General features: G+C 43.8%; 1 protein-coding gene across 2 annotated transcripts; it reads right to left on the bottom strand.

Moving 5' to 3' along the window:
• Window positions 1-17,091: 17,091 nt before the first annotated feature.
• On the bottom strand, window positions 17,092-66,566 carry SIM1 (SIM bHLH transcription factor 1). Of its 2 annotated transcripts, XM_042803288.1 has the most exons (12): window positions 66,492-66,566; window positions 65,047-65,716; window positions 53,667-53,749; window positions 52,519-52,608; window positions 52,246-52,354; window positions 52,043-52,128; window positions 50,611-50,810; window positions 50,392-50,498; window positions 49,319-49,466; window positions 29,655-29,820; window positions 21,921-22,326; window positions 17,092-18,739 (listed from the first exon to the last, which is right to left on the bottom strand). In XM_042803288.1, the coding sequence occupies exons 2-12, from the start codon at window positions 65,219-65,221 to the stop codon at window positions 18,009-18,011; spliced, it is 2,301 nt and encodes a 766-aa protein (XP_042659222.1). In that variant the 5' UTR covers window positions 65,222-65,716; window positions 66,492-66,566; the 3' UTR covers window positions 17,092-18,008. The 2 variants fall into 2 exon arrangements, with proteins under 2 accessions (XP_042659222.1, XP_042659223.1); XM_042803289.1 differs by lacking the exon at window positions 66,492-66,566 and having other exon boundaries at window positions 65,047-65,718.
• Between the last annotated feature and the right edge of the window lie 5,309 nt (window positions 66,567-71,875).

The following is a 71,875-nucleotide window of genomic DNA, read 5'->3' as shown; positions in this document are numbered from 1 at the left end:
CCTGAAACCTTCACATATGCTGGGGGAGACAGACACTATCATTCTTCCTTACACTCATGCAGTTAAAACATTGGCCAGTTGGATGCAATATCAAGAGAAATAACTAATTCCTCTAGCTTCCTTGATGCAGACAGCTGTCCCACTTGCTGGCCCGTGGGCTAGGTTGGCTCAGATGCTAGCACCAAAAGCAATGACTGCTTTCAGCAGGGTGACTTGCTCAGTACAATGTTATTCAGAACGAGCTTTAAAAGACTGCAAAAGTGGCAGTGTAGTGGTAGTTCTATCCATTTTTTTAGGACTGCCCTGAGTCTTTGTTGTTATTATTGGCTTCCCTTTGCCAAAGAAAGGGCATTTTGTAGTGAAGGATGTTCTCTCAGTCATTTCCCCGCTTCAGGATCCTGTGCCTTCACATAAAAGTGCAGGATTTCCTAAGTGGTTCACAAAAAAACAGGCCAAATTGTTAATGCAGTTTCAAAATATTATTATCTTCAGTAGGCTTCTTGAGGAAGGTTCTGCTCCCAGAGAGCAGGAGCAGGCTATTTTAATACAAAGGAACTCAGACATTTAGAGGGATTCAATCTGCTCTTTATATCTTCCAGAAAGCCTTGCTCTGAATCACATGCTTCCAGCGTCTGCTCCTTATTCTCACCTATTCTCCTTCTTTCACCTGGGGAGTTAGGTAATGTCTGGCCCAAGTACAATAAGGGCCCCACCCCCTTTAAAGACCATCTTATTCCAGAACAACATTGTTTATGGATTCCATATGGTCTATCATTAGTGTTATCCTTGATTCTCTGTCTCTCACTTTCCTCTTGTGCAATAAAAGAGATGAAGTAACACATTGTAAAAGAATGTGTTTGCAAGATAGAATAGACATCTGCCTCTCTCCTTTGGAGGCTGCTGCAAGAATACAGTTGCTACCTATTTTGCCAATTTGACCCCAACATGTCTAGGGCCTCTCAGAGCAATTGTGCGTGAACACATCAATCTGTTCATGAGCAATAGCTCTGTGTCTGAGATGGCCATCAATTTTATTTTTTTGCACTGTTACTGGCACACTTTGTCCAAAACCTGCACAAGTTATTGTTGGTACTGTTACAAAAGATGTTAAAGATCATTCAGGGAAGATGTGACCTGATCTTTCTGGAAAATTTAAAAAACAATGTTGTCTTTCTTTTTTTAAAGCAAATATCATTCTTCATTTGAGCCAGCAAGCCCTGCATGCCCAGGAAAGGCCAGGAAGAAGTCATGTTTCCACTTTCAGAATTGAAGACAGAATGCTTTGTGCATTTCTAAGAAAAAACAATCCACTTCAACTCAACCACATAACTTGCCTTAGATCTGTCTGTGACAGCTTAAAAATTAATAAGGATAATTTCATCAATTAAAACCACCTGCTGTTTGATTTATGACAACAGCACAACATCTAAGAGTCAGTAAACACAGTGAATATTATTGTCAAAAGGGCTCTTTTTGCCGTCTATTTCTCTTTTACACCATCTTAGGTCAGGAATATCTATGGCTGATTTGCCACAATTAGTCTGCTGTGGACGGCTTCTGACTGCAGCAGAAGGAGCGCCCACCCCACCACCTTATACTGGTGCAGATGAGAAGAAAATTGGGCACAAAGGCTGCAAAACAGGTCTTTAACCACACACTTGGTGCCCCATCAAGCTTAACAGCATTTGAAAATATATTTCTATGTCTCATTTCATTGTCTGCTAGTCATAAGACCATTGTTAAAAATAAATAAATAAATAAAAATGACAGTATGTTTTCCCTTATCATTACATGGAAAAGGATATAAAAATATAAATAACCCAAAGTCATCTGTCTGTCTGGATTATTTGAGAATAACCTCATCCTAATGAAGATATAGATGATATGCTTTAACAAAACCTGCAGCATAGACTCTGATTGAAAGATAAATTATCTTTTTTCTTCTCTTTCCTAAGTAATCAGACTTGAAGGCAGGTCTCCTTGTGTTACTTCCCAGGCAGCAGATAAAGACTATTTTAAAAACACTGAATCTATTCTTTCCTCTTCACTGAAGACCTGGTGTTTCACTGGTTACTCAGGGAAAATTATTGCTGCAGTTGGTGAAATATTTTTGGAGTGAGGTATGTAGAGGTGGGCATACTTGTTATAGCACTAAAATTATTTTTCTCATGTGGGAGATAATCAAATAATCAATACAAATAAACAAAAGCATAGTATTTGCCAGCAAGTCCGCTGAATCTTTGTTTTTAAGTTAAACAAAGTTTAAGTGTCTGTCTTTCTCCCAACTTCATTTCATGGTCTTGAATCTATCCTCCTCCTACACACATCCATCAGTTTCCAGTCAGAATTAAAATTCTATAGTTCTGTGTGACACTTTTTTTCCTTGTAAGCACCTGAATGACTCTTGCCTTAGTCATTTTTTTTCTCTGCTTAATGAAATCTCTGTAATCTGAATTTACATACAAGGTCAGAAACAAAGTAAATTCCAAGAAGTTCCCTCAGATTGTCTTGTGATTTTGGGAGTAAGACTGGCCAAGATAGTGACTAGATCTTCACAACTGCAGCAGGCAAGCAATAGATACCCACTTTCCAGGGAATGGAGGTGTACAACTGGCAAAGCATTCTCCATTCACCAGAAAAAGAAGACCTTAAAAAGGACAAAAGACTGGATGTGGGAATATGGTACAGTGGGAGAGACGCTAAAGATCTTAACCTAGATGCACTCACATAAAGATTGCAAAACCTCACGTCACCTCAGGTGCTTGTTGTTGTTTTAGTATTATTGCCTCTGACAGTAAAAGTGAATTGGAAGAGTGTGTTTGAAAACCCATATGTGTAATGTAATTACATCAAAATGTAGTTGAGCCTCTGTACTTGTAAGGATCTGTTCATCATTAGTCTAGGACTGATTTTTGGACACTGTTTTTTTACAGTTGCATTTTAACTAGATACTGGTAAAGTCTTCTTTTCTCTAGCATACTCAGTGCAGTGTAATTTATAGTGTTATGCAGATGCCAGATCATTTGAATCTCCATTCTGTTACGCATAATTTACGTTGTCTGTGGCAAATAAAAAGATAAGTGCAGTCCATACTGCAAATGTATCACACCATTGTGAATTTGCACGCTTCATCCTTGTTCTTCTTCACCCCATGGAATTTATGTGGCTGTTGTAGCAATGTCTGATATCACAGTGAATATCCTCTTATCAGTTATGTTTGGATTTTAAAACTAGTTGTTTTTATATACATCGTTACAGCAGTCCTCATTACCACCCTAAATAATTCCCAAGCTATGGTAACAAAAATATACTGAACTGAAATATTGCAGTAAAATTAAGGACACTGCTTGAAAATACACACATAATGTTTTCTCTCATTTAATTAATATTCAAGCAAGCAATCCTAAATCTGATTTTTTTTTTTTTTTTAATTAAATCACTTTACAGATTTAAATCAATCTGTGTTGGGACAGTTTTTATCATAGTGACACTCTTATGTGGACCGTATAGTTCTTTTGAAACACTTTTCACTTAAACATCAGTGTTTCGCCATGTCAACGAACACTTCTCTGATGCAGGAGAGCATCTAGCCTTTTCAAGACTCAGACACATAAAGTGATCTTTCAACTAGATTTGAATGGATCATGTCAGTATAGTAACTTCAAATACAATAAAATGAAATTAAATTTTAAAAATAACTACTTTAAAATTAAATACTTAAAATAGAATAACATACGCAGTTCTGTGAGAAGATAACCCAATGAACCTCACTCGCTAAAGTCTGGTGTCTTGTGTCTGAGTTTGCATGTTCTGATGTTGTGTAAGAGGAAAACTCATGTTTCATTTTACTTTAGCTGCAGCACAGGTCTCTTGCCTCGTTGTAGCATTCTCTTTTTACAAAAATTGTGAGAGTTTAGACTGACATCTCTTGAAAACTTAGTCCAATTAGGCTGAAGAGTTGCAAAGATATTAGGGATGAAGTGACTGATAAATGGAGAAAGACACAATGTGGTTGCATGAGCTTCATTCTCATAGGAAGTCATGGCAACTAGAAAGAGAGCTTTGGAGATCTTTAGTTGGAACAAGTCAGTTCAGCTTCACTTACCTCAGTGAGCTGGAGTGACTCGCTGCTAAAAATAGATGGTAATTAAAATAGAAACACTGGGCTGGGCAAACTCTACCTGAATGCCCTCTCTCCTCTACACCTCCTTGTAATACAAATACAGTGCAATTGAATTTGAATTAATTCTTCACATATTCATAAAGTACCATGTTTTTAAGTGAGCATCAAACAGCATTTTAAAATAGCCATTGTAAAAGTACCCTGTAATCAAAATACAGTACATTCATTTTGCCATAAATGAAAAGGTCAATTCTTACTCTTGACGTTTTGATATTATTTTTATAACCCTGCAATTCTGGTGCAGGAAAAACAATGCCATGTGAAAAATGGAAATGCAGTTTCTCTGTTTATTTATTTTCTAATCATTTTTCCATCTCCTTCTGATAAACTATCAGGAAATCGGTAATTTCTAATGCTATAAACGATCTGTATTTTGCCCCTCCTTGTGAAGCTGTTACCTAGTCAAGTGCATAATAAAATGAAGAGACAAATACCAAAATATGATCCATCGCTACTGTGTGAAAATGAAAATTAACCGAGGTCTAAGAACGTCTCATGTGATAAATCACAACTTGTTAAACAGTTGAACTAATGTTTTTAAAGAATAGAAGCAGAAAACAGAGAACTTCAATCCCTTTTAAATTCTCTCCATAAAAAATCATCTCTTTAATTCATTTGATGCAGTACATTAATCAAACATTATTGATTAACATAGAGAAACTGTGACATGCTGATGTGGGAGGTGAGGGAGTTTTTTAATCTACAGGAGTCTTTAAAAACTTCCCTTCCCCCAGCAGGGTGCTCTCGGGTGGGATGTTAAATGTATGCTCAGCCACTGGCTGCAAGAAGTCACTAAAGCAAACACCGGAGCACCTTGGTGAAGGCAATTGCAGCCTCAATACCATCAACCGACACTTCTGCTCAGTGACCCTCTCAGGTCTTAGAAATGGACTTTTCAGATTCCGGGTCTTGTTGTATTGATTTCAATCAGCAGCTTTTCCTAAGAGCCCCACTTTGAAATCGCCCTGCCAGAATTTCTACTCTCTAGCCCAGGTTTTATCTCAGGGTTTTTATTCACATTTAACGTGGTTCAGCTAAATGATAAGAGAGGGTTTTGTGAGTGTACTTGTTTCCCTACCCACTTTTTTTTTTTTTTTTTTTTTAATCATGTTTGTTTCGACCACAAGTAAATCTCTCTGTTTACTTACGCTTTCACTCGCTCCACTGAGGGAGGCACACTGAGCTCCCTCAAGTGCTGTTTTCAAAATGTTTTTACATTTGTGGCCACGCTTCAGTGGGACCAAAGTATTTGTGTCAACGACTTCATTACCGCCAGGATTCTACCCCTGGCTTCTGAACCCCGGGGCACCCCGCGGGAGGCTCTCGCACCGCTCCATTCCGGGTGCTCCCCTCCCTTACCCCTTTCCCGAGCAGCGGGGGGCTCTGACGGCCCACACACCCCCATGGCACAAGCTGGTGGGGGACCCGGCAGCCGCAGCTCCGCACCAGGGCCCAGGAGCCGGGGCAGAAAAGGCCAAGAGCGGGCAAAAGGCCGTGCTCCCCATCAGGCCTCTCCCTCGCGAGGCACGGCGCGGAGCAAGATGAGGGGAGGCAAAGTTGCTGAAGCCGCCTTTGCACCGCCGAACTTCTGCAGCCCTTGGCATGAATTAGAGCAGCCTAAAGGGCTTTTTGATAGTGAATATTCGGGGAGGGGGAGGAAGGGTATCGCGGACTGTAAAAAAGTTTTAAAGTTTTTCTCCTTTTCTGTTGTTTTTTTGTTGTTTCTTTTTTTTTTTAAATGAAGAAAGCTATCAGGAAATCCTCAGCAGAAACTGAGAATGGGTTCCTGATGGCTGGATGGATTTTGCCAAAATCCATTTTAAGGTTTACTTTGAGTAAGCTCAAATCAGGTTGCCATATGGAATTACTCCATGCAGCAGCCTGACCTAGAGCAAAACTGAACAAAGCTGAGATTATTTACTAAACTCCTAAAGCGCTGGCTGTTTTGCATCTCTCCCACACTGGATCTAAATCCTTAAGTAAATAAGCAGATATTAAGTTAAAACCCCAAGTTAACGAATAGGCCAAATAGTAGTACACAAGGTAGGCTATTTGATGACACACAAAACACAACCATGGGTTAACATTCATGCCTCAGACCGTCTCAAAGCTTGCTGGCACCTGCAGTTTAGCATATTTACTGCTTTAGCCAAGAAGATTGATCACAGGAAACCAAAGCTGTTCAGTTAAAAAAAAAAAAAAAAAAAATCAGCTGTTTTCTATGAGCAGTCTGTCAGATAACCAGCCTAATGAAACTGTGGGCATTTCTCTTGAGCTCAAGAAACATTCATGCTGGAGAGGATACTGGAGTCATTCTAATACTTTGCAGTTGTTGTGGAGGTTAAATAGAAAGCGGCACAGAAGAAAGACTCTGCCTTTGTGATTAAAGAAAAGGCAGAAACATAACATCAAAATGCACAGTTGTTCCCTGGACTAAAACAGACACAACACTAATGGTGTGTTTTTCACCTCACTGATGCGCTCCAAATTGAAAACACAAAGAATGCCTTTCACTAGTATTCTTTAAAAAAAAAAAAAATTACACAACTGTCCCACAGAGAAACCAGACAGACAAAACATGGCCCTGCTTTTGTAAAAATAATTCACAGCTTGATGAAATGTCTTGTGTCAGAATCAAAACCAAGAAGCTTCAGATGAAAAATGGATCAGACTCCTGTTAGAAGGGCGTACGCTGTTCTGCAGTCTCAGCGCTCCTCATCCTGGGCTCCAATGGATGCAAAGGTAAAAGAAAAGCAGCAAAAGGCTCAGCACACAACAAACTTAGTGTCCTTTGACAGGACACGTCACCAGCATGGAAAAAACTGACGTTCATGCATGGCCTTTTGGCTAGTTTGTACATACAAACGTGATTTCGCCAGCCACTGTCAGCGCAAAAGGGCATTCCCACAGAAGCTACCTTACCTGATCACATACAGGCAGCACCCCACCGGGCAAACACCTATCCTGCCGTGATGAGAATAATCTTCTGGATGTTCACTCAGTTTTGCTGGACAGTGAGGGAGAAAAAGCATAGCTTCACATCTTCTGGCACCTTCTTCCTCTCATTCCTTACCACTTGTGAAGCTCATAGCACAGGAGAAAGGTGGCAGCCCAACCCCCTTCACCTCACAAAACAATGTTAATGTAAAAAAGTGTTTCTCGGTGGTGGTGAGGTGCTTACCGCTATTTCAGCCCTCTTGCACTTGAAACTCTCTACAAGCCAGAGGGCCATTTTTTTTTTCCTATGTGATGGACATGTAGACAATCATTGTAGGTAACACAAATCAGTGTAGCCTCAAGGCTGCTCTAGCTGATCCTAAGAGTCTGACCAGTTCAGAACTACCTCAAGCTTCAAGGGAGGTAGAAGGAACCATAGGAAGATTACAGTCTGCCCTTTGAAAATGAATCAAATGATCGCTGACACTACATCTTGAGGGGAAATTGAAAGCATCCAGCTTAAAAAAAAAAAAAGGAAAAAAGAGTTTTCTTCACTATTTTGTCAAGCTTCTCCTTATTAAAAAAAAGAAAAAAAAAAACCAACAAACTAATCAAGTAAATGTAGCACATTTGATAATAAATAAGTTTATCTGTTTGCAACACAGCTTTAGTATAATTTCCAAATACATTACATCAACAATTCTGAGGAATATTGCTGGAAGTGAAAGATGGCTCCCATATGACATTTACCACCTGATACATCGGGTACTAAATAGTGGAACTTATGGTCAGTTGAAAGCTTTGAATATAATGATACTTTCTGGTTTTTATTTTCCAGGGCTCAGTTTATACTCTGCATTTTATGTTAATATTATTTTTGTTATATAATATTTTTATTTATAGATTAAAAAGAGTATAGATAACAGGTGACAAATATAGGCAGAATGCTAAAAAGGACAAAGCTAGTGACAGCTCATTATAATAATGAACAAATTAATAATAATAATGATGAGATGGACAGTAATAATGAACGTTTAATTATTTGCATGTAATTTAATGCATGCTTAGACAAAGACCCAATTTTTAAGTTTCCCTCTCAGGTGCATCTGATAGTAGCTTTTGTTGTTCTTTTCCAATACAGGCATATGTCCTCTGGTTTCAGTTTTCATCTTTACATTCTGTTTGCAGGCCAAGAGTGACGACATATTGCAATGCAGCTAAAGTAGTATGTGTACTTTGGTATTCTGTAGGCATCTATCATCTTTTGTCTGTAGCTTTTCTGAAAAGTTCATCACCTCTATTCCCTCAACCAATAGCTTTCTTGTAGCAGAACTAATGCCTGTGAGAAAAAGATTGCAGGGTCCTCAGTATGGCATTTACACCAGCTGTATAAAGAAGGAAAAGGAAAAGGGGAGTGCAACTGTTGGAAACTGTTGCCAGACAGCCACTTTCCCCATGAAAAGGAAAACATGATTTTCAGGATCAACAGAGGACACTTGCTGGGCAAGCTCGATCACAGGATTTGTGAAATCACAGGCCAGTATTTGGGGCAGAAGGGGGGAAAGGGAAGTGGAAGGGATAACGCCTGAGGGAGCCGAAAATGAGAGGACTGTGGGAGAAAAGCAATGACAGAGTGTGGACAGAGAGAGATGTCTGCAAGGGTGAGCAGGCTTGATGATGGTGAGGCCCAGCTGTTTCCATGTATACATAACCTTGTACCTGGCCTCTGGACCACAGTCCTGAGTGTTGTGTGCATGTTTAGTGGAACTGCTATTAACACCCACGAAGAACCCACGTAGCCTGGCAGGCTTTGCGCTGTGGTGGATAGCCTTTTGTTCACGCAGGCACACCAGGCTGCATAGCAGCAGGCTATTTGTGACCTTCTGACAGTCAGAGAAGCTGTATCAAATGGAATTGCTGATGCCGAAGCCTCTGATGGCCACCATATGGGGGTAGAGGAAGTTCCTGATGGTATCACACACTTTTATTACAGTGGCCACGACAGCAGATTTCCTCAGTGCAGAGAAATTTGCCAATGAGCACAGGAAACAAGAGTGAATAGAGACCAGTGGGCAATGGGTATTTGTTATGTACTAGAAGAGAGACTGAAGACCAGGCATCGATGGGGCAGGACTTTCAGCACACAGCATCGAGGACAATACTCAGTTTTGCTGCAGAGCTGAGCGTGGAGAAACTAGGACTAGTGTTGTCCTATGGAGGACAATATGGGTGCATGAGTGCCTGATGATCTCAGTGTCTCTTTTTCAACACAGGCTTCAAAGGCAGAGAGGTGGGTCAATAATGGGCATTTCTGAAATCCCTGATCTGTGCATTAAAAAAGAAAGAAAGAAAGAAAGAAAGAAAGAAAGAAAGAAAGAAAGAAAGAAAGAAAGAAAGAAAGAAAGAAAGAAAGAAAGAAAGAAAGAAAGAAAGAAAGAAAGAAAGAAAGAAAGAAAGAAAGAAAGAAAGAAAGAAAGAAAGAAAGAAAGAAAGAAAGAAAGAAAGAAAGAAGAAAGAAAGAAAGAAAGAAAGAAAGAAAGAAAGAAAGAAAGAAAGAAAGAAAGAAAGAAAGAAAGAAAGAAAGAAAGAAAGAAAGAAAGAAAGAAAGAAAGAAAGAAAGAAAGAAAGAAAGAAAGAAAGAAAGAAAGAAAGAAAGAAAGAAAGAAAGAAAGAAAGAAAGAAAGAAAGAAAGAAAGAAAGAAAGAAAGAAAGAAAGAAAGAAAGAAAGAAAGAAAGAAAGAAAGAAGAAAGAAAGAAAGAAAGAAAGAAAGAAAGAAGAAAGAAAGAAAGAAAGAAAGAAAGAAAGAAAGAAAGAAAGAAAGAAAGAAAGAAAGAAAGAAAGAAAGAAAGAAAGAAAGAAAGAAAGAAAGAAAGAAAGAAAGAAAGAAAGAAAGAAAGAAAGAAAGAAAGAAAGAAAGAAAGAAAGAAAGAAAGAAAGAAAGAAAGAAAGAAAGAAAGAAAGAAAGAAAGAAAGAAAGAAAGAAAGAAAGAAAGAAAGAAAGAAAGAAAGAAAGAAAGAAAGAAAGAAAGAAAGAAAGAAAGAAAGAAAGAAAGAAAGAAAGAAAGAAAGAAAGAAAGAAGAAAGAAAGAAAGAAAGAAAGAAAGAAAGAAAGAAAGAAAGAAAGAAAGAAAGAAAGAAAGAAAGAAAGAAAGAAAGAAAGAAAGAAAGAAAGAAAGAAAGAAAGAAAGAAAGAAAGAAAGAAAGAAAGAAAGAAAGAAAGAAAGAAAGAAAGAAAGAAAGAAAGAAAGAAAGAAAGAAAGAAAGAAAGAAAGAAAGAAAGAAAGAAAGAAAGAAAGAAAGAAAGAAAGAAAGAAAGAAAGAAAGAAAGAAAGAAAGAAAGAAAGAAAGAAAGAAAGAAAGAAAGAAAGAAAGAAAGAAAGAAAGAAAGAAAGAAAGAAAGAAAGAAAGAAAGAAAGAAAGAAAGAAAGAAGAAAGAAAGAAAGAAAGAAAGAAAGAAAGAAAGAAAGAAAGAAAGAAAGAAAGAAAGAAAGAAAGAAAGAAAGAAAGAAAGAAAGAAAGAAAGAAAGAAAGAAGAAAGAAAGAAAGAAAGAAAGAAAGAAAGAAAGAAAGAAAGAAAGAAAGAAAGAAAGAAAGAAAGAAAGAAAGAAAGAAAGAAAGAAAGAAGAAAGAAAGAAAGAAAGAAAGAAAGAAAGAAAGAAAGAAAGAAAGAAAGAAAGAAAGAAAGAAAGAAAGAAAGAAAGAAAGAAAGAAAGAAAGAAAGAAAGAAAGAAAGAAAGAAAGAAACCCAACACATGTTTTGCACAGCTAAACAGCATCGTTTGGGGAAAAGATGACACCATTTCCTGCCTGCATGGAAAACCAGGGCCAAATTCAGGCCAAGGAGAGGGTAACTGCCTCACCTACCCCATAAAAAATGCTAAAATCATGAATGTAGCTTAAACATCTATCTCAGTGCTGCAGAGTATTCCCTAATCACAGGAACACCTCCAAGAACTGAATGCCTATGTCCATGCAGGAGTGAAGGACCAGTGACACAACTGCACCTCCATTTTATGTAATTAATTTACTTGGCATTCAAAATTGACTCTTCTGTGCGTCTCACTCCCATCCCCACTGCTTATGTATTTTTCTTTGAGTCTTGAGAATGGAAAATATGTGAGCAACCACTTTCTCTCCTGAGAAAGCTGCTTTCTCACCCAGCCACAGCATCAGTCTCCCACTACTCTCCGACGCCATCAGCACTGCGTTTGTTCACCTGCAGGGAAGAGACTCAATGAAAATGTCTGCAAGAGTGGAGTTTGATGGCTCAGAAACCAGTCTAGAAAGTGAGAGCTATGACCCTGAACCCCTGAGTTCAGAAGGAGCTAAACCCCAGACAAGGATCTGCTGCTGCAAGATGGCTCATGTTATTATGGGTCGATTGAACTCTACAAGCACCCAAGCCCAAGTAACAGCCAGCTCCTAGGTCTGAATACAGTTTAGCATAACTTCTCACCTATTCCTCTGTCATAACACTGCTCTTTGTCTGAGTACAGTATTTTAAGCACCTAAGGGGCGTCGTGATCCAAGTCAGAAAGCTGATTTAGTTGAGGAACAGGGGTGGCGGATGGCTTCAAGAAACGTGCCAGGCTATTCACAAAGTGGACAATCTTAATTAAGCTCCTGTGAGTCAGCTCCTCCTGACAGAATAGTATTTGAGCAGCTTCAGATATCTTTGTTAAATGTAGTAGCAGTATACTACCAGTGTCCCTTCATATTTTGATAAACTTCATTCAAGATTCAGAGAACACTTAGGATTCACAGGAATCAAAATAAATTACTTTTACCATGTCCCCTCCCAATTCTGAGAGATACTCTCTTTAGTTAAAATGAATTCCTGAAAACATATCCTATATAAGACGATCCTTAGTTAAAAATGCAGAAAAACAGACAAAAAATGCATATTGGTAGCTATATTTTAAACCAAAAAAATCTTCACATAATAAATACATCTTATGCACATTAACTTCAAATTTACTTCAGAAAGCTATTTACAATATAAATAATTATAAATGGGAACACTTTGCAAGATATTGTTGACATAGCTAAATTGTGTTTCCTACATTACATTCCAAAGGAAAACTTCAAATTACAGATGTTATGCTACAATGTCACTAGACCCTATACATTGCAAGGCATGGTATTGGAAACGCTGGCAATCTGTGTCTTTTTTTCCATAAATATAACCTATTGGTTTAAAGCAAACAAAAAATGCTTCATTCTGTCTCAAGTGCTCTTTTTGCTAGATCAGTGTGTTTTATGCATTGAAATATTTACCTTGGGAAAAAGTTGCAGTGCCTTAAAACTACTTTTCCTAATAGACTTTATTTCCTTAGAGATGTAAAGGTGCCCATGTCTTATAATGCGTGAGCAAGAATATTTCTTGCATTTCTAAACTTCCCACTATATTGGTAGCTGAAAAAAAAAGGATGCACGCAGTCCAAATTGCAATAAATAAAAATGTTTTAAAATTATATTTTGAATCCTAGCACAACAGGAAATCTTAAGAACTGTGTGAGAGGAGAGTTAAATAGTGAATACAGCCAGACAAAAAGCTTTGTTTCCTCCTGTATTTGATCTTTCCTTTCAAATACAGCTTCATAGATGGAGTCATAAATTACCTCTTTTCAGAAAGAGATGTATTCCTAGCAATTTAGAGCCAGATTTATCCACGGAAGTCCTGTATACATAAGCTAAATGCCACAGTGAAGTTTAACCTCACATAATTTTTATTTTCATTAATAAATGCTCTAAGGAACTGTGAAATGGAGTCACACTACCGCTCTCACCATCCTGAAAAGATCACTGTTTAATTTTCTGGTCTTCAAAATAACAGCTAAACCCTCAACTACACCTCTAGCAGGCTTTACTAATACCAGACTGAAGGATTACAGAAAAAGAAGTGTAGGGTTTTTTTGTTTTGTTTTTTTCTGTTGTTGGTTTTGGGTTGGTTTGTTTTTTGTTTTTTGTTTTTTTTTTTTTTTCACTCCTCTCCTCAGTGCATACAAATGAAATATTTAACTGTCAATACTAACTGCAAATAAAATAAAATAGGCTCTCCTCCACACTTTGGAGGTGTCTGGAGTTAATCCAGTATACCTACAGGAAAGCATGTTCATCCACCATTGTTCCTAATAACAAAGCCTGTATTGCCTTTAGACCCTTAGGTGTTTTAAGTAAACTTGCAACTCATGGAAAGACCAGAGCCCGAATCCATTTGCTGCCAGACATTAACTATAACCACCTTAAAATAGACATAGCTAGGTCTAATCCTGGGACTGTGTGCTATAATCCCCATTATGTACAACTTTGGATGCAGAAAGTCTGAAACCAATGCGTATGCCACAGCTTTGTTCCTTGACTGAAAGGTTAACTGACCTTTGGAATAGCCAGCCTGATTTTCTAGGGGTGGCTGTGCCTTTTTCAGAAATACAATGTGACCTTTAATTTTTTTCCAAATCACTCAGGATGTTCACATAAAGGAACATATGGTGGTTAACATACTTAAGGACATCGATGATAAATGCTGAATGTCCAGAGATAAAAATGAAATTCAGATAAGAGTGATTAAAAGAGTTTAAAAAAGCAGAATTTCACTGCGTAACCTGTGGCAGTACAGCGGACACATCAACAAAAGACATTTAAAGCTTAAGAAATACTTCTGGGGTTCTTCAGTGCAGAGAGATGCACTCATTTTTTCAAAGCATATATAAATAACCTCTATTATAGAAACACAGCCATTACAGCTATTACCTTCCATAGTTTCCATACTCACATCTTGAGATTAAGAAAAATAAATTACAGACAAACCCCAAACCTATTTCCACTTCACAAGTCAGCTTTTTTAACCTTACGCATATTAAGTAGTACCTTACTCCACAAATATTCCCATTTGAGTCAATGGGACAAATTGCTGAGTAAGGTTCTTCTTCTAATTTAAGAACTGCTTTGCAAATTTGTCCAAAATTACAGACTCCATGTCCCTGGGGGGCAAATTTGTATAAAGAAGAGAGGGAGGTTTTGCTTCTTTAAACAAAAAACATATACCAAAATCATAATGCACAAAAATTATAATGCACCATTTACTGATATCAATAAGAAATGGTTTGAAAGAGCTGTGGTCACTCTGTATTTGGAGTAGCTACAAAATATTAATTTGGTGTTAATAGCAAAACAGTATTATGTTAGAGAAATGATGCAACACAGCAATTTATATTGTTTCTGTTCCAAGACACAACCAATATACCTTATTTAAAGTGATAATCTTTAGCTAATTTAATACATTTCAAATGTGTTTGGTACAAATGCCTTGCATTTTTCAATTTTGCAAAATATCTCATCTGATTTAGAAAAGGAAGAAACCAAAAAAGAGAAGATGATATTCTTGAAGGATACTAAATAAAAATTTGAATTAAATAAATATGTAATGGAAAAAAAAAAGCTTTATACCATATCAAAAAACTACCTGTAATATGAGCTGCAGTGGTATTATATGCTATAATTAATATTGCAAACTTGCTTTCATGTAGCATGTAGCATGCGGAGTCTATGTTTACAACATTCAATGCTTCCTGTCAATTAAGAAGAAATTCCTGGCTATCTGAAGAAACAGGATGGCAGATTAGCTGACAAAAGGCATCTATCTCTGGCAGACTGTACTGATGTGCTAAGGAGTGCCAGTTGCTGGAATCCCATGAGGGGAGTGAGCAGCAGCCTTTGCTTGCAGCACAACACGGCTGCACGTACAGACCTCTCTACTGATATATTCCATTCATTACAGTGCATTTTGCTGCATTTGTCATTGTAGTGGACTGGAACTACTGAAAACGGGGTAAATAAATACGGTTTGGGAAGTTTTATTTTGGGATCACAGTAAATAAGAATGGGGAATTCTTATTGCATAGCATGCTGGCTTTTTTCCTAGGTGAAATCATACAGAGTACAAGCATCTTATATTGCGCCTGTTTGTTTTATAAGACTTATAATTTTTAAAAGTGCCTGTCAGAATGCAAATACAACAGTGCCCAAACTGGTTTCCTGACTACTTGTGGCCATTAGACCATGGCCATTAGACCATAGCCAGGCAACTGCCACTGGTCTGCAGAACTCTATTGCCTTCTAATTAAAAGCTTGATAACAAGAGTGCTTGGTGATCACAGGAAACTTGGGTCCTGACAAAACCCCATTCACCCAAGCCGTTTCGGAAACTCTTCTGTAATACAAAATAATATTGACACTTAAACTTATTTTTATATGTACTAGTAGGGATAATATGATACCATGTAACTCTACTCTAATTAATTTTTCAATTTGTATTTTAATACTGTACAATGAGACTCCAAATACAAGTTTATCCATATTATTAATAGGAATAAGTGAAATAAATATGTATCCAGAACTAGATTTATCAAAAATACTTTCTCATTCCTATGCTTTAGGAATATATACAATTGTTGGGCTGAAAGAAGTCCATTTTGGTCCATTCCTTCCTCTGAGTTAACAACTGTCAATGTTTTTCTTCCCCTTGATTATTTGCCTTGTTTTTAACTTAAAACAAACAAACAAGCAAAAAAATCTCTAGCTGCTTCTCTTTATGACCTTTGTTATTCATTTGGCATTTAGTCAAACAAACTTCTTGCCAAATCATTTTGTTCTCATTTTGCCTTGGCTAAAATTCAAAGTCTCTCATTTCTGCCGCTAGTTCAAATAGTTTTAGACCATTATTTATCTCTCCTATGTGTAAAGCTCGGTGCACACCAGTGATATTCCCCTTTACTCTTTTCCATTACAAAGATGACAGACCCAGTTTATTTAAAGTTTTTATTAGATCTTTCAGTCTCTTTATCTTTTGCTGAGCTCTGCTCCACCTTTTCTATTATGAGGTTTAGATAATAAAGACCAGACTGTGTTGCTCTTCCTTGTGTTCAATGTACATTTCACCAGGACTGATCACCAGGAGCAGTCAACAAAGATTGCTTATGGAGTAAGGTACTACTCAATTCAAGTTTCACAATCTGCCTTGGAGTGATCAGGACTATACACAATATTCCAAGTTCAGAGAGGTAATTTCCTCTGCTTTCAAGTACATCTCTACTTACGTGGCTTATAATGTTATTATTTAGCTTTTGCTTCTGATTAGTTTTATTTGAAAATAGATATTTTTAACCCACCCATAGCATGCTGGTTTATATTTAGTCCCACTGATGACTCAGTCCCATATGTCGAGCTTCTTAATGTTACAAATGAAGCTAGACTTAGTGCTAATCTCATTTTAGTAATCACCTCAAGTCCCCTTACATCCACATTGGTATAATAGGGAGTGGTGGTCCTGCTCCCATTGCAGTCAACTTTGAGACTTCATATAAACTCCAGACAAAGAAGGACAGGTCTATCAATTGTGCCTACAAATGCCCTATTTTATTTTTTTTTAGCATATGTTTTTTATTTACTCTTTTCCAATCAATTAGTGTCTCTTTGTTCACAAGATTATTAAAAATTGCAGAAAGTTTCTCTGCCTCTTTTGATGTCTTCTATAACTCTAAGACAGACCCTGATAATATCAGCATTCTTAATACAATTTAGTTTCTTGAAACCCTGATTTCCCTTAGTATTTTTTAATGCACATATGACTGATTTTGATATCCCTAATATGTTCTGACATTCATTATATTTTCTGCTGCAAGCAAGAAAAGAATGCATATATCTTTTTCAAAGTCATACCTATTACTTTACTGTATGTCAGACAGAGAAGTCACAATTTTTTATACTTTCTTAATTTACTCTAAACCTTTATCAGAGATAGGACAAACCACCATACAGATTTTGTCTATTCTCACCTCTCATATTTTTACATTTAAGCAATTGCCTTTGTATTTTACAGCAAAATTTCTATTATTTTATTTAGTTCCTTCTGTGTTTCAAATTAATTCTTAATTATTCAGCCACTATAAACCACTTTTCTTATTTTATAATTATTACTAAATGGCATATAGCCATAGGCTTAACTGTGTTTATCTTGGACCACTCCCAATTCCAGCCTATTGTCCCTGTTTCTCCTGACAATTTTCTTCCATTTCACTCCACTACTCACCTTGTGCAACCTTTCAAAAATATGAGGAAAATCTCCCATCTCTACACGAAGACAACCAAACCCATTGTATTTCTCAAAACTACACTGAGAAAGGCCCTCTTCCTTTTAAATGCAGTAGAAGAAATATTTGATCGTACCAATCATAAGGATACTGCTCATTTGACTCCTTTCAAATCAAGCGTATGTAAATAGCTATGCATGTGAGTACACAAGGAAATAACAATTTGAGGAGTTCTCTCTTCCTTCTCCCCTTTTTGATTTTGTATTGGTTAGCCATGGATGCTTTATACCATGGAGCAGCATAACACACTTGGCTGTTAGGGAATAAGCAGATCACCAGAAGTACACATTTTGATGTGTATTTCAGAGGAACACATTCCAACTTTCTGTGTTAAAAGAGTGCATAGCAGTTTCACTGGCTGGGACCTGTGGGGCACCTGCAATTCAGAAGGTCTGCCCTTGGCAGCATTTCCAAACAACCACCTCTTACACAACGTGCATAAATTGCTCCGCTAGCCTGCCCCAAGCACTCCCTGCCTAGACCTCTTCCATACGTCTCACCTTGCATGGCACGAGCTTTGAGTTTAGCTCCATTCACTCTAACCCTGCATGCCAGTGCATTTTTAATTTTTATAAGTAATGTGTTTTAACTAATCCCCCCAAACCTTAGGTTATTCTTTCTAGTGCACTGTGGTATATCAAATGCTGGTAACGACACGGGCATGAAAACATATAATATCTTCCAATTAGATTTCAAAGGTTATTTTTTAAAGCACAAAAGTTTTTAGAAAAAAGTGTCAGCTTCCATTGGTTATTATAACAGATGTTCCCTTGTGTCCTTGTGCTGGATCTTGCTGCATCCTTAACTGAGAAGTGACATCAAAGTGTGATCCATTACAGCCTAGTGAATAGTTTCTAATGGTTTCAGTGTCATATAGATGCTCCAGGGCATATCCAGTTAACGTGTAAGCATGCTTATCAAAGTACTGCCTGTGGGAGCTGTAATAATTTGGAGAGGCTGCTGGGTGGTCCCCTGGGGTTTGATGAGGGGACATGTCTGAATGCAGGTAGTCTTTAGCTAGTACCAAACTAGATTTAGATATTCGGTCAGAATTGGGGCTGCTTATCCTAGACAGTGTTGTGGGGCTGTTGTCATAGTCATTTTCATGTGGGCTCATGATCTTTCCATCTCGTTGCTGGATGTGTTCACAGGGAGGAGTGTTGGCAACTGTTGGGACGCGGCAGACATCCCCTGCCAACTGCTGCTGAGGGTAGTTCGCAAAACAGATAGCGTGCTTCTTCCCCGTGCCATTAATGGAGACCAGTGGATCAGGGGTTGTTTTCCTCAGCTGTAGTCTGTTTTCTTCCTCTTTAATCATTTGCTGGGTGGCTCTTATTAGAGTTTCAATTTTGCTGGGCTCATGTGGACTGCTCTGATATTGCTCAGTACGGTATCGGTCACCTGATTCACTGGCAGAGCCAGGGTCAGGTGAGCTAACGACACTGTCCTCATCCCAGTGTCCTCTCCCTAGGAAAGAGAGAAAGGGGACAAGCATTGAGGTTGAAGGAGGCAAGCAACCTTGAAGTACAAGTACTCTGAACCTTATTTTGCAGACAGAAAACCAAGACAGAGACAAGTGACCGGTTACAAAGTCAACAAGAATGACCATGGTAGACCCCTTGCTTTTCAGTGACAACCTCCAGTTTCCAGTGTCCGTACACAGAACAACTAACATAGATGAAAATATATAAAAAGGAGATCTAAGCACCTCAACACAGACATCCAGTGCCACCTGAGGCACTCTAGAATAACCAAGTATCTGCATAGGCCCAGCAGGTATGGTATCAACTCTACAGGAACTCTGTGTCTTCCGGAGCAGCTAGAGGCCAGTCAGGGTATCCTATGGCATGTCAAAGTGCCCTCAATACCGATGTTCAGGCCCCTGACCCCTCACTATCTCTTTGCATCAACAAAGCCTGAGTGAACGGAGACCATGGTGAAAACAAAAATCTCAAGGAATTACAAATGTACATCATTCCATCATGCCTTCTTAGGTCTTTCCTGAAGTTAAAATATAGAGACAGCATTGAGGAATAGTTTGTGGCCCTGTCGTGACTTTACGCAGGTTACACAACTATAAATAAAGACAAGTAATGAAGCAGTTCTTTAGAAGCGGAAGAACCCATAGCTGTTAAACAGGGTTACGGTAAAAATATGTCATATCCCAAAACATAAATATTTGCTGCATAAAACTTTTTGAATGGGAAAATATAACCATATTCTTACCTCTCTTTAAAAAATAAGGCCCATAGACATATCAGAGAAGGTGTTCAGCTTGCATGTAGCTGAAAGGACAGAATCAGACCTGTCAATCCTCACTAGGAAGAAAGTGAGTGACCCCCAAGCCTGAACAGCCAGCTAGGATCACACGATAATAAAGGGCTTGATAAAGGATTTGCTGAGATACGTGCTTGCAGGAGGGCACGTGTTGGACTTGCACAAATTACTTAATGACACCTTTGCCTCAGCACATACAAAGTCCTCTTTGGGGATGAGGCCTGTTGAACTGGTTGACAGGACTCCTCAAAGGAAACCCATTTTCAGACTAGCACAAGTAGTTCCTTCTGCTCTGTGTTGAGTCAAGGCATACAGATCTGTTTGGGTGACGAACCACTACTGGTGTGTTGCAAGAGTTCATGACAAAAATCAGTGATAGGCTTTTATAATAAACGTGTCCTGCCATTTGTTGGTAAAAGTACTGCACTGTGGAGTATCCCATGAGCATAAATTTATTCTTCGTGTCCTCTTAAGACCTGGACCCAAAATGCCATAGCCTGGAGGTGGAAGGGAGCTCCAGCCACCAGAGCACACCACAACATCCTGGGGAGCTGGTCGGCCGTGACTCTAAACCACAGGGTCAGTTTGTCTCACTGCACGGACGGTAACTGTGGTGTCCCAGACTTCCTGAGTGTGACCAGAAACACATGGGCTCACACACAATATCCAGGGCCTGCCATACGGGTCAACTCATTGTTGTTATTGTAAGGCAACTCCAAACCAGGACTACCAGAAGATACATTAAAAGAATATAAAAGGAAGAAAATATTTTCTGCCCAAAGAAATAGCTATGACAGCAGTTTTCACATAGTATTGTCAAAACCAGTTTCATTCGTGAAAGGCCAAGGTCTGAAACTGCCTTAATCTAAATAAAAATGACACATTTGCTAGGGAAGCTGAGATGTTCCTCTCCCCAATTAAGAATAACATGTTAGGTTTTACCCCCAAAGCTGCATGTAGACTGAAGGCCTGCTGAAACACGTAAGACTTAATACAAGAAAGAAAATAACTGCAGCACCTGGAATTACAGCAAAACCAAGGAACAAACTAAAATAAAATTGCATTATCCATTTGCATCCTTGATAAAGTTATAGAATAAATATTTAACATTTTTGTATTTGTACCTCCATATGATATTTCTACATCATTATCTTTATGCTCAGCAAGAATTATCATGTGTAAAATTTGCCAGTGAAATTATCATACTTCACTCAATTCTCTTTTTTGGAGAAAAAAAAAAAAAAAAGCTAGAGAAACACCAGTATGACAGAAGTACAGAACAGACACAAGGAAGGAGGTGTGTTCTCACAGCAAAAGTGGAGAAAGTCCTCATCAACAAAATTTAGGTCTCCCTTTCTTTCTTCATATTTCTTCTGACCATATTTCCCAGACCTTTTGTCTAATCTCAACATAGTTTTCCTCAGATTGGAGTAAAATAGTAGAGTTCATTTTGATTTCCAAAGCCTCATTCTGCAAGTTAATGGAATGGTACTAATGCAATTAGCTTTTATGAGTTCTTTGGATACAACCTATGTTTTGACAAATTATTTTAATAGAAAAGCATCTTTTTTTATGCTGCATCTATCCTTACAACCTTGAACTCTGACTTTTGGGTCAGCTGCAGTCTTTCAACCTCCAGCCTACCCTTTAAATTAAAGGATCTTCAGACTTTTCCAAACCCAAGATCAGCCTTTCACTGTGACTTTTTTATGAGCTTCAGCCTCTGAAGATGTGCTAATGCACTGAGTTTGCAACCTGACAGACACCAAGCAAGGCTTCAGGCTTGGTCCTGAAAGGATGGAGAGACTCAAGTTGGCTAAAAATTATGGCTAGGGAGAGAGACATGTCTGAAACCAAAAGCTAATGTTAATTTGAATTGCCAATCTTAAATAAAAATAAACATCAAATCTTACATAATCTAGTAAAAAAACATTTGGAGAACAATTTCTCCAAAGACTTTAAGGATTTCTTAATATCTAGCTTGGATTTAGCTCTAAATTTTCGCTAAATATATTCCATCCAAAGTATTTTAATCTTAAATGAAATAAAGAACACATTTCTATCAAGTGTATTATTTTGCTTATAGCTTTAAGATCAACCTTAAAATCTCACCAGGCAGATATTTCCACCTTAATTTCAGAGATTAAAAAATATACGGCAAAATCATATTTTGCTGCATATAAGCCAGACTGTCAAACTCATCTTGAATTTTAATCATTCCTCATTTCCATAGATGCGATCTCTGAGACGAGGACGTACATCAAGAGCCTCTCTCATTTTCTGTCTCTCACATACATAAACAGCTGCTCGTTTATATCACGTTGCTTTATCTGAGGTGGTGCCACTGCTGCAAATCCTTGTTATCTCTTACCATGAATCCTGTGCACTGACGTTATGTGGGGCATATTGTTTTCATACGCTTCTCTGCTCTCGGGGGACGACTTAGTCAGAGGCAATGCTGAACGAGAACCCCACCAGCTCTCCCTTCCCGGCTGCGGCGTGCCAAGGAAATACCGGCCAGCTTCACATCTGCCTCCTTCGCAGGCCTGAGTGTGGAAATGTCTGTCATCGGCCAGCCTGGAGTGGTCGAGTGCAAAACCGTAGCAGAGAGCACTGCGGTCTGAGTACTGTCTGTAGGCACAGGAGACGTCGTGGTGCTGGGAGCTCGGTCTGTCCGCGGGCTCCAGTAGCTGGGGAGAAGCCGTATCGGTCAGGGGGCTCCCGCCCCACTGGCTCTCGTGGTCAGACTCGGATCTCTCGGTGTGAAATCCAGAATACTGCAAAACAGGAGGAGCAGCGGGGAAATTACTACGCCTGGGTGAAATCTGCAAGTGACTGCACTGAAAAGACCGAGTATGTATAGGATAGGGTGTTTTTTTGTGAGCGTGCCCACACGTCTGCACCTTCTGATTGGACTCCTACTCCTTTCCTGTATAACACTCTGTAATGAGCTCACAGATGACAGGACAGACCTCATGAAAGTCTAAAACATCCCATGTTGAGCCTTAATAGCCATCTCCTTTATGATGTGTAATATTAGCCTCAGCAACATCAATGTTGCAATTCAATATTTTTTTAATATGTCCAGGTTTTTCTTATTGCTTTGAAAGCTAGTGCTTATGCTCAGCAATGGTGCTCCAACACTCCTCTGCAAAGCGCTTTCAAAAGGGACTGAAATAAACATTGCTCGTGGAGCATTCTCACATGTCAAATTGAAACTGAATATATTTCAAGTTCTTTTTCTAAGGGTTCCCTCTCTTTTCCTCATATTTTGTTTGTGGTTGGATTTTTTTTTTCTTACCTGGAGTGGGATCTTTGAACTTCTTTCCTCCTATTAGTAGGGAAAAGAAAGCCTCCTGTAGATCCTGGGACTACCAATGCTGCTACAGAGTAAAGCTCTGAAGTCATGGCAGATCAGTAGGAAGCTAAAAGTCACAGCTCTGTTGTGATGTGGGAATAAGGAAAATCCAGAAAGTGTTTGCCAGAAAAGGTGGCTGCTAGCCAAAGCAGGCAGAGTGGGCATTTGGCACCCTCGCTTAAGAAGGGCCCTCCCAACACAGAAAGAGCAACTAGCAGGCAGTTGGAAAAGCAGACAGAATAGGAGCATGTTTAGAGAGAAGTAAGGGTTAAGTTAAATGTCACAGATTTCTAGATACTCATAATGAATGTTTCAAACTTTCAGATACTTTGTGGGGAAAAAAAAAATGCTTATTAAACCTCTTGGAATTTAGTTATCTCATTTTTAAATCTCTTTATTTATTGGAACTGTCGAACTTCATGGAACATCTTTAAATCAATTCCACCCATGATTATGGATTGGGATGAGACCAAAGCTGTACATGCTCACCTCTTCAGTACTGCACAGTCAGGCCACAAATCAATGTATTACAACATGAAACCTTGAAATTCTCCCATTCCATCACTCACCTTCCAGATGCCCACTCTGCCTTTTCTTTTAATAGGTATTAGGCCTCTCTCCTGAAAACATAAGCTTACTTTCCTTTTCATTAGATTGAGTTGCTATGAAACTCCTCATTATCAACCAGGATCAAGGTTTTATGCACTTACCAATCGAAAGTACTGACCAGATGTTTGACTTACAGAAACTTAAACCATCTGTGCAACATCAGTAGTGCATTTGGCATTTAATTGGGTATTTCTTCAGTATTCCAGTTTATATTTGTGAATACTGTGTGTTAACACAATCGGTTATTTAAAGGAAAGAAAGAAAGGGTCGTGGCTTTGGGGAGCTCAATTATATTTTGTTATTAGTTGTCAGAAGAATACCCACAGGCAAAAAGCCTACCAGTAGATATGGAGGAGGTCAGCAAGTCAGTACCACCACATTCATCACAAGGTTAAGGAGGTGAAAGGATAAATCCAATTTTGCATGGAGGTAAGATAGTTACAGAGCCACAAAAGGCTTTTAAATTCCAGTAACTCAGCGTACATTAGCTAAGAACTTTATTCAGCCATGACAGTGTTACATGACCAACTGGAACATCTAACTCTCCTATTATCCTTTCAGAGCTAAAGTCTTCAAACTGCTTCATCCCAAAGGTATCATCAAAAATACTGACTTCTTATAAACTTTTTGACATAAATATGTAGATAAAATTAAGTTTCCGGTGAAAAAAATTGTAAATTATTAACAAGATTTTGACTATTAAATTTTAGTTAAAATGGAAATTCACAAAAGCAAAATTACTTTTGTACCTGTTTTTCATTTTAGAACTATTTTTAGTTCTCCTTTTGGATTTGAATTTTATAAACTAAATTTTTTAATTTAAAAAGTTAAGCTGAAATATAAGATAAGCATAAATGTAACTATAAAAAGTTTAAAATTCATTTATTTTCTTATTAAAAAGAGAACTCATGGTATGTATTTCTTTCATAAGAACAAGGAAAGTTCATTTCTATATAATATTATAATAAAATTTCTTTTTTTCGGACAATCTTATGATGATAATTAATGCCTGAGATTCTTTCAGACTGAAAATTCTTAATTTCATTTAGCCCTAATAGATACTTTTTTATTAGTTCTCTGTTTCTAAGGACACCTCAGGGTCCAACATAGCTTCTCTTGAAGGGAATTTCTTCATTTAACTGAAAACTTGCTCTTTTTTTTTTTCATCTTGAACCTAACCACAAAGGATTCAATTGCACAGGCCTTTATGCACTTTTCTTAAAGAAAGGAAAACCTCTCCAAAGGGTACATGTTCAGTATATCAGAAATGCACCATGTAATGTCATATAACTATGTAGCCAAGACCAACAATACTTCATGCATATTCTTTGTACTTGATGTAAATGATGATTATTTGAGATCTGACCCGTAGCAGCTGCTAGGCCACAGACAGAATTAAATTAACACAGTGAATTGCTTGTGGTCCACATTGTCGACCAAGGGTCGATCTGACTGCCTGCTCTTAAGGTACAACATAAGCAGCCATAGGCCAAAAATACGTCTCATTCCCTTTAAAGCTAATCACATCTCTATTTGGCATCGTCAGGCTGCCTCTACCGCTGCAGTCCTACTGGGAATCTGATGTTGACAGGTGGGGACTCCAAATACGGGCATGTGTGACATGTCGACAGGGGGAGAAATGACAGGATGATCAAAGATACTGCCTTACTGAAATGGGAGTGGAAACACTATCTCTCAAGTCAGAATTAGGCTCCCATATGTCAAGTGATGAAAGGCCATAGAAAATGGAATCAGATTTCATGAAAATTATGGCAAATTAAAATCAGTGAATTTTTTTTTTCAATCACAGTCCTGCCTGCCTCACCAGAAATGTTTTCCTTTCTGCTAATTTTTCCCTTTTGACTCCTACCAGGTAGAATTTTTTTTGTTTGTTTGTTTTACAAAGTTTAACCAGCAGACAGAGGTTAAACATGATAAAGAGCTTCAGACAGGCAAGATGTGAAATATAAAAATCACCCTTCAGGTGATTTCTGAAGTATCTTCTGTCATAAACAACAAAAATAAATAAACCAGATGGTCCTCCAGCTGGTTGCTGGAAACTGAATTGCCACCGCTGGGTACTAGAAATGTCTTCCAGAGTGCTAATCCAGTGTACCATAGCAGTGAGAGCACACCAGTGGGATCAGCACTGACATAGAAGGGGGCTATCAGCCATCACTGATGCGATTTTCACTCCAAGAAAAACTTCAGCAGGGCTGAAGGGGCAAGGAAGCAAGAAAATATAAATCCCATGTTGGAGAAAAGCTTACTCTCCAAGAGCCCATGGCCATTAGCCAATAAATCCCGGGTGATTTTCTTTTGCCTGACCTTCCATTCCCGCAGGTGTCTCACTGGCCTGAGCACTCACCCTGTCATACGCAGCAACATCAGCCTGCTCCGCACACTGTGCCAGATGTTCAAACAATAGATGTTATAGTTATCTCATTTTCTGGAAGCCTACTCAGGTTTTTATCATTATAAACATTAAATACATAGTGAAACCCTCTCAGAGTCCTCTTTTCCATGAAAAACTTTCACTACATCAACATTAGCAGCTTTCCTCTTGATTTGTGTCTTAACCATGAGAAAAAGCATCACAGATGCAGGCTGCATTGTACTAAGAACATATGCATGCTTTTAAATCACTTTTATCTTACTTTTTACTAATGTAATCCTGAAATGTAAAATATGTTCTTTTTGCGTTCACTATTATAGGCAGAACAGATGGTGAAAGGCTTAGATTAAAGTAATACAGCATGTCCATTAAAATAACCCCCACTGCTGGTGACTCTTCACCAGATCAGGAGTTATGTTTACTATAAAAAGAGGGGTTTGCTTTGCTTTTGAATATGCTGGAAGTTGCCAAAGCTTTAGGCCACAGGAAGAAATGAAAAAACAAAAAAAAAAAAACAAAAAAGGCTGACTAGAATTCAGCCTGATTCTATTATCTTTACCCCATTGGGCAATATGCCCAAATAGAGGTGGACTGCAAAATTAATCCAGATTATCTGTTTAAAGAGCTATAAAATCAATTTGCCTCCAAAATAAATTGCATTTATATACACCTACTAAAGAAGGTTTTTACTTCGAAAACTTCATGCATGCTGTAACACACACCAAAGCCTCCATCCGACAGCTCTTGGGTACATCCTTACTTGTATGCGTGTGTTTGGTTGTTACATATATATATATATATATATATATATGTATATATTTAAAATCTTTATTGAAGAACTAAAATGAGATATGAAGGAATAAACATTTATCCAGATCTGATCATAAAATATTTTCATTAGAGGCAGACAACAGACAATTTTAGATATTGTCTTTAAACAATCATCATTAATGAGAGATTAAGATCCAGAGCAGTTGCTCAGATGATCACAATTAAAATGTTTTTCCAATCTTGTTGCTATTTCCTGTGTACAGAATAAATGAGGTCCGGGGCTAGATTTTGGGAGCGCCTGACAATGATGATTGTTATGGGAGAAGACTACAGGCATCTTTTAACCAACTCACAATTTCCTTTTCCTGCAAATCTCTATCAAGTCTTCATCTCTCTTGTTTTTTTCACCTCCTCTTTCAGCTGTCCACCTCTCTGGAAGAACAGGACTAGAACACTGTTCAAAGTGTCTGGGCAAATCCTACAGCTTTGTCATGAGTTTTGGGTTGCTCTCCTCTCTCCTTGTCCTTACCCTGCCTGGGGCTGGTTTCACAGAACCTACTAGCCCACTGTACTAATGTCAGTCACTGTTAATCAGATGCTGATCAGTGCTTCCAATTTGATGAACTCAGTTTTTGCTTAAAGAGTCTACCGGCCCCATATTACACTATGCCTGTTTTTGCATCAGACTTGAGGAGAAAAACATTAACACTGCCTTAGGTGACCAAAACATCCAACTTTTGCCCTAGTAATAAATATTCAGCTGAAATTTATTAACATGTTTTTCATACAGTTCATATCTCATGTAGCTATCCTATCCTAGGGACACACAGCTAGCAAGGGAGAGGATTCTCAGTCATCACCCAACAAAGCATATGATTCCCTTTTCTCCTCAAGAGCAAAGCAAAGTAAGTGGTAATGGGGAAAGAAGACAAAACAAAAATAAAAACAAAAAGGAAATAAAGTATGTACATTTTAAATCTTCTAGGTGCTCCTAACTTTAAGAAGTACTTTGCCCACTACCATTATTTTACTAATAAACTTCCTGCTTCCTCCCTCCACCAAAATCCAGGCTTCTGCATAAGCCAAACCCCATGACCTCACTTTTCAGCCGTGGCTTTTGAGTCACACTCTAATTCTCTGCAATTGGGTGGCAAATTGCGTGGACTGGAGACTGAGGGACACAGGCCATACCACCTGCTGATTGTTCTTCACAACAGCTTTTCTTAGTCTTTCAACAGTTTATTCAGTGGTGGAGAAGGATGAGAGGGATGCAAAGCCAAGCTGCCAGCGTTGCTTGTGGTGATGCGCTACAATGAGTGGTATGACCATTTTTCAAGATATTGGCAACTAGCACGGCTGCTTCTTTTTGAATGATGAAATCTGTGACTTTACTACCAGGCAGCCAGTAATGGGGATGCAAAATGAAACTACAGCCTAAACACCCTGAGCTTTCAGGCAACAACCCCTGATAAACCAACAGTCTCAACGCTGCACTGCTAGTGCAGGATTTTTTCTGGTGGCAGAGAGAATAAGGAGGTGCTGATGAAAGTCACACTTTCAGAAAGCAGATAGATGTGGGAGGATAACAGGTTTTCAGTTAGGATTGTCCTGCTAGCAGATGGCGACTTCTGAAAGAACTGTGTGAGGGGAGATGAAGGGTAATTTAAGTAAAACAAAGATAGTAATCTTAAAAATCTAATCTAGAATTAATTGTAGGTATCTTTCTTGATTCTTTAAAGCAGTTTTATTACAGTTGTTTGGCGTAGGACATTCAAGAGAAAGACTCTTCTTTAACAACCCACAGAAATGCATGTGAACGAATGATTAAACAGGAGCCATAACAACCTCTGGCAAAGTTACATTCTTAAAATTAAGAATCTGATTTCACATCTAGGCACTAAGTTAAATATTCCCTGTGCCAAAAGCAGATGTCATTTAACTGAAATTCCTACCCGTGGTACTTTTGAGGAGAAAAAGAAAGAAAACAAGGAAGTGATGTAGACGGTGATGTGATTTGGCTCACATTGTAAGCTCTTAGAGATCAGTTTAGAAAATATTGTGCCTGCAGAGAAACTGTAGTCATCAAGGTCATCATCAGTTAAATATTGACCTGGAGTCTTTAAAAATACATAGCTCTTCAATGTTACATCGTGAATGCATACATTTATATCCACTGTGTGGTGGCATAAGGGCAGTAACACATCATTTTCTAGTAAACATAATGGTAATTTTGACAAACAGATTTATTTGAGCTAAAGGGTTGACAGTGTAAGTATGCATGCACTGTGGCATTATCTGCAGAAATCAGTTGCATAAATGTATTAGGTAAGCTCCAGTTCAGAGACCCAGGCAAGTCTGGTCCATTCTCCAAGTGGGGACATTTTCCTTACACATTAGTCCTGCAAATGAAATCTGGGAAATTAAAGATTATTGTTGCCACTGGCCACCTCCTAGCACTTTCTGCCTTTCAAAGCTTCATACATAGGAAAGTTTTCTTGTTCCAGTTCAGCAAGTTAGATCATTGCTTTTCTTCCTCAATGCTCACTCCTCATGACTAAGATTTCAGGACTGAACTGCTGTCAAAGATCTGGCAGCTTTCTAGATGTGGAATTATTAAAGAGTAAGTAAGAAAAAGCAAGCTTTCTCAAATGGCAAAACTCACAATCCTCTCAAAGCAAGTATTTCAAAACCAACATTTTCACTTGTCCTTCTGTCCGCTCCTCATTAACTCTGAGCCCTGCTCTGTTATTGTTGTTGATGATGATTTATTATGCATGCTGAGACATAAACGTTTCCAGCTTTTTACAAACAGTTTAAAGAAACATATTCTTTTCTCAAGATCTTATAACCTGTTGTCTTTTATTCTCTTTAAGTAGCATGTTCTTTGGCCCATTCTAATTACTTCAATAAAATAGCAGTCAAAATCAAGATATTAAAAAAAATATTTAATTTTGTTTTTCAAAGACAACTACCTGTGGATATGGTGATGTCCTTGATTTTGACTTTGTGGTTGAGAGGCGAGATTTGCTTCCCTTCCTATTATCCGTTATGGTCGGAGTTGAATTTGCGTATGAGAATGCCGGCTTGGTAGCATTGACCTGATCCAGGGAGAGCTGTAGTCCTTTATATTCAGTATCCCTATATAAAAGGCAAAAGTGAAAAACAAACTCACTTCATATCTTAATGGGAAACATTCCTTCCTTCTTAGTAGGGGGTAGAAACAAAAGATATTTTTAAGGAAAAAGAGTATAACCATCCAGGGCAAGTCAGTATATCCCCCTAATACATTTACACAGTATAGCTTACTAAACAATAACACTATTTTTATACTGAAGATATGATTGTTTTTTGCATCCAACTGTTATCATCCTGATATAATTTATTCAGTAATATAAAACAATGGGATGGAAATTTCAGAGATTTATATTATAGTTCTGCATTGGTCACATAGCTAAGCAGTAAATAGGATACATTTTCCTCAAAACTCTTCTAACTGTACAACTACAGACTTACCACGTGTGTATATGTGTGTGTGTGTGTTCATGCCTGTGTGGGGTTGCACATAACAGCCTACACAGATGACTAAATAAATTGAACAAATTGATTTTTTTTTTAGAAAACACTTAATCTTTAAGGTTATAATTATCATTGTTTACAAAGCTTCAGGCAATTGGTGCAAATTTTTAAATTTTTCTTCTTCTATGAGTCTTGTGTTTATTTCTTTGCTTGCGTTTTTTTTATACTGAAAGAATTTACCAGTCAGAGAAAACAGCTAAATAAATACAAACTTTGTGATTTAAATGGTCTGTCCCCCACTTACAAAATGCTAGAGGTTTTCTATGGGGAGCTAGATGCAACGGCAGTTTGTGAAGTTCAGTGTTAACTTCTTCAAACTTTCTAATGAATACATAACAGTAAGGAAAACTGGAATTATTCACAATGTCTTACTAAGCATAACGAGGGCATATGCATTGGACTGCACCCCTCTGCACACATCTGCACGTCTGCTGATACTCGGGGGAGTAAGAAACGAGCTCTCCAGCTTTCATGTAGTCATACGGAACCTATTCTGACAATGATTTATGAAAAGAGAGCAAAGCAAGAGTTTCTTCCTGACCAACCTACCTGGAGGAAAAGGGGAAGGATTCATGGCTTTTCTCTTCCTTTGTATTAATCAGCAGAAAAGTAAGAGAACAAGGAAAGAATAAAGCTTCTCTTATGCAGTCAAGGAGGCAACATATTCATTCACACATTACCCCATACTCCATCTAAACCTGAAGAATCATCCTTAATGTATTATATTAATAATAAATTGTTCACCCAGCTTTAGCAACAATATCTTGCTCTATAGTCACACATATACCAATGTAAGCCATGGCAGTCTAACATCTTTTAAGAAGGGAACTGCACCACAACCTGAGCACGACAGCTGAGTACACTGAAAAGCTTTCAGATAAAAATCAGGCACAGAAGGATGAACTTGACAAAACACTGAAATAAGTGAAATGGGATGAATCTTTGAACAGTCACAGAAAAACCTGAAGAACGGACAAATTAATTCATGTCAGTTATACACAAAATTTTTTTTGCAACTGATAAACAACAAACTTGTTGGTTGAAGAGGCTTAGGTTTTTTGGCAATGCAGACAATATGTATGTATCCATGTATATATAACACATGAGAACAAATCACTGACATTAGAACTGTGCTAACTACAGTTTCCAGTCCATAACATACAGAGATTAACCAAATATAATTAATGTTCTGTAATGTGAAATTAATTCTTAAGGAGGTAAATTCTTCAAATTTTGGATTTGATAGAGATAGGCCTCTGCTATAATATTTGCATTTCAAATATCCTGCCTGTAGTGAAAGTGGATTTGCTTTGGCCTGTTTGACAGGTAAGGCTCATCCACATTTTTTAAAACTATTAGTGGTTTCCCATGGTTACCCTCAGAATTTCCATCCAGACACCTTGACTTGACATGCAAATTATCTGTCTCCATAATTGAGTCCTACCAAATTATGTCATACAAAACATCAAAAACAAAGGATGTCAATTAATCTTCATATTTAACTACTACAGTAGCATCAGATATTATCAATAGTCCTGAAAAAACTATCAGTCTCATCCTGGTATACCCTGATCTAATATATTATATCCCCTGCTTATTTGATTATAAGAAAAGGAAGGGTCCTGTGGTCTCAGTGTCAGATGCAGAAACAGTTGTGTCCAGAAATGAAAATTAATCAAAAGTAAATAAATTGTTCACAGCCTTAGGGGTATGAGGAGGTTCTGTTTCGTTTTCGAACCTACAAAACCCTTTTGCCTCTCTTTTTGCTAGAGAATCTGTAGCTCTGCACCCCTGCCCTTACCTCCTCATCTCTGGTATGTACCAACCAGTAACAGTCTGCTGTTTTCTGTTGTCAGTGGAAGAGTTTTTAAAAATTGGATGAAACACCACCCCAATATTCAGACCACAGACTTTCATTCCAACACTGCTTGCCTGCTGTTACAATCTGTGTAAGGGTCAAGCACTCAGATCACAGAGGCTACGTTGTACAACACTTCTAGGTCACAGGAATCCACAAAACCCCAGGCAAACCCGGCCACCCAAAACCTTGCATGCTGTTATGTCTTACTTTTTTAAGTCTTTGGTATCATTACGGCGAGGAGTCACCCTCCCAGAACACCACACATTAGAATAAACACAAGTTGATATTTGCATCCAATTGCTTAGATGGCAACATCATCAAACAAAGGATAAGAAGAAAACTGTCTGAAGTTCTTGCTACTGAATGTAAAATTTCCCCTTAGAAAAAGAACACATCTGCTCTCTCCTTCCAGGTGAAACACCTGAACTTTTTTGCATCATCGAGGCATAGTTCAATACCATCTCAACCCTATCCTAGGACAGCTACCCTTCAGAAGAGCCAAGATAGACACCACAACACCAATAGTAACAGGCTGAGACAAATACCAGTACCAGAAGTTCAAAAAAAAAAAAAAAAAAAAGCAAAGAAAACATAGAGAAAGGGTCCTGTGGTCTCAATGCCAGATGCAGAAGATGTTCCACCAAGAAATGAAAACGTTTGAGTATATCCATATGCACTGGGAGGCAAAGGACTAGAGGAACCAGGGCTCCTAGTGGTTCACAAACTACAGATGGAAATTCTGACAACTTCCTGGAGGAATTTATAAAACTTCCTCCAACCATGGAACTGTAATCTCCAGATTCATGTTCCCAGACACCTGAATCCTCTATTACACAGTCCCAACAACATAGTAGTACTGCATCTTGTGATCTACATGTAATTTAAAAAAAAAAAGTGGTGGATATGAGCCTCTTCCTCCAAGATCCTCACCTTTGGGATCCCACAGGGATCCATACAGTCTACATCCATCTACATGAGACTGCTGAGAGAGAGAGTGATATGGCATGTGTTCAATTGCTAACAGTATGTTGCTGACAATCTACTATTTATCTCATTTTCTGATGCAACTATCATCACTATAAAACATCAGAATAACTACAGGAAATTAGCTCTTAAATAAAGAACAGATGGATCAAACTGAATCCAGACAAGACCAAAGTGATGCTTCTTTGCAAGGGGAAAGATATTAAAGACCTCCACCTTTTCATGATGGGAAACAGCCATTCTTTCCACAGTTGGATGGAAATTCTAGGTTCTCTTTGACTCCTCAAAAAACTTGGATGCATATGCTTTTGGTAGCATATGCTTCCAAGAGTGTATTATTTCTCCTCTATCTTGTCCCACACCCCCATATGAGAATCTGGACAGTATGGTCAATGTATCAGGCACCTACAGACTGGATTACCATACTTCACTGTAAGCAAAAAGAAATCAGAAGACAAAGCATAAAATCCTCTTGCTACAATATGCTGCTTCCCATTTTCTTCTCAGAAATAACTCCCAGAAGCATTTCCACTCTGTGCCATGTCTCTGGCTCTTCCAATGCCCATTGTAAAGCTTGAGCCTAATTTTGAAAGCACTTATTGATGTACTACTGCTAGCATCATGAAAAAAAAAGGATCGATGGCTGTGCCAACTGCTCTCCTCTGCAATAAAGCATCTGAAAATTCAGTACAAAGCATTCTTTACTAAAGGGATCTAGCTATAGCAAGCTGCATAGATGAAGCAAAGGCTGAAGCAGAAAAGCATTTGGAAGAGGAAACCAATCTGTTTGCACATGACTTGGATGCCAGCTGGATCTGCAACACTTGTGTCAAGAGTTCTCACAATTCAGCTTTAGAAGACACTTTCTGCCTACTACCATTGCCAAAATGCAAGTCCTGAAAAATGATTTCAAATAGAAAAAGCAGTTCAACAGGTGTATCCAGAGGAAGGACTAAAATGATGGCATCCATTAGTGAAGAATAAATATCCAGATTCTACCAAATGAACTTAAGAAGGGCAACCAGACTCAAGAATAGAGATCTTATATATCCACAGTCATAAGCAACATAACCTTCAAAACAAGAAGAAAACCTTCAAAAAAGAAGAAAAAATGCCCATCCTATGGAAAACTCTGCAAAAGTCCTACGAAAGACCATCTTTTTATGTTAATGCCACAGTATGTCAGAAAGGAAGAATGAGCTATACATGCAGTGACTGAGGATACAAAGATAACCAACAGAGGCAGATATTTACACTGAACAGAACACATAACAGAACACATAACAGAACACATAACAGAAATTGTGAGATTAAACTAAAGGTGTCAATATCACTAATGTTCAGTCTATTTTGCTGAGTTGTTAAAATCAGCCATGAAGGTGATAAAAGTCTGGCACTTCCTCATGCATGTCTGACCACAATACTGTAATATATCGTTCTTCTACTTTTAAACAATGCCTGCAACTTTTAACATTTCCACACTCCAGCTCATGCAATGCTAACAGAGCGCCATTCAGCAGATGAGTGAAAAGAGAACAGATTCTGGTTGTTTGTCATCTACATGGCTTTCTAAATCAGCAGATGGTATAACAAAACAGACAATTTCCTCATCTGTTGTGTCCTCTGTTCATGTACAATGTGTCTCAGAAATGTTTACAAAGGCCTCAGTCTGCTCACGAGACTTGTCAGGAAGAGCGTATGCAATCCCTTTAGCATCTTCCAGAACCAATCAAAATAACGAGGTTTCACTTATCTCATAAAGGAGGCCAAATTTCAAGACGAAGCGGGAAAAAAGCTGTTGAACCTCACTGCCTGTTATGAAACTACACTGACATTCAGTTGTGCAACCTCGGAGATACTCCCTGCCTCAGTTTTTCCATCAGTTATTGGGATTATGTTAGTAATCTCCCTTTCTAAAACTTCTCAAGTGAAAAGTCCCATGTAGGCCTGCCACACTGCTCACCAAAGTAATTGGAAAGACCCTCCAGAAATCTTGCAAGTGGTTGTTTAGCATTAGTACTCTTAATGGTTAAGCAATGCATCCACTTGGAGAACTATGCGATCTGTAGATTGGATCCTTCATCAAGTTCCAGGCACCCGTTTATCTCCATAAATAGCTTAAGCAACAGTAGCTCTTTACATCTTGTTGAGTCAAAGTTTACAGCTTCTCTGGCCATGAGATTCATATACATGGTACCATGTTTCTGTATGTGCTTTTAAAGACAGAAAATTGAAACCAGGAAGTTTAATTAAATTATTTCAGGAAAATTGAAGCACAAAGTTTCCTATATGGATCATCTAACACAAATGTCTGAGGATATCCTCTAGACAACTACTGTCAGAGAAATTTTATATATTCCCTGATGGCTTTCTCATCTCAGAATGCAGTCATTTAACTGTCAGTTGGAGTTAAATGAAACATCCTTGTCTCTAGATAATCATGGTCTTTCAGAGTTTTCAGCAGTCTGAAGGTATAGTTTGTCATTCCCAACCACATCTCTAGCCATCTCTGCCTCCAAAAGGAGCCCTTTGTACACTATATTTGCCTTTATTTACTAGATTTGCTAGATTAAAATACACACCATGGATTTATTGTAAATAAAATGCCTAAGCTATCCTAGGCTAATTATATATAAATATAATTACCATTTTTAGTTACAGATGGCACTGAAAAAAATGCTTTAATTAAATAAAATATGATGACCTGAGATTAATTCTGTAACATTTATTTATCCTGGGAATTCTTTCTTTCAAACCTGAGGTGCCTAGGAGCACAACTGGCTAAAAGTCATGTTTGATGTATATTTAGTCCCTGCCAAGTTAAATGGAGAAATATATTTGACAGAAGTTTATAACTGTTTGGATATGTTAGAATCTGCCTGATGATAAGAAATTTGGATTAGAGGGACATAGCCTGCAATGCTTTCTCTTTTTTTTTTTTTTTTGATGGCCACCAAATAGGTAAGAATGCTTTATCTGAAGGCATGTTAAACCTTGCAAAATTCCATGTTAAACCTTGCAAAATTCCATGTTAAACCTTGCAGAACTCCACGACCCACGTCCACACTGTCAGACTTTATTAAATTATTGTGGTGACTTCTTTGTAATCATTTGGTGTTTTCCATTACTTGAAATTCACCTGCACATTCAAAATAATATTTCTGAATAAACAAAATGCCTGCTAATTGAGACTTTTAAAAATCTAATATTTTTTTCTTCTAACCGTTCCCTTTCAACCACCCCATAAAAAACAATGTCACCTCAGTGCATCAGCAAGTGCATGTACACAGCACCCCTTTAGGAATTAATGCCACATAAATGTAAGTTCTCACATATTCCTGTAAGACTTTTTCCATTATGCAGAAAGCCAGACTGACAACAGTGCAACAGACTGCTGTTATACAAGGTAGATTTTACCATCTTAGACGTCTTAAAAATTTTATGTGCTAAAAAATACACCTTGAACATCACTGACACCTTTAAGACACCAGTCTAGTAGCCAAGTGATCTGGATTCAATTCTCAACCCTCTCACAGACTACTGGTGCCACACTGGAGAAATAATGTACCATGGAATTTTAACAAGCACTTGGCACTTGCCTGAGCTTACCCTCAAGGAGACCAATGGGACTTTTAGTTTTGGTAGGGTCAAATTTAGCCCAGCGCTGATCACTTCTGAGAATCCCTACCTTAACTTTGTTGAATATTAGCTCTGAAAAGGAGGATAACAATATGATGTTGGAAATACTTCTTTTGTGGAATATCTTTGTCTGTCTCACCTATTAAATTTAAGCTTTTTGTTGGAAGGAACAATCTCCCGCTATCAATGCATGATAGCTAATGTTACTAAGCTAATTCTCAGCTGCAGAGCCTGACTACGTCTACCACAGATAAAAAAACATACATTTTTTGAGACCAGTACTCATGTCACTATTGACAAAAAGCATGTTTTTATTACTTTAGAATCTTCATGTATTCAATGCAAATGTTTTTAACTATGTCCTATAACATTTATCCTTGATTAAACCTCTTCTAGATAGTTAATCATTAATGATTTCTTTAGTTGCTGTGCAAACAGTTCATTCATGCCTGTGACATATCAAATTTCATAGACGTGTTCTTTAATTGGATTCATTTATTTCTAATCTACTTAAGCCCTCACTACTGTAATGCTTGACTAAATATACATTAAACTCACTTATTTAAACTGCTAAAATAAATTTGAGATGTATTCTATGAATAAAAATACTTGATTGAATACATGTAATACCATTGTTATTGTGTACCTAACTGAGCAGGAATTATTGGAGATAGCACACTAGATAGCTATACGATATGCTTGGACAAAAGGATTTGAAAGGATGCTGATGTTTTTTTGGCAGAGATTATAAATTAACAGGTTTCTAAATCGTAAGGATTCCTATAGCACATTAACGTATGTAATAAGGGGAAACAAAAGGATCTCCTCACAGTTTTCAGGAAGGTTGTTGAGTGTTTATTTTACATTTCAGGCACTTCTTTAGAGATAAGAGCCTCACACAAGTTCTGTCCCCTCATGACAAGGAAATGGGCTAAAACAGTGAAGATATTTTCAAGGTTTGACTATTCTATGTTTTGTAAGTATCAGTAACTGAAAAGTTGGCACAAAAGTGGTTAAAAGTCCTGTTTCTGAGTGTTTAGAAGCTACAAAAGACAATTATGTAGCTATGGATTCCCAGTTATTAGGGGCATATACAACACTCTCCTCTATGGGTATTAAGTATGATCTTTGAAAGCTAGTTTCAGATTTTTCTTTCTAAAACTAGTAGCCTCAAATTCCATTTTGGTGAAGAATCCTCTGATTTATATGTTTCACCACTTACACTGAGAAGTTTTGCAGAAGAAAGATGCATCACACTGCAGAGAGAACACTGATAACACAGTGTTATCCTGTGTGTAAGAAAATGAACATCATTGCATAATTAAGCAGTAAATGAGGATTATAAAAATGAGGATAATATCTCATACTGTACACACCTCAAATACTGTTCACTCTGACCAACCCCTGTGGGAACCCAAAAGAATTCAGAGTGGGACAGCAAGGGTGGTGGGCTTAGAAGAGCCTCGTTATGAGGAACAATTAAGGACACTCCTCAGGCTTAAAAAGAGATGACTAGGAGAACAAAAAAAGGTCTGTGAACTATGAGCAACACAGAGAAAATGAGTAGGAAGCAGTTCTTCACTTCTTCTTCTAACACAAGAAATATGAGCTATGAAAGGAATGAAAAGGTGACACTTTCACAACAAAAGGAGGCCTTTCTTACCACATTTACTTAAGTTTGGCAAAGGTTCACATAATTTCAAAAAGTAAACAGATACATTTGTGGAGAAAAAAAAAAACACAAATCATTGACAACACACTTAAAGATCTCACCTCTTTCTAGGAAGTGTTTTGGACTTCTTGAAGACTGGGAGAAAGTGCTGAAGAAAGCATTACTGCATGTTTATCCTATTTTTAAACTCTTTCCAAAGTATTTGCCATGGTCACTATCAGTATGTGTCTGATCCTGTATAGCTGTTCTTATGTTACACCCTCTACCACAGTAGTTAAGCAATTTCATACTTCAGTTCCTTTGAAGCTGTGCAGTGAAGAGTGGTCCTGACAATTTGCTGTTATTCCTTTCAATAGTTTACTGTAAAAGTTAATTTATTGATATTGCAGATTTTATCAACTCCTCTATGTTCCCCATAATTAAAACTTTTGTTGTGACAACCTTCCCAAGGTCCTTAAAAAAATCAGTTATCTTTTCTGCGATGACTTTCTGGATAAGCTTCTGTGATCTGGAAATAGTTTCTTTGAGAAAAACTATGTGCTTGAAAAATGGTTTGCTTCTCATTCTGTTTGTTCCTCCTTGGGAAATTCCCTATCTGAACACCTCATAACATACTTGTCCATCATTCCAGCCTGCTTTTTCTGATCAACTGTGCCACATAGTGAAGAGGCATGTTGAGTCCAAAAGTATTCATGAAGTCCACCTGGTAAGGAGGTCCCACTTACAGTAAATCATTTCCTCTTCCATCAGATTAGTCCTTTCTTGTTCTAAGATTCTCACTTTCCTCAGAAACAGCAATATCTTTCTACAATGAAAGTCTTTCCAATCCACTTCTCCAGAGTTCCTCAGCTTTGGCCAAGGGACAGCACTTTGTCCCTGAGGACTGTTGTGTGCCATTATCTGCCCACAAAGCAAGAAACCCATGATACTTAATAAGTGCTTTTCAGCTGAACCTTGTTCCACTTAAATTTTAGGGGAGGTAAGGGGAGGAACACAGCCAGGAACTTGCATGTGTTTTTTGGCATTTGGGAACAATGGCTTTAGGTTTTTTTTTTTACAATTTAACATACCTGTTTTCTCATTTCATTATTTGTACCTGATTTAGACTGCCTTTTAGCTCCTTCCCATCCACAGCCAAACCTTTACTGCAGCCAAATCCCACTTACAGTACTTGCTGCTGGGGTCTAAGGCTCTGTTTTTATACGACTTGGCCTTGGTCATCCAGCTTTGATAGACATGCAATGTATAAAGTGTTTATGTTAATAAAACAGGAGCCAAAGAGCAAGAAAAGCCAAAATCATGAGGCTATAACACATTATCCCTCATTTTATTCGATACTTTCCTGGTAATCACCGATTCTAGATCCTCAAAGTATACATTATACACAGCTATATGGTTAAGTGGGTTCATTAAATGTTAAAATTGATACAAGATAACCTGCTTGACTACCTGGACCCTCTGGGCCACAGAGTAAGTTAAACCACCATACGTTGAACAACTACTGCTGACCTCCACGCCTTCTGTCAAATTCAGAAAAGAGACTTTTCAAATGGAAGTTAGTGCTTTTCAACAATACTCCTAACAACTCATCACTAACATCCACAGTTTCAGAAATGCACGCCCATGTCAAAATCTGCCTTCTGAAACTGAAGAGTAAGTCTCCAGTGGGTTGAATGGGCTATAGGTGGTGAAATACTTACTGGGCGTATCTAAAATTTCTCAAAAATAAATAAATAAAAATAATGTAATAAAACACAAGAACATCTAGCAACAATCTTCTTTAGTAATTTAAATCTATCATCTGACTAGTACCTTTTCTCTCTTGGTCCTTGCTTTGACTAGAACAGGCAGGGGCCTTAGCTGGCTTCAGCCACTCTGTTGTCATCACTTCACATGCACACATATCAGGGGTTTCTGGATGCCTAGAAGTGTCTCTGACCAGGCTGCTGTACATTCCCATAAATATGTGCACAGCGTACATGCAGGCTGGCTCCACTGCCATGCTACAACTATCCATGGACCAACACTACAGCTAATCTGTACTGGTCCACTACAGCTGGACTAAATGAACATTTGATTTGGATTTGTACAACAACTCCAGTATATCATAATGGATATGCTGGATTTACCATACATATGGATTTACCACGCTTGTGGTGACCACTTCTGTAGCACATATGCAGCAACTCCAAAGTATCACACCTGTGCAAACACTGCTGTGCACCTTCTCTCCTGTTGCTTTCTTGAACTCACTAGATATCATCATGGAAGCCCTAAATTACACAGTTGTAGTCACACAGATACTCAGTTTTCCTTGGACTGAAGCCACATCCCCACCCCCGCTGCTGGATTTCACAGACTAGACAGCACTAAGGAGACTGATCATCTTTCAGAAGATGACACTTTCTTTAACTCTCCTGATCACAATTTAAGATCAACAGAAATATTTCAGGGAACGCTGTTCGGCAGTTTGGCTGCAAATGGGAGTCTGCTATCAGGCTGTTTTTCCCCAAATCTAGGCTTTATTTGAGCAAATATTCTACTGGGATATGCCTCATGAAGCAGTCATTAAAGTTTATTATTTTGTTCTGTGTACAAAATAGACTTTGGAAACAGCAAGAGAAAAATAGCGTGCAATGCTTTTGGGTGGATTTCAGTTAACCAGGGCCTAAATCAGAGGGAAAGAGTTTTCTATAGCAACAGCCCAGTCTACCAGCTGCCAGACATACTATAGAGATGATCGAAAGCCACAGGCTACTTGGGAACAGGCTGCCTTCAGGGCAGATTGTGCATGTTTGCTTCCTAACCAACAGCACAGATGTAAGAATGTTGAATATTGGATGGGTTTAAAGATCTTCACTCTAGGTTATGTCAAAATATCCACACAATGTTAGGGATATAGCCAAACTTTAGTTAGCCAGGCATTCGAGTTTCCATAGCTGCACTGAAACTTCAGTAGATAATAGCTGTTATTTTCAACATTGCTGCCCCCAAGATTTATACGCAGTGGTTTGTAGCTGAAAAACTACGGCTGTTCTTTATTAGGTCCCAATTCAACACAGTAACAAATGCGTCCTTCAAGCCATCTCTATTTGGCAAAGCCAAGGAATATTCTTATTTCTAAGCGTGTGCCTAAGGTTTTTTTTTTTTATTTCAAAACTGAATTCACTAGGATATAATCATGTACTGAAAGTTATGTCTAGGCACTTTTAGAGCCTGCCATGTGCTCAAGTGCTTTAGTAAATTGGGACTTCTGTGATTTGATTGTACTAAGTGGATGATAACAAAAGACAACAACAGGAATAAATTGTCTAACTGTGTTAAAGATCATGTGATTGACTCCAGACTTCAGCCATCCCAAGCCTTCAGAAGGGTCAGACGCTGTACCCTTGTTCACACAGAGCGATGCCTGCCTCCATAAATAGTGTCATCAAAGTGAAAGGGGCTGCCTCTGAAGTAACCTACTGAGTACGAACATGTGTGCTGGAGCCTGGCCCACGCTGTAAAGTACAAAAGAGAGGTGAGGGAAGGAGAATTAGATTTTAAACAGATACTTGCCACTGTTGAATGGACAAAGGAGATTTATTTGTTAACACTTAATTTAGGCCGTGTCGAAATCTCATGTTTGTGTGTGTATGTATAAAAACTAGCAAGAACACCATAACGCAGAGGGAAGAGCTTACTTCAGAAGCAGTCTAGTAACTTATCACACCTGTCGTATCTCATGATAATTACAGTGAAACAACATGGGAATCACAGCGGTACTGAGATGCTGCACAGAGCAATGACAGCAAACATGCAACAGATTAAGGAAACAGAAGCAAAGCTAGTAAAATTGTAAACCTGCTCAAGGAACACACTGTTGCTGTTATGAGAGCAGGAGCCAGCTCTGCATCCAGTTTTGTGCGGAGTACAGGGAGGGTGATAGCGTGGAGGAGAATCCTTTGGTAGCAGTCCAGCTGCTTGGCCTGCCTCTTCTGCACAGCCACTAACGCAATCCATAGACGAGCTATAAATGTCATGTGGGGAAACCAGCAGAAGCTCTTCCAACTGCCTCACTCATCTTCAGCTCTCTGAACTATCACAGAGCAGTGAGCAGAGCCCTAAATTCCGTGGTCCCCGCCTCTGCCGCGCAGGAGGACCACTGGGGCTGACCCCCAAAAGGGACTGAAGCACCCAGCTGCGGCCGTGGTGTTCACAAGCCTCATTTATGCCATTCAGAGTGCGGAAGGGCAGAGTAAGGATAAAGTGAGAACAACCTCTCTAGCAGGAACAGCTGTGCTGCAGTGTACAGTCCAATGCTTCCATGTAAAGTGAAATCTGTGGCAGTTTACCTTAAACCATAAACTGTGGCATTTTAGGAGTAAGAGTCCCTGGAGCGAGCCCTGTACCTTTCATCAGTGGAGTGAGGCAGACAGCTGGAGATAGTAATTACTTCAGCCGTTGCTCCTGCTGAACGTATCTCAACCCCAGACAATCATTTTATAAGATCTGTAACTCAGTGTTGGGGAGGAGGGGGTTTACAAAGGCCTGGAACAGCCAGCACACCGGATGGGAAAAGGATGAAGTGAAAAGCATTTGAAGTCACTTTTCTTTCTTGGAATAGAGACACTTATTTGTAATTCTGGATTCCGTGCCATGTGAGACTATCAGTATGTATGCATTTAAACTAATGACTGCTTTTTTTTTTTTTTTTTTTTTTTTTCCTGTGGGTCTGAGCCACAGTCCTTTAATCCTTACTCTAGCAAATAAAACTTTCGTCATACGAACAGTGACTGTAGACTCTGGCCCACAGTTTTAGTGCTTTGGCCATTACAGTCACCTGGTTTAAATACAAGCATAGAAATTTGGAGTGAATTAAACAAATGGTAGCTAAGAAAGCCCCTACATGAACAAAGAAGAACTGCAGAAACGTATTGTGGACACCTGGAAAAGCCTGTCTCCTATTTGCAAGAAATATATAAACAATGTTCCAGGGAGACAAGTCTGTAATAAAAACTAATGGTGAACAAACAGAATACTGCACTGAGTAGTTCAAGAGGAATCCTTTTATGCTTTTTCCTTTGAGGCATATGCTTCCCAAGCATTTTGATATATTAAAACAATTCCTCTATATATTTACATTGCTAATCAAGTCATGTGAATGATGGTAGGTTTTCCAGTCTTAGGAAAAAAGTACATTCCAGATAGAACAGATAAACTGAGACTCAGTTCTGTGCACGATTAAGTGGCAAAATTCCCATTAATACAGAGAAATATAGAGGGAAAGCAGCAGGTCAAATCTGTTTCTACTGTTTACAACTATTTAAGAAAAAATACATTATCCAGTTAAAGTCACTAAGCCTTATCTCAAGTATTAAAGTTAGATGGCTAAGCTGACTCATACAGCTAGTTCCACTAATGGTACAAGAAAGGATGTGCAGGATGACTTCTGCAAGTAATAACTTTCCCAGTGTGTTCACTATCCTACACACTCCATCACACACTTGAGAGATACAAGAGAACACGTATCTACCTTTGACTGAAGAGAGGACTCTGTGGCAACTCCAAATAGGTTAATTTGAGAGAAACACTTAAGAAGATAGGCCTATAGGTGTGGAAACACAGTTTGCGGATTCTCCCATTGACTAGGAAGAGAAGGAGATGAGACCTGATGTCACAGAGACAGGCCAAAAAGAAGATTTCTATGAAAAGCTATGAAAATATTTAGTTGCAACTGTCAAAAATATGGGGGGAGCTTTGTTTTCACCTGAAACACAAATTTCCCTAAAGCCCGCTTAAAATGCCAGGGATGACTGTTTTCAAAGTCTGAGCCATCATGCATAATGATACCACATTGCTTATACAATCATTTTAAATCTAGTAGTACACAAAGATATAAATAGTAATAATAACTTAAAGATTAAGTGTGTAGATACAATTAACGGTTAATTTATTCTAAATTGCATTTACCACATCATTAAGTAAAACATTCGTCAATATGGCAGTTATTTGTGAAACAATCTTTCAAACAAATTGCATTCAATTTGTGTTTCTAATCAGCCAGTTACACAATGCAATGTGAGGAGGTCAGCTGGAACTATATCGTTTATGTACTATATCATCAGAACAGAGATTAGTCACAATTAGGTACCTAATCCATGTTATCTGTATATGTTACCACTATTGCTGTTCTTTTAAATGTGAAAGGACACCGAAATGTATAGAAGAATGCTGCTTTAGCCTTCTCTGGGGACAAATTATTATAATATTTGCTCATGCTCAAAAAGTCAAAGGATTTGCACTTTGTGCTATCCGTTTGTTTAAAGTGAGGTTGTTTGCGATCTAAATATAAACTTAACTTCAGCCGTTGCGTTCTCTATTAATGGACTCATACTTGAGTCCCTTTATGTGATAAACACGCACAGCTAATAATCAATGATATAACAACTGTGTGTACAGAACAAATAAGAAAAGAAACAAATATTCTCTGTCTGTAGTCGCATGTGCCAAGCAGAATACAAAGAGCAGATATGTGTGCTTTAAAGCCGGTGTCCTTAAAGGTCATTTATATTCATTTTTGACACACTGCTGTTACACAAAAAATAACCTTTCCTTTTGTTATTAAAATTCCCTTGCCACCAAACCTATTTAGTTCAGCGTATATAGTTATTAAAAACACTTTATTGGGATTTATGGAAGGTGGAGATGACTCCTTTTTTATTTTCTTAATTGGGGGGTCCCTTTTGCATAAACCCTTTCTCATTCTTGCTGTTTTCATCATCTGTGTTGCCCAGGGGAGTTGGGAAGCTACAAGGTAAGAGATTCTCAGTCTTTGTGCTCAGCCTGCACTGAAAGTGGTCCTCCAGACCATTTTGGCACTTATGCCACGCAGTACCCGCTCCTTTCCAAAACATCAGAGCACTCAGGTTCATCTCAGTAGTAAGAAAAAGCTCCTTATCCCATGAGCAAACCGAAGAAAGTCTGGAGGATTTCCCTGAGTGAAGTACTTTGCGAGGGGACCAGGGACCCAGCAGCTCGAAAACCTGCACCATATCTTCCAAATCTTACGATCCCTTTTGCTGTTTCATCCCAATTCAGTGAAAAAGACCGACAACTCCTATTTTCAAAGGCGAGAGCCATCCCACCTTCCAGGCTCCACCCTGCAATCCCAAAGGCGACCCTTTGTTATTTCAAAACACAAACCCACTAGTTGGCACCGCTTTTGCTTTCTCCTGGGCTTCCACACACGAGAGTCCATATGCAAAGGTTTGTCTTTCTCTTTTGGAAGCACGTTTTTCCTCGCTGGGTTTATAGCATTTGCAGCGGGCAAACCTGTGCCTCTGCCAGGAGCTGCAGCTGCACAAGTGGCTGTGCCACGCACCCGGTACCGGGTGGGTGAAGCGTGGGAGGAACCCGCGGCATGCACACATGCATCCAAGCTGTTCCTGGTTTACTGGAATAATCCAATGTCATCCTTAAGGAACTTCAGTAGCTATAGGATTTATACCGGAATAAAGCATATTAAACACTTGCAAATTTTGAGTGCGGCAGAACCTTCACCCGGCCCTCCTGGGGTGGAGCCTACCTCACACCAGAGGAAAACGTCAAGTCCCCGTAACCTGCCTGTATTTTCACCATCTACCTTCCTCGTTTGAGGGATAACGGGTTGACTCTGGATAGCTCATTAAGACAATTAAGCCGACTCTAGGTACGAGGAGTTTAGCGTCGCCCCCCCCCCCCGGCTCTCCCACCACGAGCCTTTCCCAAACAGCTCTCCTCCACCATTTCAAAGGCTGACTGCACCTCAGTTTTTTTTAAAAAACAGCCCTTTCACTGCTTGCAGGCACACGGCAGGGCCTGTTCTTCTCATTTACTTTTCTGAACGGCAGGCTAGCCGTAGGATGATGATGATAATCAATAATAATAATAAATAATAATAATAATAATAATAATAATAATAATAATAATAATAATAATAATAATGTGGCGGAAGCTACGCCCGTCCCCTGGGCTCAGAGCAGCGATTTCAGCAGCGGCAGCCCTGCTGCAGGAGCAAGCAGGACGCAATCTCTTCTTCTGCAGCGCCCTAATGAAGAGCCAGGCAGGCTTGATGAGACCTCGAGGACCTGAGCATACCAAAACTAGATTTTAATGCAGTCGAGCTGCCTGCATTGCAGCCTCCGGCAACGCGTGACAGTTGCCGCAGCCAGTGATGGACCTCCCGGCATTTGGCATTCGCGTTTTAGCTAGTCTGGCTCCCTCTCTGCCCCCCCCCGCCGCCCTCCGCACTGGAGCGCAAGGGGAGCCTTACACCGAGGTGCAACGCCGCGGTGTAACCTCATTCTCCAAGGGGAATCTTGAAAGAACAACTCTGGTCCTCCCACATGTCAGCCTGGCTGAAAACAGGTTTGAATATAGCCTTGTTCTTAAAATCCATACACATAAAATACCAAGACGCTGCCTCCAGCGAAAAATCAGCTGAGGCGGAGGAATCGCGCTATTTTGGTACCGCTCCTGAGGGGGAAACCGGCTCCCCTGAAGCGCCGTTTTGTTTTGTTTTGTTTTGTTTTGGGGGGGGGGAACGCGATGAGCACCAGCTTCCAGGCAGCCGGCTGGGGACCGGCAAACGAGCTGCGAACAAGCTGGCCCCCCAACCACTCCCCACCCCCGGGGCCCTCTCCGAGCCGCCGGTAGCCACCCTGGGCTGGGGTGCACTGGTGGTCCTGGCCTGGGGTGCACTGGTGGTCCTGGCCTGGGGTGCACTGGTGGTGACCGCGGCACTGGTGCGCGGGGAAGGGGGCTGGGGCGGCGCAGGGCACAACCTGCTTTTTTTTTTTTTTTTTTTTTTTTTTTTTCTCCCGCTGTGGGAAAACGGCTCCGAGGGGTTTGTCCGACCGACCCCCACGGGACCAGGGTACTCCCTGCTCGCTTTGCTGTGCCGGCCTGAAATACTGGTGCCGTGGTGGTGGTGGTCACCCCGGCAAGCAGGGGGACAGATCGAGCAGGATCCCCAGCTGGCTTTAAGCAGATCCGCTGGGATGCTTCATTTCCACTCGGGTCGTTTGAGGTGGAGTTCCGTGATAGATGTTCACGCTTTGGGGATTAAAAGAGAGGGAAACGACCGGTAACCTCAGGTGCTCGCAGAAAACCGTGTCGCGTTTCTGGTGCGAAACCACTCTAGCGTGAAAGTCGCCTTCGGGTTCCTCGCCTCTTAGAGTTGCGATACACTGGCTGCTGCCTCTGCGGTTCCCCGTGCACCTAAGGCAAGCGCTCGGCCTTAACTGAGGGGCATAAACCGCGAAAAATACAGAGAGGGGGTGATATAGGGGAAATGGAAGCACAGAGGTAGGGAACAGCTAGAATAGAGGCGATGATGCCTCTGCATCCTTGCTGGGTGAATGCCGGAGTGTTACGCCGCCGCACCGCGCATCCCTTTTTAAAGTGGGAAGATTAAAAAAAAAAAAAAAAAAAAAAAAAAATCACAACTATTTTCTTTAAAGGGGAATCGCAGTTTACTCCCTGCGCCAGAGTGCTGACCCAAATAAATGTGTGCTTTTTCATGCAGGCAGCAGAACCCCTGTCTGCCCAGCTAAGAGCACGATGCCCGTTATCACCTTACGTGCCGAAGCCGTGACGTCCCAGCAGTGCAGGCGCCGGGATCCACGGCCCCTTCCCCGCCCCACCCGCCGCTCCCTCACGCGTGGCCGGAGCCCTCGCCTCCCTCCCGAGCCACTTCATTTTGGGGAGCGCGTCTTCCACTCGGCTACCGAACCGCTCGCCACCTGCTCACGCACGAAACCCGCAACGGCAAGACGGTGATGCTGCCATCGCCGCGGCTTTAGGAGAAGGGGATGGCTCTGCCCCTCAGCCGTTTTGCAGCACCTACGTTTGGAAAACGAGCAGCGGAACGGAGGGATGTGCAGCCCCGGGGATCAACGAGGTGCCGCCGACCCGACCGGCCCTTCGAGCCTAAGGAAGCACCCGTGGTGCCCCCGTGATAAACACTTCAAAATAGTCCGACCGAGCTTCGTCTCCCTCACCGGGCCTCGTGTTTCAGGTTAATCAGCACAGCTAGAGCACAACCTAGCAATCCCTAAATACAAGGAGATGAGTTGAGATATACGGTGTCTCAGCAGTCACTCTGATTTTTTTTTTTGTTTTGTTTTTTTTTTTTAAAAAAAGTTTAACTGACCCTTCTGGTCACCAACTTTCTTTGTGGTTCACTGTAAGGATCGTTCTCCAAGAACAAAAAAGAAATCTCGGAGCTTTGATAGAGACTCTGGATGAAATTAAGAACTTCAAACCCCAGATTTTTGAAAAGAAAAACAGATGTCCTGTTTGTTGAGTATAAATAACTCCGTACGTGGAAACCTTTTTTTTTCTTTTTTTTTTCTTTTTTTTTTTTTACGCTGCATTAAATTTTATTTAACGCAGGGTGCATTTAAACTGTTAAAAAAAAAAAAAAAAGGAAGGGGGGAGGCAGCCAAATATGTGGGTGACAAACCTCTAAATCTTTTCCCTTTTCGAAAGAAACAGGCAGACGGGAAACCCTTCATCTAGATGAAAGTGTTCAGTGTGTTTCCTAGCAGACCTGGCGAGCCTGCCCTGGTCAGGGCGGCAGCGAGGGGGCTCCGCAGCCGCCATGGGGGGAAGCGGCGAGAGGGGGGGGCGGCCGCCGGGCCCGGCCCGCCGCGGGGCGCAGGGGCAGGTGCCCGCCGAGGGCGCTCGGCTCCGCTCGGGCCCCTCTCGGGCCCCGCTCGGGCCCCGCTCGGGCCCCTCTCGGCTCCTCTCGGCCTCGTTCGGTCCCTCTCGGCCCCCTCTCGGCCTCGTTCGGTCCCTCTCGGCCCCCTCTCGGCTCCACTCGGCCCCGTTCGGCCCCGCTCGGCCCCGCGCAACTCGGAGCGGCCGCCGGGCTGACTTACGTGAGGACGTAGTTAACGCTGACGATGCAGTGCGGGCGGGAGGAGCGGCTGTTGTGCACGATGGTGGCGTAGCTCTGCACCCACACCCAGCCGCCGTGCTTGGCCAGGAAGCGGTAGTACTTGGTGGTCACTTGCCCTTTCACCAGCACTGCGGGGACAAAGCGGGGAGAGGCCTCAGCGCGGCTCCCGCCTCCGTTCCGATCGGCCCTGGGAAGAGGGTGCACCGCCACCCCACCGCCCCCCCAGGTCCCCGTGGGTGAGGAGAGGAGCTGGGAATCCCTTAGCATCCCGTGGACTGAAACCCCCGTGGGCGAGGGTGACAGGGACCCCTTGGGCATCCCCACGCCAGAGCGGATCTCTCCCACTCGTTAGCAAAGCCTGTTCGGGGACATTGGTGGGGCAGGGTGAATACACAGAGGGGGGGTTGAACCCCCACCTGCTCAACACCCCGACATATCATCATCGAGATTTAATCTGGTTTGGGGTTTTATCTCTTCTCGTTACGTTCTCTGTAAAGAAACTTACCGGAAATTCATATCCTTTTTATTCATCTATCTATGTATTAATGTCATCATGATATCAAAATAGAATAAAGAACAGCTCTCCGAATCGGGCTCACTACTGCAGTCAAAATTAGATACACAGATCACATTTGTGAGACTTGGTGGAAGTGGAACAAAAGTATTCGAATTTCACTGGCATGGCTTTTTGGAGCAAGAAAAAAGGGTTTTTCCTAACAGGAATTTAAAGTGAACTGAGCATCTGAGGTTTGTGCAGGGGAGTCCTTGTCCTACAACCAGGAGCCAAAGAGGGAAAAAATAGCCTTTCATTGCCGAGCCCTTCCACCTCCCTCCTGCCTCCAGCTCGGAGTTCAGTCTCTAACGACTTGTTTCATTAAAACCTGCTGCAGATTTTGCTCATTCTCCCCTCCCGTGAGCTGGCTTTTCGCGTTCCGACCTAGAGATAAACCCTAGCAGACCCAAAGTCCCTCTGCAGAGGGAGAAGGGAGATTGGGGGTTGGAGGGGGGGGGAGGAAGAGGGGCAGGGTCTCTACAAGAACATCATCTCCTTACACAAGTGATGGGCACATCGCAGGTGGAAGGTGTCACAGCCGTGGACGTGATGGTAAAGTGTCTTCTCTATCAAGTCCTGGGGCTCGTAACCTGTTAGCTCAGCTACCCTGCAAGAGACACAAGCAGCAAATCTCCGTGGGTGAGAGGACAGGAGAGAAGGCCTGGGGGAGAAGAAGGGAGGGGCTAAGGGAATAGATTTGGAAATAACCCCAGCTCTACCTGGAATCTAAGAATATGAGCTTCATGTCTAGGCTGGCCCGAAACATGAACATATTGCTGTGGAGCTTGATCTCTGTCACGGCGCTGGGCGGCAGCGAGTGGCCCACGGCCACCAAGCCAACGTTTTGGTAGCAGCCGTCGAAGGGGGACATGTCCAGGCTGTACTGGCGGATCTTCAGGTACCCGCTGCAGTGAATGACCTGCCGGAGACACGGGAGAGCTCGGAGCCTGCCCAGCAGCGGGGGAGGGGGTGCTGTGGCAGGGGTCCCTCCCCGCCGAGGGGACCGGGACAGACACCCACCCCCCCCCGCCGAGGGGACCGGGACAGACACCCACCCCCCCCCCCCGCCGCCCCGGCCGGTGCCGATGCGGCCGCCCTGGAGCTGCTGCTCCGGCAAAGCGGCACCGTCTGCGGGTTTTCTGCTCTTCTCTTCGGGTTGGGGCCGGGGCTTTTCCGTACGAGAGTTCAGCACTGATCTGAGGCCCATTAAAAGCAACGAGATTTTTTTTTTTTTTTTTTTTTTCCACTGACTTAAGTGGTTTTTGGACCACCTCCTAACTACGCTTTTATTATTCTTCTAAAAAGGAAAGACGCGGAAGTGCCAAGCCAGTTACAACTTGGTAATGAAGAGTGTATGCGTATGAGAGAAAGAGTTTACATGTGTGCATATGTCACATGTGTAAGATATGTCTATTAAATAGAGAGAGCAGACGATATCCGTAGCCAGAATGTATCTTTGGACGTAGATTTAGGTACATCTCCTAAATGTATCCTTGCATATGTCTGCTGTGTACCTCGGTCTTACTTGTCTATAATTACTCTTCCTGGAGTAATTTCAACAGATGTTCTTGTTCTACGACACGTTGTGGCTCAACATCTCCTTGCGTGAGAGGTACCCACCGCTCTTTGGAGTCGTGCAGCAGACACAAAAGCGGGGAGAAGGCAGGAGAGCAGGGGACTCTCCTCACCGAGGAGCAAAACCGTGTGAAACACCCGGGCAAAACCCTTGACTTGGAGAGCTGCTCCTGAAGCTGACGAGTTACCCAATAAAGAAAGAAATTAACCCCGGGCTCCCCTTGTGTCATCTCACAGCTTCCACAGACACCTCGGGACCGTCAGTGGTTGTGCGAGGTTCAGTTTTAAAAAAGCGAAACAAACAAACAAACAAAAATAAATCCCCACGGGCAACTCGATTGCTTGGTTTTGTGGTCTGAGCTCTTTAACCTGAAACTCCGAGCGAAATTCGGGCTCTGAACCACATGAAAGAGCACCGGGCTGGGACAGCCCCCCCCCCGCGGGCAGAGGGCTGGTCCCCACTCCTGTCCCCGCCGTCCCCGCCCTCCCTGCGTGCCCGGGGCTGCCGCAGCAGGGCCGGGGGAAGGCTGGGGGTGTGGGTGTGAGGAGGGGGGTTTCCTGGCCGTGGGCACGCACCTTGTAGCCCCCGCAGGTCAGGCCCGCGTTCCTCTTGGCCAGGACGCACTTCATCCTCAGGAAAAAGGACCTCTCGATCTCGTACTCTGGGAAGAGGGGGGAAAGGCAGAGCTGGGGTGAGCCGCGGGCTCCGCCGCCCCTGCGCGGCCCCTTCCGCGGGCCGCGCAGGCCAAGCGCGGGGTGCGGAGGGCCGTGTACTTTACCCTGCACAAAGTGCGAGTGGTAGGGCTGGTGGGCCGTGAGCACCGCCGTCATCTCATCGTGGTCGGCGGGGTGGATGTACTCGTAAATGCTATTGCCGGTCAGCTCTACCTGTGAGAGAGGAGGAAGAGGAGGAGGGGGAGGAAGGGGGGGATGGGGGGGGGGGGTGGTGGTGTTCATCGCCGCTCACCTTCCCCGCATGCACCGCCCCTGTCAGCCGCGGGGGGGGCAAGCAGGCAGGCACCGGGGGCTTAGCGGCCCCCCCCCCAGCGTACCTGCGACAAGCCCAGGTGCACCGAGGCGGTCTCCGAGATGTACATGATCTTGCCATCCGGAGCCACGACAAATATGAAACCGTCCAAGGTCTGCAGAAAAGGTTTGAGGGGTGAGGAGTAGAAATATAGCAATAGATAGACAGACAGACCCACCCGTGAAGACAGGTAGATCCATGAAGTACCTGTCCCTCGGATTTATTTTAGCAAACCGGCAATCCTTTTCAGCCTGTGATTATTCAAAAAGTTGGAAGAAAATGAGCAAGTCCTGGACAGGAATCCCTCTTAAACCTCCTGGACCTCTGAGATACAACCCACTTCTCAGGGGGGCCGAGCTCAGAAGTAATGCAAAGTACCTAGGCAGCATCTAAGAACAGGTCCTGGCTGGCCAGTGATTAATAAGTCGGTCCCAGAAATCCTGAATACTTCTATCCCGTTTCAAATGTCACTGGGGGCTTAGCGCTTGGATATTTGTTAAGGAGACTTTAAGCAAGCGGGGAGGATCTAAAACTCTCCACAGTGTAAATAAAGTGACGAGATAATTTGTCTCGCACGTTTCAGCAGACATAGATGGGACTTCTGGGTGTGCCGAGGGCAGAATAGGCCCCCAAAAGGCCACATAACCCCACCAAAAATGCATGGTGATGGCAATCGCTAATATTCCTTAGTATTTCAGACCGCAGTGAGTTTTCAAATGTGTCCTACCTGATTTGTGTCTACGCAAATTTCTGTGTCTGCTGAGCCCTTTCGTCCAGGAGAGCCTTCCCCAACGTGTCCCTAGAACCTCCCCCTCTCTCTACACCACCCACCCTGAGCTTCAGCACATCGACGGGACTTGTCCCCTTGTAAAGAATTTGGGAAAACGCCACCATGCTCCTGCATCCCGGCACACAGCGTGAATCCTTCGCTGCGCACCCTGCGGTGGGCGATGCCGGGGCAAAGGACCCGGAGGGACCAAACCACAGCCCCCGTTACAACGCGCGACATTCCACCCCCACGGCTCGTCTTTCTGAAGTTGTTCCCCTCCCGCCCCCCTTTTTATTAAACACGGGAACAGTTAAAAATTAATCAAGGTGGCAATTAAAAGCTCAGAAGAGGGAATGACTTCTTTAATCATTAATACCATATGGCTGGCGTTTCCAGACTAGTACCTGCAAAAGATGGGATCCCAGTTCCCGTCCAACATTATCCAGCGGGCTGGTTCGGCTAGAGTGGCCCCAGGCTTCTCCAAGTCCTGTTTATTTAAGACACACAAAAAAAAGTAAGGTGAGGAGATGAAAAATTGACTCGTGATGGCCTGACGGAGAGGAACATTTATTTTTTAATATTTTGCTTGTAGTCGCCCATGTACATATAATCTTTGGGAATCTAGATGTAATTTCGTTGCACAGAGGAGCCTCTTCTGTGGATTTTTTTTTTTTTTTTTTAAAGACCTAACTCTCATGAGAGAAAAATACCAAAATACCTACTTTGAGTTAATGGTGAAATTCATTCCTAAAACCTCAGTTGAATTAGCATGCCAGATAAAAGGGCTTTTTAGTGCTGCCTTCGGCTGGTGGGAGCTGGCTCCTTGAACTTCAGGGAAAGCCGTTTCCTCCTAACGTCACCGAAGGGATCCTGGACAACACTGAGAGCGATTTAAAATGAAAGAAGGAGGTGTGCTGGGGGAAGCCTTTGATGTGGAGTGAAGGATGCGGTTAACGTGGCACGACGGTGTCTGGGAAGAGAAACCTCTTGGTGGAGGCCAGGCCCGCGCTGTGGATCGGTCCTGCCAGCCCCTGGACTCTGCCCGTGGCGGGGTCGTGGGTCTTGTCCCCGTCCCGTCCCCGTCCCCATCCCCCCCCGCCCACCCCCACCCCCCCCGCAGAAGGCAGAGCTCGGCCACAACCTGCCGGGGCATTAGCCAGCAGGTTTGGGATGGGAAGGGACAAGGATGGGTTTAGACCCTCTGCTCGCCAAAGATCACTCTCCAGTTTGATCTGTGACCTCCTGCCTCTTTCTGTCGTGGGGGCCACCGTCCCCTCACCTGGAAGGTTTGTAATTACTTATTTGGGGAGGGAAAGAGGAGCGACCAGATGCGACTCATCCAGCCCTCCCCCCGAGCCCCGTGTGAAAACGCTTTCCCTTTCAGTGATCCCCACTCAAACCCACGACGAGCGAACTACCTGTCGCTAAGCCGAGCGCAGTTTCACGGCTGCGGCAAGGCGCTGCGGGGCGGCCCACGCAAGTCACAGGCCGACGGCACGGCTCGCCCTCCCCCCTGCCCCACGAAGCCGGGACTCCGGGCTTCACCTCCCTCCCCACCATCCCTCCTCCCCGCTGCTCGGGCGGGCGGGATGGGTCTCTCTGCAGGGAGGGACGATCCTGTCTCCAAACAGCCCCCTCCAGAAATTAATCTCGCCAGACCTGTCTAATGTTTCAGACGCCGCTTGTTTTCTCCTATGCAAAGTGAGGAGAAATAAAAGCCAGATGGCAACTACTCCACCGGAGTAAAACTCTTTATGGGCGATGCCTTTTCACAATGTTGCTGCTGAAATATTTTAAACGGGGCAGTTAAAACCTTTTACGCTTATGCCATGAAATAAGGCTCAGCCTGACACGCACGGCCACTGTGATAAAGTAAAAGGGAGTTAAAAAATACGAATCCCGATTGATGCTGGGGGTGCGGATCGCCCGGGGGAGGCGAGACCCGAGCCGGCGGGGTGTCCCTCCCGCCGGGAGGGCTCGGGGAAGGCAAGACCCCGTTTTCCGGCTATTTCGAGGCAAACAGGCGAGGTGGCGACAGCAGGCAGCCGCGGGCATCCCTCGCTATTGACTGCCTTCACCTGGGTGTTTGCGGGTCTAAACAAAGCTAACGATTTCCTCCACGCTGTTCGAACGGGGCATCCCACGGCGGCCCTCGCCCCCCCCACCCCACCCCCCCCCCCGCCTCCGAAGCGCCGGAGCGATGCGCCCCTCCTCTTCTCTCCCCCCTTCCTCGTCCACCTCTTCACGTCAATTTATCTCTTCACTGCTCCTACACTTCTCTCCTTTCTCCTTAACTTCACAGCCCTAAAAAGGCAGGGACACCCCTCCGGCCTGGCCCCCATCCCGCAGCCCCCCGCGTGCACCAAGGGTGCCAGCCAGAAACAGGCTAGTTCCCATTAATTCCTCCACGCCAATTAACGGGGACCCAGTGACTTTTTTTTTCCGGAGTCCCCGAGCTTCACTCCTCCCTGGGCCCTCCGGAGCGGGTGTCCCACGGCGGGGATGTACCGGGGGCTCCGCAGGCACCTCTGCGCCCCCCCCCCCCCCCCGCCCTTCCCCGGGGAGCCACCCGCCAGGACGGAGGGTCACCTCCGCCCCTCGAAATCAGCAAGGAGCTGGCAAATCTTGCACAGCTTCCCGGGAAAGAGAGAAAAACCCGCTGCGCTTTTTTTTTTTTTTTTTTTTTTTTTTTCCCGAGCTCCTCCGAGGTTTCTCTGCCGTGGAGCCAGGACGGCCCGTTAGAGCAGAGGCGGCCAAGGCGGCTCCTTGCGACGTCCCCCCACCCGGAGGGAAATCTGAATGGCAGGTTTCTGGAGTCGGCACTAAATCCGCTCTCCCCGCCTATGATTTAAGTTGCTTATTAATGGAAGTTTACGGCTCTAGTTCTTCTTCTTCTAAAAGGGAAAATAACCCGACGCCGGCGGGTTAATGAACAGCTCATGGGCATTGCAAGTTCACCCCCCCCCCCCCCCCCCCCGGGGAAGGCGGCTCTTCACGGGGCGCTGAACTCCTCGCTGTGTTTCAGGTGGAAACCCCGCGTTGCTGGGCTGTGTCTGGTGGTGGTTTATAATTAAACGTTTTCGCTTGTCTACCTGAACCGGCTTTTTGAAATCCTATCACATGAGACCATTCTTTGTACTTCCCAGATGTTTCAGCACTTTCAAGTTGGAGACTATTTCTATTCATTGCCAAGCCCAGCCTCTTCCAAATCGACGGGGCTTTCCCGGTACCCCTTAAATACTGTTTTTTAAAGATTATACGAGAAAACCTCTCCATTAATATTCCTTTTTATTTCCCCCTCCCTCCCGCCCCTCCATATATTCTCTTTAACTTCCAATTTCCTTTTATCGAGGGGGCAAACTGTGATTTCTTGCACTTGACCTACCGCAGCAAATTCTGCAAATCCTTTGATTGTCTATTTAAAACAAAACAAGGAAATCAGCTCTCCCTTTTGCTTCAGGATTACGCTTGGAAACAAGATCTAAAGATTCTCTTGTAATTTGGAGAGCCAACAGCATAATAGGTTTGGAATAGAAACAAGCAGCTTTGTGAGGGGAAGGATAACTAAATCGTTTTTAGGCAAAGGATTTTCCCAGCTAAAGTGGCCGAAGACAAAGCAAAACATAATCTATTTTGGAAGATTTCCAAGATATGCCACATTAACCTTAGCAGATAAAATTTGTTTTCTTCCCTGCGCCCCCTCCCCCACCAAGGTCTGGTTTACCATATTTACATAAGTAGCCTTAGAAGGGATGTATCTATTATGGATCTAAGGAGCGAGCGAGCTCACATTTCATCTGGAAACAGAGGCGAAGTTTTACTGTTGCTTAATACTTGATGCCTTGTAGAACCATTTCCATTTAAATACCCCCGACCCACGGATTACCTCAATGGACTGGCTGCATGGGTTTTGTAATTTCCTGAAAATGAGATTTCGATTTATAAAACAAGAAACCAATTAGTAACCAAATGAGGCGAAGTAGATCCACTAAAATTGACCTAATCCCACAGGCACCATTTAGGCCAGTTCTTGGCGAATGAATGATGAGCAACCGTCTAGCATAAGCTCAAGGCATCATCCAGCTGTGTTATTCAAGCAGCAAAAATAAACGCATCGAGCTTTTCTTTCGGAATGGATTTGATACTCTTGACAAAATATAGATTATAGGCTCCTATCTAACAATCTCCTACACGCGAGGATTTTTTTTTTATTATTATTTGTTTGTTTGTGTGGTTGTTTTTTTTTGTTTTTTTTTTTTTTTTTTTTTTTTTTTGTTTCCCAGGGAAGATAAACAATTTGGGCCACAAGAAAGTGTCCGCTGCCTCGTCATCTATCAGCGTGCGTCGAGACTGTGCGGATCCTGCGAGGAGCGAGGAGCGTTCCGACTCATCGGTTGGCCCAGCACTTCCCAATGGAAAACCACTGCGCTTTCCACATCAAAAAGCGTCTCCAACGGTTTCGTGGGGTAGCTACACCGGCGAGTCCATGGGAAATGCCTTCTCCCCGGCCGTGCCCACCCCCCCGGCACTCGGCAAGCCGGTCCCCACGGCAGCCTGTGCCCCCCACGCCAGGCCCACAGCCAGCGCTGGGCTGCGGTGGCCCTGTCCTTCCCCTCATCTTTTGATTGATGCAAGCCTTGATGCCGGCAGCCAATGGAGGGGTTGGGTGGATATCGTCCCTACCCAGTGGCGATATTGTCGCAAGACGCTCCTCTGTCCCACGGAAGGGGGAAGAGATTCCTCCATCATTTCTAATTCGATCTAGGCAAAGACGGAGGAAGGCAGGCGCAGGGAAATGAGACTCCAGGAGGCCTGGGCAGCTCCTTGGCCCTGGTTGATCTCCGGGTTACTTGTCCCTCCGTGAGCATCTGCAGCGCAGAACCCACCTCGACCCCCTCCTTTGTCTGGCAATAGCAAAGGGGGGGCGGGGGGTGGACGGTGGGGGTGGGGTGGCCAGAAGATGCAAGCCCTTATCTACTTTGTGTTGATTTGCCGGCTTTTAAAAGAGGTGTACTACGATTTCCCCAACGGACTACCCGTCATGAAATCCCAGCGCAATCCGGATTCACGGTCGCGAAAACAACGGCAGAGCGGGCGATTTGACGTCCCCGTTTAAAAATCCCTTAGTGGAGAGCCCAGCCTGAGCTCCAGATTCGCTTCTTTTTTTTTTTTTTTTTGGGGGGGGGGGGGGGGGGGGCAGGCTTTGAGGGGCGGCTACCTCCGGGGGGGGGTGCGAGGTGTTTGTGAGCCCCGAGGGACCCCCACCCCCCCCCGGGGACTTGCCCCCGCGCCCTGCCTGGCCGCACCGCGCCTCACCATGCGGAGAGGCCCACGGGCAAGGGTAGGGATGCGAAGCCCACGGAAACCGTGGACGCCGGGTAGATGCTCGCTCAGAGACGGCCCCGTAGGCAGAGAGAGGGTTTTTTCTCCGGTTGCTGACCGTGAGAAGAGGGAGAGGCGCCGGGGGCTCGCCCGGACTCTTGCTTAAAGTCAAGGGACTCTTTGCTTAAACCGGGCCCGAGGAGCTCCACCGCGCGTTTCGCTTCCAGGCGCTTCTTAAAACTCCCTCCCCGGGCAGCGGCCCCCGCCGCCCCGCTGCCGGGCTCTCCCCTCCGCCGCCGCTCTCCGGGGCCCGTCCCCGCTCGCTTTTGTTCCGCTGCGTTTCTTTTGCCCTTTTTTACCAGCCGTTCCTCCCGCTTCTTAAACCTGGAGGGGAGGCGGCTCGCCCCGCCCGCGGCCCGCGCCGCTGAGGGGGGGGATGCTGACCCCGCGGAGGCCGAGGGGTGCGGGACCCCCCCCGCCGCCTCCGCCCCGGGGTTCCCCCCTTCCCCGGCGGCACCGAGGCGGCCCGGGCCCCGGCAGCAGCACACCCCCCCCCCCCCCCCCAAACCCTCCCGCGGCGCTGGGCAGGCCGAGGAGGGGCGACCCGGGCCCCCTCTCCCAAACCGGCTTCGTGCAACCTGCCGGGCGAAGCCGCTCGGCCAAGTTTTTACGGCGGGCACGGACACGAGCGAGGACACGGACACGGACACTCCAACCCCCCGGTGCAGCCGGGTAAAGCGGCGGCTCTCCGACCTCCCCGTCGCTCCCCGGTGCCTCGCATCCCTCCCTGCAGCCGCTCTGGGGAGAAGCGGGGCACGGGGGGTTGGTCGGGGAGGGGGAGGCAGGACGGCTCGGTCCCCATCTCCAAAGCGGTGGTTTTCCCCCGCTGCCCAGCGAAAACGGCAAATAACAGCGCCGGGAGCCGCGGGGACAGGAGCCGTCCGTTCTAACCACCGGCAAGGGAAAAGGCAACTGGATGTCGTATCGAGAAATTAGCTTGATTCGATTAACCATTTAATTAAACAGTCTGCCGCCCGCCCTCCGTTTTGCCATCTCCTAACGCCCCGGCAGGGCTGATTTCTCAGTCAATTTAACAGGCAGTGGTTAATGATAACTCAAAATCTCGGCCAAATGAGGCTCCTGTCAAGGAGTGGGTCGCCGTCGGAGGGTTCAGGTGAAATGGAATAAGCTATGTTAAAAAAAAAAAAAAAAAAAAAATGCTGCTCATTTCCAACTGCCTGCGGAGGCCATTAGCAAGGTTTTGTAAAGATTTATTATCTCGGTAAATCACATGTGTTCAACTGAAGCAGATATAAGTTAGCATCCCTCTTTCTTTATAAAAATAGTAATAAGAGGGAGGAAAAGTCCTGTTGACTAAAGAAACAACGCTATTAAGAAAACGGTAATGGAAATAATGCCGAGACTGCATCACTCTAGAAAGAAATACCAACATTTTGGCACACACAGGGTAATGGAATTGCGCTCTGAAATGCAAACAAACGGAACCATGCCCAAACGGGAGAGAGGGAGGGGAAAAAAAAAAAACAAAAAACAAAAAACAGGAACATTTCCGAGGGCCAACTACTTTTTCGCCTCTACAGAAGATGCAGATTCAAATAGCCCTTATTTCGAAGAATTTAAGGAGAGAAGGTTTTGCACCAACGCACTTGAGAACACACACTATTTATACGCAAGTTGAAAAATATCCTCCAACATTAAAACGGTCGTATGTTTCTAAGAAGTGAGAGAGTGTTTCTAAAGAAAATACGATTTTATCCACTCATCTCACTTAGCATTATTTCCAACACATAAAGCTGCTTTTTTTTTTTTTTTTTTTTTTTTCAACGATCATGCTAGTAGTTCAGTTCTGCACTTCGTATTTTAAGTTCACATCAAAACTGGAATTAAACAGAGAGGCAGCGTGGAGAGTAAACTGCAGCTTAAATGAGAAAAACTTCTGTAAGAAAATAAACACTGAAACCTAATGCTCAATCATTTCCCTTAGCAGTAAGAAAAACAGCATTAAATCACCTATCCACGTGGGAAACGGATTTTTTTTTTCTTTCTGCTGATCTCTTCCCCCTTTAAAATAAAACAAGGTTAAGGGTTTCAATATTGAAATGTTAACCATCCTGATTCGGCGAAAGTTTATGTAAACGGAGCCTCTGCTTTTGTCTCGAAAATCAAACGCCTCTCCGCACCGAAACGATCCATCCCCACTAGGTCAGAGACGGCAAACCTTCCTTTTCCCTCTCTGTTCGAATAAGGAGAATGGGACCCTTAAAATATTCCTAACTAAGAAAGAAAAACAAAAAACCCAAACAAAAACAAACAAAAATCTACTTATTGCTTTTCTGTTGTTGTTGGTTGGTTGTTCTGTTTTTTGTGGTTTGGTTTTGTTTTGGGTTTGTTTTTTTTTTTTTTTTTTTTTTTTTTTTTCTTTTCTCCGTTCACTTTTGGATACTGGTGAGGATCAATGAAGAATTACCCCACTAGTCATAGCTAGCAGATCTTTTTTGATGGAAAACTCTTTTAGTCCTTCGACATGCCGGAGATTTTTCCACATATTTTTTGAGGCTACATTACTTCTCATTAACTGTTTCATGCTAAATTTCAATTCTATGGTTTGGTGTGGGTTTTTATTTTGTCTGTTTTTGGGTTGTTGGTTTTTTTTTGCTTGTTTATTTGTTGTGTTGGTTTTTTATTATTTTTTTTTTTTTTTTTTTTAATGAACGTTAACTCACGAGTGAGTTTATTAGGAAGTTCTGCGCTTAAAAAAATCTTCCTCACTGTCCTCAGCTATTTAGTAGGTCTTCAGCCTTTCCAAAAGCTGTCCAATCACCGAAAACTACTATATGTCTTATAGGCTTTCTGCTCCTGAGGCAGAAAAATTTTAGCACTGAAATGATGCAAGCTACCTAAGCCGCTGAACACTTTTTGCCCTTGACAGTTTTAACCTGCTGGAGACCCAGTAAAGTGAAATCAGGGCTAGAGAGAACAACCTAGGCGTTTTCATAATTTGTGAGAATTATACAGCCATTACGAGAGGGAGCTCGCTGGAAAATCTCTGCTCGGTTTATCAAGTTTATTCGGTGCCACCGATTCGCGTTTAGATTTCTGGGGGTGAGACGGAAACGGTACGTGATTATTCTGCGTGTGACTCTTCTGGCATTTTGCTCCCAGAAAACCCTCTTGTTTCCAGGCTGAGACCGAAGTCTACCCACCTCCTCTCGGAACCTTTCAGACGCAAAAACACGCAGACAAACGCGCACCGATTGTTCCCGCCTGTCCCCGGCCCCGCGTGTGCGCGGCGGTGGGGGAGCCTGGATCTCTCTGTACGTGACTATTTACAACCAGCCCCTCTGCAAGCGCTCCTCGGGCAGATGGAAATTCGCTCTTGTGCCGGGGAGAGTGGGGTGCGGGTTGCGCTGGGGGCGCAGCTCGCTTTCACGGAGGAGGCAACGCTTCTCTGTCCTGACTCCTCCAAGATCTCTTGCAACGCAGGACATGACGCTTTGCCGCGCTCCCGAGCCTCCTGCTACCCACCTCCAGCCCTTTGGCCAACTCCTCGGGTCTGTCCCGATGCTCGTATCGCTTTCCTCCCCAGGGATAAACGAGCAAACGGACACCCCCCCCCCCCCCCCGATGAAACTCATCCACCATCCCTCCCCTGCCTCCTTCTCTCAGAAAGGTTTTTCCTTTGGGTGCGTCATTTCCCTGGTTGCTACCTGTCCTCCCTCCTCAGCGAAACGATGACTCCTTTTTCGGGCTGGGGTCACAGGGAGAGACGAGGATCTCCCCCCTCTTCCTCGCCAAACCCCCCCGCCCCCCCCCCCCCCCCCTCGCCCCGCACCCTCTCGCTGCAGCCGGAGGAGCCGAAAGTGCCGGTGCACCCCCACCGGGAGCCCCTGCCGCCCCCCGGGCTCCCGGGGAAAATCACCCGGCGCCGGGCTCGGTTCCCGCACGGCCAAACACGGGCGCAGCGCCGGGAGGCCGCTCGTGGGCGAGTCACTCGTGGTTACTCGCGGCGCCGGCGAGCGCAGGGATAACCCGCCGCTTCGGTGCCGGGCCTGGCCGCGCTCCCCGCTCACCCCGCACCCGCCTCCTCGGAAGTACGTGGGAGAAAGAGAGAGAGAACCCGCGTGGGGCCGCCGAGAAACCGCCCGGTGCCGCGCCGCGCCACGCCACGCCGCGGCCCGCTCTTTGAGGCCTTTGTGCCCAAGCCTCCGTGCCCCCCCTCCCACCCTCCCCAAACACCCCCCCGCCCCGCTGCCTTGCGCGGGGGTGCGCGGCTCCGAGGGAAGTGGGGGGGGGGGGGGGGGGGGCGCGACGGTCCCGCGTGGACCTGCCGCCGTCTCGGCGCCGGGCCTCCCGCGGCAGCGCGCCTCGGAGGGGGCGAGCCCTTGACGTGCCTGCTCGCTTGCCTCTCTTTTTAATTTCCAGTTTGCCTTTAATGAGGCCGCGGAGGCTCAGCCGCCCCCACGGGCTCGGCGCTCCGCGCAGCATCTGCCACGGGCGGCGGGGCCCCGGCCCCGGCGCGCTTCCCCGCGCGGTTCCCCAGGGCATTCAAACATCCTGCGCTGCCACCGAGGGACGGGGATCAGCTATTCTTCCCGTCCCGTGGTTACTCACAGCCTACAAGCAACACCATATGCTTCTTCTGATCAAACAACCCGCTACATAGGCACCAGTAATTGACGAGACCTGCTCGGGATCACGCAGAAAGGTAGCCCACTGAGACCGCAGGAGTTGACAAATCATTGCTAATAATCCTTTTAGGAACATCACGGGCATCGGAGTTTGCTATAGCTTTATTTTTATAAAGTACGCGCTGACAGTATAAAGGACAACTCGGTTTCCTTTGAAAGGGAGGACTGCCCCGAATAATGATCTTCGAGGAGACAGATCCCATAGAAGAAGAAAGTGGCTTGATGAAGACTTGAATTATTATTATTATTTTAAAGTTTAGGGTGTTATAGCTTTCATTTATCCCTTCTTTGGTCCCTAGGGACTCGGAGATACGGCACATTGTCTAAACAAACTACTGCAAAGATGCACTGGATTAGAAATCACTGCTGTGGACTTTAGGTATAAGCATTCATACATAACCGTGTTCGTGCCGACGTTCATATGCCCCCCCGGTCCAAATGACTGCCCGATCGCATCTTTACTTTTAAAAAATAGAATTAGGACCGGTACTTCACAGACTTAATCAGGCTTAAAAAAAAAAAAAAAAAAAAAATCCACCACCCAAATCAAACCCAAACCAGGCCGTATACTCATTCTTGATTTGTAAAACATAGTAGACAGACAGACCGACCGACTAGAGGTACAGCTACAGAAAACCACAGGGAGATATCTGTATTACGTTGCTTTTTTATGCACACACACTTTTCAACAAAAGATGCAGTGAATTTTGTTATTAGGTCGGGAAAAAAAGCACCTCTTAATGCTTTTTCTTTTGTGCAGACTATTTCTCAAATCCAGTTGGCTTTAAAAAAAGATTCGTGATTTTTTTTTTTTAATTTTTTTTTCCCCCTACATCTTATAAAAGCAATAGAGTGAGAACACAGGAGAACTTTATTCCGACCCTCTTAACTTTCTGTGCTGTTTGTTTTTCTTGGCAGCCGATCTAGAAGCCCCAAGACGGTCGCTTTTAAGCCTAATTCTACTCAAAAGCAAGACATACTTTAGGACGCTTCGGTCTGCTTTTGCTAGGCAGGCGGAACTGTGGCTGCTGCGGGGAAATCCACGTGAAGTTTCCTGTTGCCCGACCGTGGAGGAGAGTCAGGCCCAGACCCGGAGGCTGGGCGGGCAGGGGGGTTGAATAAATCTGAGTACAAAACGCCTGTTAAAAATTTCCGAGGTCGATTAACGCCCTCAAACCACCCTAATGATCCTCAGAGCGAGACGCATCACATTCATGATGCGATCCGGTGTGCTGGTCTTATTTATTTAGGCTCTGCGTGTGTGTGAGCACGCGTGTACGCGGGTGCTGTACCTGTAAACCGCACCTTTGCTCGATACTTGAACTAAGGCTTTAGGACTTTGCATAGACTTATGTAAATATTTACCCATATATTAACTCCCCCCATAGTATAGCTATAAATAGGGGTGAATCGTCCCCTCTTTCGCCGCGCACGTGCTTGGCGGGGGATGCACATCTTACTGGGAGACTGGGGGAAAAGAAAACCCGTATTTGCTTTAGACACGCAGCAGAGCTCAGTGCCTTCAAGTGTTGACAAAAGCACCGTAAGTCCCCAACCAAACCTGTCACAGGAGCTGAAGGGAAAGTATTTACGGCAGAGAAAAGTGACAGTGGAGAGCACCCTGCCTCCGAGCATTCCACCCCACGACATTTACCTCTTTCTTTTTTTTTTTTTTTTTTTTTTTTTTAAGTAAAAGCGACAAGCGACACCTGGATCGGAATGGAAAGAGAGGCGAATAGGCATTCCCACCTACCTTCTGGAAAAACCACCCTCATTTTTAAATAGCTGGTGGTGAGTCTGATTATGGATGCTTTGTCCAGCTGAGAGGTGATAGCGGAGGGCAGGGGTAGTAATTTCGCCAGTTCATAAAATTCACTGTTTTCTTTCTCCCGTCTAGTCCGGGCAGCATTTTTGGACTTCTCTTTCATCGTGTTTTTTTCCCCCTTCCTTCCTACAATTTAAACTCCAGAGATTCATCCAAAGATGGAAGGGAAACTTTCAGCGGCAATTCATCTCTCCGAAGCATCAGGCAGTGATTCTGAGCGCAGCCATTACTCTGAGAAACCGTTCAGTTGCGTAAAATGCAAACAAGTACTGAAGACCAGACAGTTGTTCTTTAAAAAAAAAAAAAAAATTCTCTGAAAAGCAGAGTCAATCGGATGGGAAAGGCATTTATCCAATGCAGCTCAGAGACTCCAAGCAACTGCAGGAAAAATAAAATAAAAAAGCTAGAAGCTTGCGGCACCACGCAGCAACCAAATGAGGTATTTCTGGCCTTTTTTCCTACTCATGGCGGGCAGCATAGGTCCTCGGAAGAGGCTCATAATAATCCCGTTTCTTCCCGTGATCCGCTGTCAATCCGAGGCCCGAAACTCGCGGCCGTGGGCTGCCTCCCAGGGCGCTGGGTGACTTCCCGGGAGCCTCTGTGAAGACAACAGCAGTCCTGGGGTGAGAGAGCCGGTACACAACGCCGCAGCGGAGCCGCGAGAAATAATAATCAACAACCAGCCTCCGGCGGGTGCAGTATTTTCTCCCACCAGAGGGGAAAGAAAGGAGAAGAAAAAAAAAAAAAAAAAAAGTATATTTTCGCATCTAGCGAGCCCGTAGCAGAGCCTGCCCCGCTCTCTCCCCCCCCTCCCCAGCCCAGGTGTGCACGGCATGGCCGGAACGAACCCCGGGCAGAAACCGGCCCCCCCCCCGGAGGAGTTACCGGCCGATTTCGGTGCGGGACGGGCTGCGCCGGCCCCTCCGCGCTCCCCCGCGCTGGCGGCCAGACCTCGCCGCGCACCGCAAACCTTTCCAATCCCGGAGAATTTATGCCCCTTCTTTTTTTTTTTTTTTTTTTTTTTTTTTTTTTTAATCTTTTAAATTTTCCCCTCGTCTCGGCTGTTCTCATTCCCCGGCTGGGGTTGGGGAAGGTGTGTGGGGGTGTGGGGGTGTGTAGGGGGGTCTCTACCCCAGGGAGGCACGCTGTGCCCAGCCCTGCCCCAAGCCGGAATCGACACCACTACCCCCCTCCTCCTCAAAAAAAAAAAAAAAAAAAAAAAAATTAACATTTTTCCAACCGATTTTTTTTTTTCCTTATTTTCCACCGGGGGGAAGCGACCCGCAGCCTGGCCCCGCGCATCACTGCGGCTGCTCGCTGAGGCTGGCAGCTTCTGGTGGGTTGTGATCTTCTTTTTTTTTTTTTTTACCTACCTTGAGTCCCTGAGCCCGGCAGCCTGCAGAGAGCTCTCCCGGGGTGAGGAGCCCAACTCTTTAATTGGTTCATTAATGGCACGGGGAAAAGTTTGCGCCTGTCACTGCTCCTCACACCGATGGGCAGACAGACATTGCCGCCTCCCCATCCCCTTTATCGGCTCCCAGGCTCTCCCTCTCACAGAACGGGGGGGGTGGGGGGTAGGGTGGGGTGAGGTGGGGGGGGGGGCGAGGTTGGTATTAATGAAGAATCCCTAATTTGCGGCTGAGAAATGCCTAATAACTTCTTGATGGCTAAAAGCCTTTTAGCACAACTTCATTTCTCTCCCAGACGCGCCCCCCCCTCCCCCGCCCACCAGCCGAGCCCACCCTTAACGCCACTCACGGACCCACCTCGCTTCCCATTGGCCACCGCCACCCCGCGCCCGGCTTCCTACTGGTGGAGGGGACGGTGACGTCACCGCGCCCCGGGCACACCCCCCTCCCCTCTCTCTCCCCGCGTCCGCCCTCTGACCTGCCGGCGCCGCGGGGCGGGGGGGGCGCATCGCGGGGGGACACCCCCCCCCACCCGCGTACCTGCCCGCTCCTCTCTGTTGGGGTTAATTTTTGTTTATTTGAAGTGTGTTAAGTGGGTTTTGGGTTTTTTTGTGGGGGTTTGTTTTTCTTTTTTTTTTTTTTTTTTTTTTTTTTTTTTTTTGCCATCCCCGCTGGGCACCGGAGTGGAGCGCCCGAGATCCCTCGAGACTGTGGGTTGTGAGGATCGGCAATTTTAGTGTGTGTGTGTGTGTGTCCCTCAAGCAAGTGGTCGTGCTGGGGGAGAAATAAGGTGCAGCCACATCCCCTGTCCGTCCGTGTCCGTCGTGTGTCCCCCCCCCCCTTTTGAACGGGATACGGTTCAGCCCCGGGCTGACGCTCTGTGGGACAGCTTGAACAGAGTGGCGGTGGGGAGGAGGACGGAGAAAGATTTTGACGTATCTTCTTGATATACACTGGAAAAAAAAAAATAATCCCACAAACAGAAGAGTAAAAAAAAAAAAAAAAACAAACCACCCCCAAAACCCAATCCTCCTACAGCAGGAGACGGAGGCACTTTAAAACTGTTCGCGAAGTGGATGTGGAGCGAGGGGGTTTCTTTCTTTCCCAGGGAGCGGGACTATTCCTAATCTCGCTAGTCCCCTCAAAATAAATAAATAAATAACAAAAACAAAACCCCCAAACAAACCAGACACGGCTCCTAAAACTGCTGGCTCCTAAAAAGAGTAGAGAGAGCAGAAAGAGAGCGCCGGGGGGCCGTGGGTGGGGGGTGGGGGGAAGAAGAAGGGTTGCAGACTCTTCCCTAAAACCATAAGGGACGCTCAAAAGCCTGAAAGAATTGCCAAACCAGTCGGTGCGAGAATTCGGCTACAATAGTTGTTTAAAATGAGATTGCACTGGCAAGGCAACCGTCGGGATATTTCGAGGAAGAAGAAACGGTGTCGGTTTTCGAAAGAAGAAAAATGTCAACAATAACAACAACAAAAAAGCGCCTCTGAAACACCCCATCCCTTTTGCTCCACGGAGGGCTGCAGCTCGAAGCGTAGCTTCGCTGCTTATCACCTTAAATCTCCCTTCGGTTAAAAGCTTTCCCTGTGTTCATTTGGGTAAATAAAGGAAGGATGGAAGGAGAGGCATTCATCAACTCCTCTGGGTGTCCAGGCGTCTACAAGCAGCAGAGAAAATGGATTCACGTAGTCTCAAATGTTCTTTTGATTGTCTTGTTTACCGAAGCGACCCGTTGTTAAACAAACAGGAACGCAAGTCATTTAGTGAAGGTATGGATTAAAAAAAAAAAAAAAAAGTGAAGGGAAAAAAAAAAAAAACAAACCAGAAGCACCGCTCCCCGCCCCTCGTCATTTTGTAAAGCGATCGCTGCTGTGGGGGAAAGTGATACTGAATTTTCAAAAATCTTCCCTGTGCGTTACTGCCATCAGGTGTAAGGTGGGTTTGAGGGAGAGTTAAAAAAAAAACAAAAAAAAACAAAAAAAACAACCCACATCTTCCTTCTGGTTTTCATTTGAGGTAATTCTCTTGCTAAACGACACTGACGTCTCTTGGAGGGTATTTAGACATATGGGCAACAACTGGACTAACACTGTCAGGTAGCTCACGAGTTATTTGTCAACATGAGCCGCAGAGAATGTCTTTTATAACACCCTTGGTTTGGGAAAAACAAATAAATCAGTAGGATACACTCCTGCTAATTTATACCAGGGAACATGAGCATCCACCTTACCAACCCCAGGCAGCCCCAGCGAGGACGGCAGCTCACCCAGGATCCGCTTTCACGGCGTGCCGGGGCTCGGTTTCTTCCCCGCAGCGGCAGTCCCGCGTGGGTGTCAGCGGCCGCCCCGGTTCCCCCCGGGGCCGGAGCCTGGCGGGGGGGGCTCGCACTCGACGAGCCCCTCCGTAGATTTTTACTGTCTAAATGCTACGGTAGGTAAAGTACAAGATGTGAAAGGACCGGCGTGCGAAAGACAGTCATTCGGCTTTCGAAGTTACACCGACCGTGGGCAAAGTCACGGCGCTACAGAATCACTCGCGCGGGGCCAGCACGCTGGGGACATCGCCCGGCAGATTTCACCAGGCGGTTATCGGACGGTGGGAGAATTTGGCCGCCTCTAAGTCATTAGCCTTGTTTTCCTTCGCCAAAAAAACGCGACTTCAGGCAGCGGAGATGAGGGCTGGCGCTGCCCTGTCCCAGCCACGCAGGGGAAGGCAGCCCGCGGTAGCTCCGAGAGCCCGACGTCCCTGGCGGAGGGCTCGGCGAGGCTGCTGCCGCGCCCCACGGAAGCGCCTCTGTCCCGGGTGGGTGGGTACGTGACGCTGTGCAACAAGCGAAGTGAACGCACGGCCGCGGGATGCCCCGCGCCGCCGTTACTCCTCGGCGTAGCAGCCGTCGGAGCAGAGTGGGCAGCAGCTGAGGGCGCGGAGTGGGTACCTGAGCCCCGGGGTGGGGGGGTGGGGGGGCACGGCGGCTCCGGCCCCACGCCGCCCCACGGGGCCCGTGTCCCCCTGTCCCCCCGCGGCGGGGCAGGGGCAGCGGGGCGGGGGGCCGGGGTGGCCCCGCCGGGCTGTCTGGAGCTGCTCTGGGTTCGGGCGCGTTTGTTTTCGGGGTGAGAAATGCTCTGGAAAACGGAAAATATTGGAAAATTGAAGAAATAGTTGCTGCAGCGCAGTTGGATTTAAAAAGACGGGTAACGGAACGGGCTGGCTGGAGAAAGGCTGGGTGAAAAGAGAGCGTTTCACGGACAGGTTTCCAACTGTGTGTAGCAGCAAACTTGTGTAGCCACGCACAATATGCAGCGAATACTGCAGCATGTGTGCGTGCGTGTGTGTGCGGAGAAAGAGCGGGGGAAGAGACAACTGTACAGATCAAAACGGAGGAAAAAATATTAAAACAAAAAAAAAAAAAGAAAGAAAGAAAAGCCTTACTGGGTCACTTCCCTATAGGACACGTCTAATCCGGTTTCTTCTCCAGCACATTCTGGCGTACTCTGATATATATTTATTGGTTTATGAATGTGGATGCGTTTACTAATCCCCTCCCCAAAGAATAAGGTGGCCATTTCTTATGCAGAGAAACATGTTTTCAAGCCTAAGACATCGCTCGCACGCTGCTCTTCTGAGAGCGTTTGAAAAAGGTAGGGATTAGCGAATTAACCACGCCGGTCGCTCTCAGGATTGCTTAAAAAAAAAAACCCCAACCCATCGGCCTGGAACCGGTACCGGGCAGTTTCCGACACGCCGAACCTCCCTCCGCTTCGTGGGGCCGAGAAGGCGGGATCCGGCCCCTCACGGCCCCGGCGAGCCAGCGGGGGGGCCCCGTGTGCCCCCCACGCGGGGTGCAGCGCTCCGAGGGTGCCGGGAGGGCCAGGCGGGTGGATTGGCTTTCTAAGAGACCGGTAACTTCAGACACACGCACTCGGGTACCCTGGTGAATTGGAGTGTGATGTGAATTTCCATCCGTGCCCTAATCAAGGCTTTATTGACATAAATATACACGGTAAATGCTCTCTGAGACCATTCAGAAGCAATTAATACGTTTTAACTGATCTAGATCTTAACCTCCAAGATTCAAGCCATGCTCTAGGTACTTTATTCCTGCTCTTTTGCTAATGTTATTAGGATGTTCAGGGGAGCAGGACAACGAGAAAGCCGATTCTCTAACAAAACACAGGAAATAGTGAACAGACCCTTGGATACCAGATAAAAGCGGTTTCGAATGCATCTCCTAAAAAATAATTATAGAAACACTGCAAAATTAGAGTACTCGATCACCACCATGATTGTTAGTTATTTTCAGTCATTGTTTTAAACAATTTTTGGCGATATATCCGTGGATTTTTTTTTTTTTTTTTCACGGATGCTTTGGGGGGCACTTCTCTTGACTACGCAGTCCTTTCAATTTTATTGGTTTTGGCATAAATGTAACGAGATGATTTATATTCAGTTTCCCAGTGGAGTCAAAGGTCAGTCCCTTTTAGCCCTTATCTTATTGAATACACTCTTGCTAATGATCGGAAGACAAGCTATCTTACTGTTACGTCAAGCAGCGCATGAAAACATAAACTAAATATAAAGAAACGTTTAAAAATCTACTTTATGGGCAGTAACGATTACCCCCAGGCACATTTTTCTTGCCTGCTCTATTTCCGAAGGGGCCTGGGACACTGAACGTCCCAACCGAGCTGAAACACCCTTGGAAGGGATGAGGGGTTCGGGAAGGATACGGGACGGAAAACGAACTTTGGGAGAAATTAAAAACTTCAGAAAGTGTTTCCTGCCCTCCCTACGTCTTCACAGACATCTCGCTTAGCTCCCGGATTCCTTTCTCTGCACGACTGGTTATTTTTCCCCTCCAGCCCCTGGGGCGGTACCAGCGACCCCGGCTCCCCCCCCCCCCCACCCCCCCCCCCACCCCCCGCGCCGGGCTCCCCCACCCGAGACCCGCACCCGGCGCCCTCGCTGCCTCCCGCGGGGCTTGCCGCACCCTCCCCACGCCGTGTGGAGCCCACTCCCACGCACGGCGCGCTCCCCTTCATGTCGGTCGCGGGTGACCCCTCTCCCCTCCGGCTCGCCGCGGTTCTATTCCCTTCTCTCCTCACGGCGCAGGCGGGGCGGGGGGGGACACGACACCCGGGGTGTTACTACCGCCTCTCCCTCACGGTTTTCCTCCGTGGGAGGGCAGAGCCGGGCTGCGGGTGCGCTCCCACCACCCCCAGCCCCTGGAGCGTTTCGGGGGGGGGGTGTGGGGTGTGGGGTGTGGGGGCTTCCCAGCGGCAGAGGGCTTTGTTCGGCGGCGGGGATGCCCGCCGGGCTCTCGGGTGACTCGCCAGCGGCCCGCA

Source organism: Tyto alba, unplaced genomic scaffold, assembly GCF_018691265.1.
Source record: "Tyto alba isolate M040663 unplaced genomic scaffold, T.alba_DEE_v4.0 Super-Scaffold_40, whole genome shotgun sequence".
Lineage (NCBI taxonomy): Eukaryota > Metazoa > Chordata > Aves > Strigiformes > Tytonidae > Tyto > Tyto alba.
This window is presented reverse-complemented; position numbering and strand designations above follow the sequence as displayed.

What these genes read in the sequence shown, in the direction of transcription:
- SIM1 (XM_042803288.1), bottom strand. Translation starts at nt 65,221, where the DNA reads ATGAAAGAGAAGTCCAAAAATGCTGCCCGGACTAGACGGGAGAAAGAA. An exon ending in TGACCTGCGGGGGCTACAAG is followed by an intron (nt 50,811 to 52,042) that starts GTGCGTGCCCAC and finishes TGTCTCCGGCAG; the next exon opens with GTCATTCACTGCAGCGGGTA. An exon ending in GGACATCACCATATCCACAG is followed by an intron (nt 22,327 to 29,654) that starts GTAGTTGTCTTT and finishes CCTGTTTTGCAG; the next exon opens with TATTCTGGATTTCACACCGA.